This window comes from Doryrhamphus excisus, linkage group LG4 (genome assembly GCF_037039965.1).
Source record: "Doryrhamphus excisus strain RoL-2023G ecotype Guam linkage group LG4, RoL_Dexc_Guam_v1.1, whole genome shotgun sequence".
Lineage (NCBI taxonomy): Eukaryota > Metazoa > Chordata > Actinopteri > Syngnathiformes > Syngnathidae > Doryrhamphus > Doryrhamphus excisus.
In genome coordinates this window covers 16,157,635-16,216,800 of record NC_136360.1, presented here as the reverse complement: position 1 = coordinate 16,216,800, position 59,166 = coordinate 16,157,635, and the positions used below count along the sequence as shown (strand labels likewise).

Genomic DNA, 59,166 nt, shown 5'->3' with positions numbered 1-59,166 from the left:
TGGGCTCATGAAGGCATCACCACATGGTGTTTTTGTCCTACACCTTCCCAACCTCTGTTGCCATTTATATACGCCAACATCATTTGGGACTGTTGCTTTGCGTTTTCTTGTCATGTTTTTATTGCAGATTCCCTTGAATAAAAAGGCAAAAAAAGATGTGTTGTAAATGGCCTTTTCAAAGCACCCCAAACGTACCGGACATTAAAATAAAGCCATAACTTGTGGCTGAGACATGGTCAAAAAGGCAATAGAAAAGCACTCGAGCGTGTCACGAGTCCGAAACAATCAGCAGAAAACATCCTCTGGTTGGAATAAATTTATTTTGATCTGTCTGTAAACAAGGTGATAAATCAATATGGCGTTGTCGCTTGTATGCATGACAGACTGTATCCCAGATACAAAAGAAAGTGAACAGAAATCAGCAAAACAGGACTTTGAAACAGATTTGATGAGTACGCACACGTCTCAAGGCCTGCAGAGTAGAGCTGAAGCTTTGTTAAACCCAAGTGGGGGTGGGGGGGCAGGCGGGGCGCCGATGGTGGCTAATCAAGACCGCTAACAATATGGCACAGGATACACATCGCTTCCAACCAATCCCATCGAGGAGTGCGGCTTGGGACATTTTAGCAGTTGGACGTTACGGTTGGCGCCAAGCGAGTCGGGGCTCGGCGCACGGTGAGGAAAAAAAAAGGCCATCGATTCCACAGTTTTGAGTTTCAGATGCAGTGTAGCTGAATGGAGGAAGTGAAAGAAAAAAGCACGAACACGGAGGCTAGTTCCTGCTCAGCTCCCCTGCAGCATAACAGGAAGATGAGAATGGGCTCGGCTTTTACCACTACACTTGGTCCTATTATCAAAGAAAAACTCAACAAAGCTGGGATATGAATGGCAAGCTTTCATAAACAATATTTATATTACAGGAGCTGGCAAACAAAAACGCTATAAGTGCCTGAGCCAGTAACCGTGGAATGTCCGTTGCTTTGGGTGGACAAGTGGGGGTGGGGGTGATGCTACCAGCGGCAACACTCACAAATCTGCTTCATGATAGTTAACCTGGCTGGTCCATACGCCCCCCCGTGGCCCCCCCCCTTACGGGGAGACGAGCGAAGACAGTGGACAGAGATATGCATGTGCACGTCTCCCCTCCAGGACGTTAGCGTTGGGGGAGGGGGGAGACGCTGTGAGCTGAGTGAAGAGCTCAGAAGGCATTGTTGACAAGACTGGCGCCAATTCAGAAAGTGTTCTTGCTGGTCTCGCTGAAGTACATCTGCTCTGATGGGTCAACTTAAGACAAGGGGGGGCGGGGGTGATTGGAGGAAGGAGAACCGAAGGCAGAAAAAGAAAATTGAACTACTAACTAGGATGGGGAGGGGGGGGTGAAATGCAAGTGGGTGGGTGGGAGAAGCCAAGTGGATGGGCGGCTGGGCACGGGACGCTTTAGTATCCAGACTGCCTCAGGTATTTGGCCATGTCGTGTGTTTTCTTGTTGAGCGCCCCACCGTGGATGCCTTCCTTCCCCATCACCATAACCAATACTGCGGCAGAGAGGGAAAACACACAATGTTAGCTGGGTGTTCAGAGCAGAAACGGAACCTCCAAAAATCACAGCAATTAACCTAAACACAAGCTACCTGTTGGGAGACTCATGTGACAGCGTCAGCATCTTAAAGCTGTACACACTCAGTGTTTGTTCAACTGCTAGCATAGAAGACAAGCCCAAAGTATCGCAACGTGAGAGCAAATTTAGCAAAAAACTTAAAAGTTGGCATCCCCTTATCGCTCAGCCATGGGACAAAAACAAGCTAGCTGGCTAGCCGCAGCCATAGAGACATTCAAAGGGTGTAAAAAAAGATGGCAGAAACAAAATATATTGAAATATCAGCAATTTACATATCTCTTAAATTCAATGCTTATGAGCTATTATGTACCTTTAGTTCTAACAGGCTTTTTATTGACTTCATTTTCTATGCCGCTTATCCTCACTGGGGTGGGGGTATGGGTGCTGGAGCCTATCCCAGCTGTCTTTAGGCGAGAGGCGGGGTACAATCCCAGGGCACATATAGACAAACAACCGTTCCCACCCACATTCATACCTATAGACAATTTGGAGTGGCCAATGAAGCTAACATGTTTTGGGAATGGGGGAGGAAAGCGGAGTACCCAGAAAAATGCCACGCACGGGTAGAACATAGACAATCCAACCCAGGTCTTCCATCTCCTGTCTGGCCTACATGCCAACCACTCGACCTTCATATATATATTTTTTTAATAAAATGGAAATATATATCAAGTAAAATATGCCTGACATACGTCACTTCCAGGCTTTTGCAGGCCACATACAGTATCTTTGTACTGCCTAACATTAAGACCCCCCCCTCTCAATTCAACACCACTAGATGGCACCATCACTCGGGTCTTAACTATTGGCCAGTACCAATATCCACAAAAAGTAGCCTGTGAACTTCTGCTGGCATCAAAGAAACTTCTAGAATATACGTTACAACTTCTTTTTCCACTTGTAAAGCAAGTACTTAACGAGGGTGCTCATTTTATGGAGTTGATGTGACTATGAAAGTTCCGTTTATTCCGTTTGTCATTGGCGATCGGAGCAAACCCATTCAAACATCAACCAATGGGAAATTCCTAATAATGCTACCATTCCTTGTGTCAGCTGACCCCGTGTTCCCCAGGGGTGCGTACCGAGGGGTGCACCCATTGTAGTAGGAGGGGTAACAATTAGCACTTAACATCCCCAATTACAAGTGCACCTGAAGGCATCAGGGCAGAAAGGAGACGGAGCATGAAGCTGAGCATTATGATTATTTTGGCCATGCATGCGACTCCATTGTGGGGATTCCACCCAAAAAATAGGCTTTAGCACTGGGTGCATGCATTTTTGTGCATAAAATATATGTAGAATGATTACTTAAAATGTGCAATATACTAATTATTGACCCGCAAGTACTGTACTGCTTTAGAAATGACTAAACAACGAAGAGGTTGTGCTCACAGACTTACCTCTGTCAGTTTTGCATACAGCAACATTGTACGTGGGCCCTCCTCCTTGATTCTTTGTCCGGATGTCCATTGACCAATCACCGTCACTCTGGAATTGATCTCTAATTACAGAGCACTTCTGTTTGCCTAAGGTTAGCCCGCCGGTGAGCAGGCTATTTCGGTCACCAATTATTGCGTCAATTTCGTCGGTCTGGAAGGAAAAGCAACAGGTTAGGACATTTATTTATACCCCGACTATGTTGTGTCAAATGCAAACAAAAAAAAGTCTTCCATGTTAAGACCCTTAGCTTGTATGGACATGCAAGGAGGAGAAGGAGTGAGCCGACTACTGAACGTTGACATGTCGACATGAAAAAAAAAAAGCTCAACAAAAGGCGTTGCCCTCTTCAACTCCCGAGTAGAAGTGCAGAGTCATAGCGGGCCCTGCAAGTATTCCGGAAGAGGAAATGCTACCAAGCGCTAGCCTCAACTTAGCATTGCAACATGAAGGGGAACAACGCCAAGAGAGCTGACAACTTGAAGCCCAAATCTCAGCTTTCATAAAAACTTTACACGCTACTATACGCGGATGCTAATGCTAGCTAGCACAATCACCATGTCCATTTTTTTCTCTATTTTACGGCAAAACTGAAGCTCTTTTAAAAAGAATTAATCAAGCCGACATAAAGTCGGTTCAGTACATTTCACTAAAAGCGAAAGAGACAAGAAGTGCATACAAATTGGAACTAAAACACGCCTCCGATAAGCGCCATCTGCGGTAAAACTGCTCCATTAGCCTCCATGCCGAATGAATACAACGGGGAAGTACAGCCGCCATCTTGGAAGGTGCGGGGCGGTAGCGGCTGTCCGTCGACATTAAACCAAGAGAGGAAGAAGACGAAGACTGGAAGAGGAAGACGCCATAAAACGAGGAAGAACAAACGACGAGAGCGTATGATTGAGCCGCCGCCTTTTGCGCAAAAATACGGCTAGAGTTCACTCATTTATCAAACCCGGACGGCGGGCCTGTTTTAAGCTAACATTACGCTAAAAGGGAAGCTTTTGCAGTCATATTCTTTGTCACTGGCTTTGTTCGCAAGGCGCACCATAACGCCACTTTAACTGTATTTTTGGTGTTTCATCAAAGTCGCCATTATTTTATACAGTGATTCTTCCAAAGTGCCGCTTAGTAGCTTCCGGCTAAAGTGCGCGCTTACAAACGCTAACTATTTTCACAGTCTGGTTCGTTTAATGTCACATTTGTGAGAACAAAGGCACATTTAGTGACATTTTAACTGCCATTATGGCAAGTTAGCCGTGGGAACAAGTGCTAAAAAAGACGGGCCGGTTCGAGTCAAGAGCCACTTGTGTGAGCACCGGATGCCATGTGTGCTACACGGTCCGCCTCACTCCTGTCCACAGGGCCAGGCCCATGCAAGAGAAATACAGCAAATACTCGCTAGAACAATAGAAAAACATGAACATACTAACCGTAACGCCAGAAAATGCGCCACCCGGGCACGATGCCCAGACGTATTTGGAATCTGTGTAGCCAACAATGGCCGCGTCCTGGCAGGAGCCGTCGGCCATCAGGTTGTCCACGTAGTTTTGCCAGGACATGTTTTCTGAGGATGAGTCGAAGATTAAAAAAAATAAGTTCACAGACCCCTCTCGAACCACGAAGGCAGCGGGAGAATACGGCAGTTGTCAGTGCGTTAATGGCTTCCAACAAGCGGAAAAAAAGCCCCCGGCTTCGTCAGGTCAAAGCTTTCTTCTGGTCTTGCCAACCAAGAGAGAATGCAGCTGAGGCGAGACGAGCGCTTGGGTGTAGTCCTGGCAAAATCACTCCGCGGGAGTGGTGATTGGCCCGCTACTTCATTGCGTAATATAGCGAGCAGCGGATGAATACACTTGCACTAGACTCCCGCGACCTACTTTATCTTAAGTTGCGATTAATACCGTAGTTTCAATTTCACATGTTATAAACCCTGTAATTAAAAAAGCAGTAACATACTAACACATTTACAGAGCATACTATGTAAATAGGTTTTAATACTATACAAATGAATCTTTTGAGTCCTGCATTTTTCTACATGGAAGTCAGCAAAAGTAACCGGAAGCTTCGTGTTATTAACTGTGGAAGCCCGAGTTGAAATATGACACTTTTGTGTCTAATGTCACGTAGATATGTACAGAGTAGCGTCAATAATAATGTCAAAGCAAACACGGAAGCTGAGCATACCTTAGGCGGTAGAAGAGTCGGAGTCTGAACAGGACGGATCGAGCAGGTCGGCCACCGCGTCTGTGCTGCTGCTGTAAAAGTCACCACATTTGGGCTCTCCGCTGGATAAACGTGTCCTTCATACGTCTTTCACGTCTGTGATGTTTAAAAAAAACGTTGGCGCTTTGTTTATCTCGAAAATGCCACGTTAGTTATGTATTTTTTGTGCCATGTTCCAAAGGGCAGAAGACTCCACTAGAAGAGTAAAAACTTAAGAGTATTTTGAACCAGTGTAGACCATTTCAGGCTTTAACGTGGAATTAAATACATTACAATATACGCTATATTTGTAGATACTTTTATTCCATAGTTTGACTACACGAGGAGTGACTATTATATAGAAAAAATGTATTTCTTTTGATGAGTACTTTAAAGAGTTGATGAAAAGGATGAAGAAGTGGGAAGGACTCGGTCCTCCATCAGAAGGACACTTTCTTGTTTGGATACTAATCGTCGGTTAAAGGAACGTTTAGGACCGAGCGGGTACTTCGACCGTCAGCTTATCTTTCCGAGTGAAAGCCCACGCAGACGCCCATCCAAAAAGTCCAAGCTAACTTCCTGTTTGCGTCCTGTATATCTCTGTAGCGATTAACAACATTCCTGTTTATGATTATTATTATTTAGGTGTCTTGGTCACATGGCTGCCTGGTTTTCCGGTTTTGGGTTCCGGGTGGGACGTCACGGCCAAGATGGCGGCGGCCCACGCCTATTTCATACTTGTGTTACTGTTGTTTTGTACTGTTTTTGTTGGCCAAGTCACGAGATTAGCCAATTATTTGACTTCCATTGGAGATTTTGGATGCTTGTCTTGTCAAAATGGAGGATCTCTCCTTGAAGATTGAACGGAGCACACCTTGACCATCTTGTAGGAGCATGTCTCCCGCCTAAGTGGAATGTAGCGTTAGACCGGTGCGAGGCCTTTCAAACACGTTGGTATGCGAAGCAAAGATCACTAGATCTGGTCCACTTTCCTGGCCCGACGCTTTACGTCGCAATAAACCAAATGAGTTTACACAAGAAATTGGATGCAAACTGCAAGAGTGTTAGCTTGTTTAGGCACAAACTTGAAAAAAGCGGAGCCTTTGACGAAAAGCAGTGTTAACACTCTTTTTTTTTAGTGCACACTCCAAAAAGCAGCCATGGTAGCAGCCATGATAGCCGCCATGGTAGCCGCCATGATAGCCGCCATTATAGCAGCCATGATAGCCGCCATTATAACAGCCATTATAGCAGCCATGGTAGCAGCCATGATAGCCGCCATTATAGCAGCCATGGTAGCTGCCATGATAGCCGCCATTATAGCAGCCATGGTAGCTGCCATGATAGCCGCCATTATAGCAGCCATGGTAGCTGCCATGATAGCCGCCATTATAGCAGCCATGGTAGCCGCCATGGTAGCTGCCATTATAGCAGCCATGGTAGCCGCCATTATAGCAGCCATGGTAGCAGCCATGATAGCCGCCATTATAGCAGCCATGGTAGCAGCCATGATAGCCGCCATTATAGCAGCCATGGTAGCTGCCATGATAGCCGCCATGGTAGTTGCCATTATAGCAGCTATGGTAGCCGCCATGATAGCAGCCATGGTAGCCGCCATTACAGTAGCCATGATAGCCGCCATTATAGCAGCCATGGTAGCCGCCATGGTAGCAGCCATGATAGCCGCCATTATAGCAGCCAAGGTAGCTGCCATGATAGCCGCCATTATAGCAGCCATGGTAGCCGCCATGGTAGCAGCCATGATAGCCGCCATTATAGCAGCCAAGGTAGCTGCCATGATAGCCGCCATTATAGCAGCCATGGTAGCTGCCATGATAGCCGCCATTATAGCAGCCATGGTAGTTGCCATGATAGCCGCCATTATAGCAGCCATGGTAGCTGCCATGATAGCCGCCATTATAGCAGCCATGGTAGCCGCCATGATAGCAGCCATGGTAGCCGCCATTACAGCAGCCATGATAGCTGCCATTATAGCAGCCATGGTAGCCGCCATGGTAGCAGCCATGATAGCCGCCATTATAGCAGCCATGGTAGCTGCCATGATAGCCGCCATTATAGCAGCCATGGTAGCCGCCATGATAGCCGCCATGATAGCAGCTATGGTAGCCGCCATTGTAGCAGCCATGGCAGCCGCCATGGTAGCACCCATGATAGCCGCCATTATAGCAGCCATGGTCGCCGCCATGGTAGCCGCCATGATAGCAGCCATGGTAGCCGCCATGGTAGCTGCCATTATAGCATCCATGGTAGCCGCCATTATAGCGGCCATGGTAGCCGCCATGGTAGCCGCCATGATAGCAGCCATGATAGCCGCTATGATAGCCGCCATTATAGCAGCGATGGTAGCCGCCATTATAGCAGCCATGATAGCCGCCATTGTAGCAGCCACGGTAGCTGCCATGATAGCAGCCATGATAGCCGCCATTATAACAGCCATAGTAGCCGCCATTATAGCAGCCATGATAGCCACCATTATAGCAGCCATGGTAGCCGCCATTATAGCAGCCATGATAGCCACCATTATAGCAGCCATAGCAGCCGCCATTATAGCAGCCATTATAGCAGCCATGATAGCCGCCATTATAGCAGCCATGATAGCCGCCATTATAGCAGCCATGATAGCCGCCATGATAGCCGCCATTATAGCAGCCATAGCAGCCACCAGTATAGCAGCCAGTATAGCAGCCATGATAGCCGCCATGATAGCCGCCATTATAGCAGCCATGGTAGCCACCATGGTCGCCACCATTATAGCCGCCATAATTAGAGCACTGAGTTGAGGAAGTACCAGTGCGTTATCTGTGCATTTTGAAGAAGCCACATAGCGTGCCTTGGCAGCCCGCGTGCTTTAAAGCAAGGCCATACATACTTGAGATCCCTAAACCGGCGCTGAACCGTTCAGCAAGCAAATTCCTCCGCGTGTTCAAACTCGCTCGGGACAGAAATTCTTCAGCGAGAAGAGATTTGAAATCCCTGAAAGTCCCAACCACACAAGACTGGCTATCCTTGCTCTTCAGCCCATTTGTGCTGAGGGTACGACTCCTCAGAATTTAGTGACAAATAGTGTCAGAAGCGGGATTACCACATTTCTGATGTAATACCGCCACAAGTCAATTTGGACCGCTACAAATAAATGTTCCCATCGCCCGTGAACACATGACAGGGGTCTGCTTCCGGGCGGCATAGAAAGGCTGCACTGTTGGCGCCGTTTGAATAGTCATAGTCGATGGAGAACGACAAAGTGCTCTTCATCGTCTTCAGCCTGCTCGCTTTGCACTTCCTTTTGCACACTTCCTGTACAGGCTTTGGGGCGTTGAACTCGTATTTGAACGCTCGTGTTCTTCCAAAGGATGTGGTGAAAGACGACATACCCGGTCTGAGGTCCACTCTAACGTGTCATACTATCATACAGTATTTCTACACACATATTACCTCCAGTACTGTATTTCTTCACACATACTACCTCCAGTATTGTATTTCTACACACGTACTACCTCCAGTACTGTATTTCTACACACGTATTACCTCCAGTACTGTATTTCTTCACACATACTACCTCCAGTATTGTATTTCTACACACGTACTACCTCCAGTACTGTATTACTACACACGTACTACCTCCAGTACTGTATTTCTACAGATGTATTACCTCCAGTACTGTATTTTTACACTCGTATTACCTCCAGTACTGTATTTCTACAAATGTATTACCTCCAGTACTGTATTTCTACACATGTACTACCTCCAGTACTGTATTTCTACACACGTGTTACCTCAAGTACTGTATTTCTACTTACATATTACCTCCAGTACTGTATTTCTGCACACATATTACCTCCAGTACTGTATTTCTACAGACGTATTACCTCCAGTACTGTATTTCTACACATGTACTACCTGCAGTACTGTATTTCTACACACGTATTACCTCCAGTACTGTATTTCTACACACGTATTACCTCCAGTACTGTATTTGTACACATGCATTACCTCCAGTATACAGTATTTCTACAAACGTATTACCTCCAGTACTGTATTTCTTCACACATATTACCTCCAGTACTGTTTTTCTACACACGTACTACCTCCAGTACTGTATTTCTACACACGTGTTACCTCAAGTATTGTATTTCTACTTACATATTACCTCCAGTACTGTTTTTCTGTACACGTATTACCTCCAGTACTGTATTTCTACACATGTACTACCTCCAGTACTGTATTTCTACACACGTATTACCTCCAGTACTGTATTTCTACACACGTATTACCTCCAGTACTGTATTTCTACACACGTATTACCTCCAGTACTGTATTTGTACACATGCATTACCTCCAGTATACAGTAGTTCTACAAACGTATTACCTCCAGTACTGTATTTCTTCACACATATTACCTCCAGTACTGTTTTTCTACACACGTACTACCTCCAGTACTGTATTTCTACACATGTACTACCTCCAGTACTGTATTTCTACACACGTATTACCTCCAGTACTGTATTTCTACACATGTACTACCTCCGGTACTGTATTTCTACACATGTACTACCTCCAGTACTGTATTTCTACACACGTACTACCTCCAGTACTGACAGAAAGTCATGACGTTGTTTTGTTTTTCTTTTGTTTTGGAGATGATCTTCCGTCCAAAGATCAGATTATAGATTATTCGGCACCTTGTTGGTCTTTGGAGTACCACACCCACAATGACTGAGTACAAAGAACCTCTCTCTCCATTGAGGATCCCACGTTACCAACACAGGATGACATCCGACAGGAAGGTCTCAATAAGGTGTCAGTTACATGCAAGATGGAGAAATAATGCAGGGCAATAATACAATTATACCAGGACACTGATCTTGCCATAAATAAACTTTGAAATGTATGAGAATAAATTCTGTCAATTCACTAAACTAAATTTCAACATTTACAAGAATAAATTTGTACATTTATGAGAATAAATTTGTACATTTACCAGAATAAATGCATACATTTACAAAAATAATTTGTAAAATTAGAATAAATTGTTTATTTACAATAATGTTTTAATTTACCATTTAATGTTTTAATTAATTAATTTAATTTACCAGAATAAATTAGTACATTTATGAGAATAATAAAATAAATTATAATACAATTACAAAATTACTAGAATAATTTATTTTTGATAATAATAATTGTATAAAATGTATAATTGTATAATTTATACATTTATGAATAAATGTATAAATTCAGGAGAATAGAGTGGTCATGTCATACGTGTCATACATGTCATGTGTCATACAGTCAATGCCTTTAAGATAAAGTTTTTGCTGGTAAATGTGCAACTTTATTGTTGTAAATTTACATATTTATTCTCAAAATCTCAGATTATTTGACGGGCATTGCCTAGGACAGCTATGAAAAGGGGGACCTGATGAAGTCCAACTTTTTTTTCTGATACATTTTCAGATTTTATTCTCCTATTTTCCACTTTTTCCTCGTAAATTTACCCCTTTATTCTTGTAAATGTATGACTTCATTCTTGTAAATTTACGACTTTATTCTCTAAATGTATTTCAAAGCGCCCAAATGTTGCGTCGTACTTCCGGGCTGCTGTTATTATTCTTATAAAAGCAGAGACAGCTGATGCAATAGTAAAGTGTTATGAATGATATCCATGCACCTTTGCTCTTGTCCATCTGCTGCCATCTAGTGGTAGAAATAGCATACTGCATCTTTTTCATGTACAGTCAAACAGTCACATAGTTTGGGGGTATTTTTCCCCCAAGAGGCCATCAACCTTTACGAGTTCAGCTCTGTCTGTACCCAGGTTAAAATATATAAATGTATCATAGTGATTTTTGCTTTCAACAAAACAATAAAACACAAATATTGTTGAAAATCGCCATAGAACCTGATTCCAGGGTTTGGCCACAGGGGGCAGTAGCGTTCGCCTCCCGGTTAGAGTTAGACGAGAAGAAGAGTTTTGGCGCGTTGAAGCCTATTTTGCTGTGGGCAGGAAGTCACTGTTTAATGCTGTGGAAGAAGACAGTAGTTATGGCTGTGATTGAATCAGGGCCTGCTTCCTACTAGGCTGTTACCCTACCCGGTCTACGAAGGCCAGACTTTCGGAGGCTCCCCCATCCAGTCTCGAACCAGCCTGGTGAATTCAGACGGTCTAGTTTTCCTCACACTTCCTGGTTTTGTCACGTGGTGTCAATGTTTACCTTGACGTCATGACAATAGCCGCCTTAAATCGCGATAGTAACAAAATTATTTGTTTTTGAAACGATATTTCACAGAAAAGAGAAGAAATGTTATCGTATTTATCGCCAACTCACAGCTAAACATGATATATTAAACACTAGTCATATTTATAGCTCCTTTATTTAGTTATTATTTTTTTCCTCAAGCAATGGCGGCTGCTAGTCATTCAAGGAGGGGACGCTCATTTCTTCCCGGCCTACATTTTGTATGTGCTTATTTATTTATTATTATTATTATTATTATTATTTATTTACAACGCTAGTATTTTTTAAGGTCGCTTGGGATCGGCAAAGTCTCCGCATCAGAAGAACGGAGTGGAAAACTTTGAAAATGCTCCGGTGGAGGGTTATACTTCCAGATCGCTGATTCGCTCATTTCACTGTCAATCAAAAAAAGAGTCCGCCTCACACAGATCATCCAATCATTATGCAGAAGCCGAGGATCCGGGCCAGCTCACTTCATATAGGCTCCGAGCGTCCGATGGGCGGGACAAAGCCCAGCGTTTATCCAATAGCCGTGACCCGCTCTATACGTTTCCGTAGTTCCACTCTTCCGGAATAAATAGCTGATCGTAAACAAAAAATGAAGTTGTTCTCGCGCATTTTTAGTCAATAAAAGTACACACAGCAACGTCAATGTGAGTGGAGGGCACTGTGTGTCTCTTTAGAGTTTCTTCTAAGAGAAGAATGAGGTCACCCGGAGTGGCTCCCTCTGAAAGGTTCACGTTACTGGGAAACCTCCACCCGTGGGCCACTAGAGGGGGCTAGCTCACTGAAGAACTCCAGTTTGTCACGCTGCTTGAAGGTGAGGCGGACAAGTGGATGAGGAGGCAGGTGTCGCCTCCCATGCTCTTTAACTCCTTCTGGGCTCTCAAGGGGGTACAACCAGGGACGTCACTAGGTTCTTAGGACCGGAGGGGCTTAGCCGTCTGGAGATACACAGGATATGAATGAATGTAGTAGACAGTCAAAAAATCCAAAAAACAATATTTCCATTCTTATTTGGAGTAGGAATTTTGTGATATTTTCAATATTTGTGATGGAAGCATCTCAAACTCAATTTACCTGGGGGCCACTGGAGCTAGGGTCTGGGCGAGCCTGGGCCGAATCTCAAAAAAAAAAAAAAAAAAAATTATTAAAAACAGAAAATGCACAAACTTTTTCAGTGCTTTGGTTCCGATTTTCTACAATAAAAGCTCTGATAAAACATTCCACTGTTCTCAAATATCTTAATTTTTATTTTTCTGCACAAAATAAGATGAAAAATAAATAAAGAAATCAAGAATAAAGAAAATCAATCAATCAGTAATAAATAAATAAATATAATAATAATTAAAACTGCAAGCAGTGATGAGCGGGCTCGAGCACCCCGACGCGCTCGGGGGTACGCGCGGGTCGGGGGTACGTGCGGGTCGGGGTCGCGCGCGCGACCGGACGGGCGCGCGGACGCGCCGTACGAAAAACCGCGGCGAGCGGATAAGCGGTAAGGGAGTCACGGCATTTGCAATTTTCCGCCAGGAGGGGGCGACAGCGGCGGCGAGGCGGGTGCGCGGTCACGTCCCGTCCGACACCGCGAACCGCCATAAAAAAATTCACGACGATCGGACCACGCGGTCCTTGCGGTGGATATACGTTTCCGCCTGTGGGTGGCGCTATAGAGTGGTTGGCCCACACGGTAACGGACCGGAGGGTACCCCGAACCAACAGAAAAAATTAGGGGCCGATCCGACCGTGCGTAAGGAAGTTACGGCAGATATACATTTCCACCAGTTGGTGGCGCTATACAGTCTATGTACACACACAGTCATAGACCAGAGGGTACCCCAGACCACCAGAAAAAATTTGGGCCTGATCCGACCATGTGGAAGGAAGTTACGGCTATATACATTTCCACCAGTTGGTGGCGCTATACAGTCGATGTACACACACAGTCATAGACCAGAGGGTACCCCAGACCACCAGAAAAAATTTGGGCCTGATCCGACCATGTGGAAGGAAGTTACGGCTATATACATTTCCACCAGTTGGTGGCGCTATACAGTCGATGTACACACACAGTCATAGACCAGAGGGTACCCCAGACCACCAGAAAAAATTTGGGCCTGATCCGACCATGTGGAAGGAAGTTATGGCTATATACATTTCCACCAGTTGGTGGCGCTATACAGTCTATGTACACACACAGTCATAGACCAGAGGGTACCCCAAACCACCAGAAAAAATTTGGGCTTGATCCGACCATGTGGAAGGAAGTTACGGCTATATACATTTCCACCAGTTGGTGGCGCTATACAGTCTATGTACACACAGTATAACAAACCAGAGATTGACCCAACACACCAAAAAAAATTTCAAGACAATCTGACCATGAATCAGGAAGTTACGGCAGATATACATTTCCACCAGTTGGTGGCGCTGTGTTTAGAACATGGCTTCTGGAGCATTAGGTGCGTCCTGTCATGATAGACGTCTCCACCGAAAATCATAGTGATACGTGTAACGGGTGGCGAGGGATAATGAATTGAAACTTCTAGGTGGCGCTAGTGTGTCAATTTAGATTGGTGTCACATGGGAGCACCACCAGGGCGCTCAGGCCTGGATTAAGGCCTCACGTTTAAGATTTCAGCAGCCTGTGACCTTCTGCAGGCAAATGATGACCTTTTGATGGTCAATGGCGAAGGCTGACCATTCGCCGTGGCCACGCCCCCCACATGTGCTTTACACACATCATAGTCCATCAACTGACATCATCAGTCTGTCAGTCAAACTGTGTATTGACTTTGATGTACATTGCTTCAAGGCAAGGCCAGACACCAGGCAGGGCCAGATATGAAATGGTCAAAGTTTGGTGGTGTGCCACGCCCACATCCTATGGAGCGGCCCAAAATCCTTCGCAATTTAACGTGGGCCATCCGTCTAGTGTCCGTTGATGCAACAACGGACTCATTCGGTCAAACCCCCTAGGAGGAGTTTGTCAAGATACGACCCATACATCCGCCCCCAAATGGCCGCCGCCACCTAAAATGGCCGACTTCCTGTTGGTTTTAGAACATGGGTTATTGAGACTTTTTTGTGCGTCCTGTCACGAGTGATGTCTCCTCCGAAAATCATGCCGATACGTGCAACGGGAGGCGAGGGATAATTATTTTAAAACTTCTAGGTGGCGCTAGTGAGTCAATTTGGCTTGGTTTCATATGGGGGCCACACCAGGCCGCTCAGGCCTGGATTCTGACCCCCCCTATGAGTTTTCAAGCCCATGCGACCTTTTGCGGGCGAATGATGACCTTTTCTATGTAAATGGCGAGGCCTGAGCATTCGCCGCCAGGCCACGCCCACCACGTGCGCTTTTCCTGCATCATGGTCCATCAACAGGCTTCACCAGGCTGTCAGGCAGTGACCTTGTGACCCCGATGTTCATCTGATGAATCTCCTGGCAGAAAAGGCCTCATGTAGATGACACGCCTTTAGCCTGTCGCCAAAAGGTGGCGCTGCGACGAAATCAGGAAGTGACCTACGGGGACCTTCGGGGCGGGGCCATGATCACATGTACCAAGTATGATGAAGATCTGACCACGTGGAGCCAAGTTATTCACGTCTACAGTTACGCTCAGCGTGCAAGGCCCGGACATATGAAAATGGGCAAAATTTGGGGGCGTGCCACGCCCACATCGTATGGAATATCCCAAAATCCTTCGCAATTTAACGTGGGCCATCCGTCTAGTGTCCGTTGATGCAACAACGGACTCATTTGGTCAAACCCCCTAGGAGGAGTTCGTCGAGATACGACCCCAACTTCTGGCACGAAAAAGGCCGCCGCCATCCAAAATGGCCGACTTCCTGTTCGTTTTCCAATATGGGTTCTTGAGACTTTTTGGTCCGTCCTGTCACGATAGACGTCTCCACCAAGTTTCGTGACGATAGGTGAAACTGGTGGCGGGGGCCAATTTTTTCAAAAATTAAAGGTGGCGCTAGAGAGTCAATTTTGGAACATTGTTTTCGGGACCCCCACCAGATCGAAATTTTCGCCAGACCTGACGCGCTTGCAAAATTTGGTGAGTTTTCGGGCATGTTAAGGCCCTCAAAATGGCCGTCCTTTCGGCAGAATAAAAAACGGAACGATTACAATAGGGCTTTCGCACTGGTCAGTGCTCGAGCCCTAATAATAAAACGGCAAATAATAAAAACTTAAGAAACCGATATAGTTGGTGGGTAGACAAATGATTTTTTTCAGATTAAAATGAACAAAGCATTATTAGAGCCCTGTAGACATGACAAAACACGACTATAGTCACATTTTTATTTACAACATATTGCGCAACTGCAGGGTCTTGAGACACATGCTAACTCGCAAACTAGAGAGCTAGCGACCTAAACAGTAGCCTTCAAATTATTTCCTTTAAACTTAAATAGCCAAAAACTTACCACTTCCACACGGATAGGGAGGATAACTATTAACAGTTATTTAACCTTTAACATGAACATTAATCAAACGTAATAATTTTTTCTGGGTACATGATACCATACAGCATCCATATCAAACTTGCACGGGCCGCACTAACATTAATCTTTCATATCAAGGCGGGGGCCTCAAACTAGTGTCCTGCGGGCCACATTTGGCCCACGGGCCGCGTGTTTGAGTCCCCTGTAGTAGATATTCAAAAAAATCCAAAAAACAATATTAAGGAATTTTGTGATATTTTCAATATTTGTGATGGAAGTATCCCATAAATGAAATGACGTCTTCTATGCCGCTGTTTTACGGAAGTTTGTGTGACTTGTTGGAATATTAGAGTACATATTGTATTAGTCCGGCAACCTGACTGCGTATTTCCAAGAAATCCCATCATAATGCTTTCAACCCGAGTAGAACAAAAAGATTCAGCAGTGCTAATCATACTCAAGTCCTCTGAGAACATTCTCGGTATTCCCAGTAAAAGGTGTTTATACTCGGCCTCCTGCAGGATGACATCACGCAGAAGCTTCAAATCAAAGAAATCCAAAGAGGAAACAGCTCAAACAGTTTTTCTAGATTTAGTCTCTTATTGTTTCGCCACGGCTCTCCAGTCCTGTGAAAATATTACCGTTTGGGTGTGTTACCTTTTGGTAGTCCTATTGTTTCTATCTCCATCACACCACATTATGTTGACTTACAGGAATGTCTTGGAAAATTCCCCTGACCCTAAACTAACCTTCACCCTCACTGTGGATGTCATTTGGTCCGGCCAGTATGTACTCATTCTAATGTACTGCAGTGTTTCCATGGCAGAGTATCACTCACAGGGAAATTTTCAGGAATTGTTGGGCATGGGATATGGGAGAACTGATGACAGTTTTGGGGGTGATCCAAAATCCCAAAGGCAAAATGACTTTGATCTAAAGAGTTCTAGCTACTTCCACATTTCTCATCCAATTCAGATCGTTCCAACAAGAACACATTCCACTTAAATGACATTCATGCCATTTTTCACATACCAAGAATTCCCACTTTTTTTGACATTTCCATTTTTCAGAATGCACAATGCCTTTGATCTAAAGGCGACCAACTAATTCCGTCATTCTCAACCCATTCAGACCCTTCCAAAGTTAAACTTGTCAACTCATTTGGGATAAGGGCATCCGGAATGTGAAGTACTCAAGCCAAAATCAGTATGCGGATAAACAAAAAAGATCCGCTGTGACGACTCCGAAATCAGGAAAAAGAGGATGAAAACAAACAAAGTCTTCCCAGTACAGTGCTTTATCATGCTAGGTGTGAGCACGCTAACGTTAGCATGTTAGCACTACCAGCACTAACTGTTTTCATGGGGAGACGCATATAAAAACACTTAGCACCGTCATCCTAGACCTAAATGTTAGTATGCTAACGTTAGCATGTCAGCACTATTAGCATTTTTAATACTTACATCAAGACTTCCCACTATTATGCTAGGTGTTAGCATGCTTAGCATGCTTAGGTGTTAGCATGCTATCATGTATCATATGGTCTATGGTCAATCATGTATCATATGGTCTATGGTCTATCATCTATCATATGGTCTATGGTCTATCACCTATCATATGGTCTATGGTCTATCACCTATCATATGGTCTATGGTCTATCACCTATCATATGGTCTATCATCTATCATATGGTCTATCATATGGTCTATCATCTATCATATGGTCTATGGTCTATCATCTATCATATGGTCTATAGTCTATCATATAGTCTATGGTCTATCATATGGTCTATGGTTGTCTACTTGTTAAGCCCTTAGAGGCTCTGTCGTGTTTAAGGACTTTATAAATAAAGTTGACTTGACTCGTCATGAGTTGTCAGTGTTGAATGAAAAAATACCTGAGCTGATGTCCAAAAATACACCAGACTTGAAGTAAAGCTGTTTTGGGAATTGTGTATTCACCATCCAAAAAAGTGATCCACTTGAATTTGAGCCAACATCTACTTTTGTTGGTGGTCAGACAGCAGGAAAGGATTCATCCAGGTGAAAACTAACAAACCGCCGTGTGTTTCCCTGGAAAACTTCACACCATTCAGGAACGTCACATGCATTTTTCCATGATTTTACTTTTCTCCTAGCCGGACCCTGAACCTCCCAGAACCAAGAAGCTCTTGTTCCCCTTCCTCAAGGGAAGCTCTTTTTAGCACGTGTGGAGTGACGCTTGGTCACTTTGTTTGTTGATGGTGAACCCATGCTGCTGGACTCAAACCCTGAGGTCTCCCAACCTGGGTTTGCTGAAAGTGACCACTGGGTCTTGGGTCCCAAAATACGGGCAGCACAAGGCCCGTCTTGTTTCGCCGCCGATACGCTGGACGCGGCGGGCAAGTTGGCCCGTGACGTGGCGCAGCGTAGCCTGGTAGTCTTCAACCTCCGACCAGGAATAATAAACACAAGCAGCTACACAAACACACCGACTGGACCGGGGACCGCAAAGTCCAGTCCGCCTGACACTCATCAAGTCCTGCAATCAAGCCTTCATGATAACTTGCAATGAGTCTCTTCCAGGAGGCTTTCCTAGCATCAAGGTCTTCTTAAGGTCCATAGGATTCAGCCCAAGCCACTCCAGAGTCTTCATGTGGTTTTTCTTCAGAGGTGGACTTGATGGTGTGTTTTGGATCATGGTCCTGCTGCAGAACCCAAGTTGGTTTCAGCTTGAGGTCACCAACAGATGGTCGGACATGCTTCCATTCACCACAGCAGGTCTTCCAGGTTCCGAAGCAGCAAAGCAGCCCTAAACCACCACACTACCACCACCATATTTTACTCTTGTGGGTCAAAAATAACCCGGTCAGGTTGTTTTCTTGAAATATCTTCATCATGAAATTTTTTTATCATTTCATATTCCAGGTATTCCTCAAAAAACATGTTTTTGATATCATGCCATTCACATTTTTAACTTACCTTTTATACATTTTAAGAAATTTTTGTTTTTGCGTTACTACCCCAACCTTCCAATAAGTGGGTCAAAAATGACCCGGTCAGGTTGTTTTCTTGAAATATCTTTGGAATGAAAAATTGTTATCATTTCATATTCCAGGTATTCCTCAAAAAACATGTTTTTGATATCATGCCGTTCACATTTTTAACTTACCTTTATGTAACACACAATGGACCCTCACATTTTCCATTGTTGTATGGGGTCATTTTCTTTTCTAAATATCATACAAATGATTATCCCTAACCAAAATGGCAAAATTGGCATAAAAAGGCATTGATTCTAGTATGGGTCATTTTTGACTTGACCCACTTATGGAAGAATGTAGGGTCCAGTCACTCGTGCATCTAAGGGTTAACTGATTCAAGTGTGACCTGCACTTTTTTGGACGTCATCGTGGGGTCTTTTGTGACCACTTGGAGCCGTTATTTTGGTTCTGGGAAGGTCCAACACTGTTCTATGTTTTCACCATTTGTGTATAATGGCTCTCACTGTGGTTTACTGGAGTCCCAAAGCTTTAGAAATGCCTTTAAGATAGATCTAAAGTTGAGTTAAGTTATGTTTTAATGCTGATTGCAGCCACTTTTAGCATGCAGTAATGCAAAACAACTGACAGATGTTTAAAGTAGTCCCAAAAAGGGAGCCAACTACACTAACGTCAAGCAAGTAACTCCAAGTACGGGTGTTAAACGACTTGACTTCCACCCTGCAGCGTGTTCTTGATGTTATGAATTGTTCTGTTGGGCTTAAACGTTTGCGTTGGTTGTTTTTTTGTCGTTTGGCGTTTGAGATCTTTTGGACATGACAGACATCCAAGTGTTGTTTTCCTTCTTCAGTATCTCCTATCTGAGCGCTGCATGAAATTGTTGTGTCAGACAGACCTTGTGAGTTGGCACCCGGACATTATGTAACCGTGTAATTCCATGATTAGCCAGCCCGGTCAGGGGAAAAATACTATCCCATTTCTCCCTAACTTAATGTTCAGACCAACAAAGGAATAAACAAGAGTGATTGCGTCAATAGCCGTCATATAATGGAGACATGGGTGGTCGGGTTGTTCCATTTTTATTTTTTCTACGTCTTTACATCTGACTCTGATTTCATCAAAAGAAAACTAACACGCTGTGATTGTACTATCTGATATAAACACATTTCATAGCTATGACACGGAGGTTCAGGGCTGACATTAACCTTAAGGTGTTAACCTCATCTTGTTCTCTTATCCCTCCTCTTGTGTTAGGGTCGGCACCGATCCGTTTTACATTTTAATGCATCAAAAGAATCACATAACATTTGTTTATTGCATCAAGGCTTTTTGACTTTGTCAGGAAACTCTATTTCAACAAAATAAAAACAAAAAAAAATTTTTGACTACATTTTAAAATGGTCTGGTTGAAATTATGACCACTGTATTGTTAGGGTCAGTTTGGACCCGGTTATAATAATATGACTATAAAGCAATATAAAACACTTTGGATCATGGAAAGAACACTTTGGATCATGGAAAGAACAATTTGGATCACGGAAAGAACAATTTGGATCATAAAGAACACTTTGGATCATGGAAAAAACACTTTGGATCATGGAAAGAACAATTTGGATCATGGAAAGAACAATTCGGATCACGGAAAGAACACTTTGGATCACGGAAAGAACAATTTGGATCACGGAAGGAATACTCTGGATCAGGGAAAGAACACTTTGGATCATGGAAAGAACAATTTGGATCATGGAAAGAACACTCTGGATCATGGGAAGAACAATTTGGATCATGGAAAGAACAATTTGGGTCATGGAAAGAACACTTTGGATCATGGAAAGAACACTTTGGATCATGGAAAGAACAATTTGGATCATGGAAAGAACACGTTGGATCATGGAAAGAACACGTTGGATCATGGAAAGAACAATTTGGATCATGGAAAGAACACGTTGGATCATGGAAAGAACAATTTGGATCATGGAAAGAACAATTTGGATCATGGAAAGAACAATTTGGGTCATGGAAAGAACACTTTGGATCATGGAAAGAACACTTTGGATCATGGAAAGACCACTTTGGATCATGGAAAGAACACGTTGGATCATGGAAAGAACACGTTGGATCATGAAAAGAACAATTTGGATCATGGAAAGAACAATTTGGGTCATGGAAAGAACACTTTGGATCATGGAAAGAACACTTTGGATCATGGAAAGACCACTTTGGATCATGGAAAGACCACTTTGGATCATGGAAAGAACACGTTGGATCATGGAAAGAACACGTTGGATCATGAAAAGAACAATTTGGATCATGGAAAGAACAATTTGGGTCATGGAAAGAACAATTTGGATCACGGAAAGAACAATTTGGATCGCTACCACAAGAGGAAGGTTAATCTACGTACACGATACAGGAAGTGCCGTATCAGGAGGCGCTCCTCAACCCTTAACCCTCATAACCTCCTAACCCCGACCTTCACCACAAGATCTTGTGAAAGATGGCGACGAGTCACCGCCATCACATGGATTCAATTGTGAAAGCGGCACAGTGGTGCGTGACGTTGCTCTCAACAAGAGATGCGTCACACGGCTACGTTCCACCTTCCTCACAGGAATAACCCCTGACCTTCATGTGATGTCAGAGAGTGGACATTCCACTGTAATTATTAAAGATGTGTGTTCCCTGATTTTTCTCCTGGGACTGATGTACGGATGTATCGTATATGCAGGAACTATCTTTACATGCAACATTAGGCTCTATGTGTTGTGTGGTTTAAAAATAAAACACACATTATCATGGTGCATGTTGATCATAAAAAAGTGTATTTAATATGCTGGATTATTTTTATTTATTTATTTATTTATTTTAGTTTTATTGTTAAAGAATGTCGAGTGTTTTAAGCTTTTTATTTTACTTTTTTTTTACTTACTTTAGTTTTTTTTTTTCGTTTTAAGTTTTTTATTAAGAGTATTCTATGTTTGAAATCCCTTCCTTTCCCTTTGTCACACGTAATGCTCAGTTTTGAAAGTGCTTCGTGGAACCGGAAGTGACGACATAGTTACAATCTATATTTTTATATATATCATTTTTTTTTACTATCGGTCAATTTTAAATAATTTATTGTGCTATCAGAAATAACTTGAGACGAAATGAAATTATACGGAACACTAGAGATTGTTTTTTATTTGGTATATTGCTAAACGTATTGGCGACGATTGCGGAACATGTGTTTGACCTCCTTACCCAGGATGCACTTGGCTCTTGCCATCTTGTCTAGTAGGAGAGCGGCAGGCAGGCAGGCAGACAGACAGACAGACAGGCAGCTAGCTAGCTAGCTAGCTCCCTAGCTAGCAACCAGAAGCTTCCCAGTGGCTATCTGTCAGCTCGCAGCCACAAGTCACTTGTCCACAAGACGGAAGACTTCTGCCGCCATTACCCCCGCCTTTCCGCCCTCTGGATTATACTTTCCACTCAAACGTCCAAGAAGAATGTTTTCAATATGAGTCCACACCTGTTGGTGTTAGGACTGGCGTAACTAGCTTAGTGGTGCTAACTCGGCTAGTCGGCATATACATAGCAAGGAAATAGAGAGAAGCGGGCCTGTCTTATATTGTCAAGTGTCGGGGACAGACGGCCGGGAGAAGAAGCTGCTTTTCTGTCACTTTCTGGGACACGAGGACGGCTGTCCGAGGGACGGAACCCACCGGGGAGCGGTGCGGTGACCGGACACCACGCAGGAGTTTGCGGAGAGCCTTTGGACTGTGCTTGGGACTTTTTTCCGGCTGGACTGAGCGGGACACAATCAGTATGGAAAGGTTCTGTGTTGGTACGTGTGTGTGTCTTATTACTCGGTTGTGAATCTGTCACGAAGACGTAGTTTTCATCTTGGAGAGTCACTGACAAGGCACCGGACGCCAACATGTCGAAAATGCCAGCGAAAAAGAAGAGTTGCTTCCAGATTACGAGCGTCACTCAGGCTCAGGTGGCGGCCAGCAACATCACGGACGACACCGAGAGCCTGGACGACCCGGACGAGTCCCGAACCGAGGACGTGTCTTCGGAAATATTCGACGTGTCACGAACCGACCTCGGCGTATGCGATAGGAGTTCATCCGAGGAAACCTTAAACAACGTGGGGGAGACCCAGGAGGTCCCTTTGACAGCTCCTGTCAACGGGGGTCACCCTTACAATAAGACTGGTCCTCAATTGGAAGCAAGTGTGCCTGTGCCAGGTACGGCTCAGCCTGCTCTTCCCGTCCCTGCTGCCACAGTAGCCCCAGCGGGTACCTGCAGTTCCCGCTTCAGAGTCATTAAACTAGACCACGGTACCGGTGAACCCTTCAGACGGGGCAGATGGACTTGCACGGAGTTCCACGACAGAGACTCTGATTCAAATGCTAATCGGACTGCGGATAGCATTAAACCGGCCGTAACGCTTGATCACAGCACGGACAGGGACAGCGGGCTGGGAACCATCAGTAACACCGTGGTCTCTACCAGCGTCGCCTCCTCACAAGCTTTGGACAACGCTGCAGACTCGCATCTGGTCCATTCCGGTGAGACTGTGCAGCAAGGCTACAGCTTGGGTCCCCAGATCGGGGGCGGTGCAAGTGCCTTCCAACCTACAGGGTATTCAGCCACATCTTCAAAGCAAACGCAACACACTCAGGTCAATATGCAACCTGCTGCTCCCCAAACCTTTCTCTCCAATCACCTCAACGGCGTGCACCAAGGTGCCGTGCTGCCCCCCGTCGTGCCCCCGGCCACACAAGTCCAGCAGTTTGCGTATTCAAACCACCATCAACAGCACTTTGGTTCCAGCACTCTTCTCTTAAATCTTCCCTCGTCCAGCCAGGGGCCCTTGACTTCCGGTTCAACAGCCCATGGGCTCGGGGGCGAGGCACCCTCATCCCAGGGCGTCTTGCTACACATGGCTTCAGGAAGCGGTCAGCAGCAGCAGCCGGGAGGTTTAAACGTTGACATGACGTCCGCGGTCACCAGCAGTCACAGCGTTGTCCAGAATGTGCCCGTTACAGTGCCCAGCACCACCAGTACCCCCCCGGCTGGGCCAAGCACCAGAGGAATTGTTCTGTCCCTCGGAGTCCAGGGGCTCACCGCCACAGGCCTTCAATCTGGACTCGGCAACCACGCAGAAGATACGCAGCCCAAATCTGAAGCGCTACCTCAGACCAGTGCCGGTGTGGTGCCAGGGAAAGATGGCATGAGGCCTTTCATCAAAGAGGGTCTCGGCCTGCCCAGTCCTGCTGTCAACAGCCTTTTTGGCATCCATATAGCCATGGACGGGGACGAGGACAGGTAAGATGCCTCATATTTAGTTTTTTCCAACCTTTTTTGAGCCATGGCACGTTTTTTACATTGGAAAAATCTTGTGGCACACCACTAACCAAAAATGTTCCAAAATGTCACCACGACCTCACACGTGCATCAATAAGTCTATCGGAGGAACAAGCTAGGTGTTGCCACACGGACCAATATTACATTGCTATGCCAGTCTTAAGACCACAGACACTCAACAGTAGCCACGTTTTTACATGACGAGTTTTCTCTTTCCGAATGACCTTTCGGGAAACAATGGTATCCATGGAAAGGAATATTCCAATCTCTTGTTTACATGCGCCGTGAAAATCAAACAGAATAGTCAATAGGGCATGCCCAGTAAAACGTAAACATCAACATCACGTGATACCGGCTTCCCCGAGTTATTCTTTCACTTGTTGGAATAACTCTGTATTGCCAGTTTTTCGTCTGTCAGTCTTGAAATTGAATATGAATCAAAAACAAACTTTGCTTAGTCCAGTGCCGATTGCTGGCCTCCATTGTTAAAACTGAAGAACGTCTGGATCTGCGTGTTACGTCATATCTGAGCATGCGCTGAAAGAACGCACCCGGGATCAATTTAAACAGGGAAAGATCAAATTCAATCTTGCTAATATTTTATAATTAAACTCAGGACATGTTTTATATAGATTTATATATTTTCTTTTTTAATAAAACTGGACTTGTGAATGGGGTTTAGATTCTGTTCCACAGATGCCGCTAATGCATACGAAAGCTGCTTGCCAACCGCCAATAAACAACAGAAGAAGAAGAACACACCCTGACAACTTTCCGTTTGAGCGGGTACAAGATACCTCAATCGGATTGGTTAAAGGAATATTCCATCCCTGTTCAATTCTTTTCGTTTGAGCAAATAAACCAAATGCAATTGGAATATTTGGGTCCATTAATACTATTGACATAATGGCTATTGACATAATATTTGCAAATGATGATTAATAAATGTTAATTATAAAAAGTGATATTGGATAATTCCTCACGGCACACCTAACGGTTTCTCAAGGTACACTCATGTGCTGCGGCACAGTGGTTGAAAATCACTGTTGTAGAGAATGGTAAGAGACCCCCAAAAAGGTTCAAAACACAGCAAGGTAGTGTGTCTTGTTGCATATGCCCAAACAAAACTCTATTCTATTGATGTCAATTGTTAATAAGCCACATTTGGACGGCAACAATGTAGGTGGCTAAGTTTAGCTTTTATTCCCCGGTGTCTGTGAGAGACAGTAGTCTACCCTCCCGGCTCCGAAACCTTTTTGAATTACAGTACCCTCTCACGTACACGCAGCGCGGCTATTTATAGGCTCCGCCGCATGACTCTCATACAGCTCGAGCAGAAATGTTGCCACGCTTTTCTCAGTCTAAAGTAGGAAAGTGCTGAAAAAAGACTTGTTGTCGCCAAGAGCGACCTAGTTGGGCGGTTTTAACTAGCATTCACACATGAATGTGTGTTTATACCAGCCTGTTCAGTACTGTCCAGATGAATCGTATTTGTTTACTAGCATACTTCATCCCTGTAGACCTGTGTGTGTGTGTGTGTGTGTGTGTGTGTGTGAGAGAGAGAGATCCCAGATATTGATGAAAAGGAGCAGCTGGTGCCACTTGCCAGGTTTGAAAGACAGAGAATGAGAGTGATGGAAAGTGGACTGACATCAGTGGATGTCTTTGTCGCTATGACGATGCAGGCAAGGGGACAGAACATTTAATGATGAGAGAGAGAGAGAGGAAGTGAGGATGGGGACACTTTGAAAAGGAAGTGTGTTGACAGTAGAGCCCGACCGATACGTGATTTCTGGGGCTGATAACGATATTTGGACTGAGAAAAAAAACAATATCCGATATATCGGCCGATGGACCGATGTATGAAGTAAGACTATTAATATACACAGGATACACAGGATGTGGAGTTTGCATGTTCTCCCCGTGCATGCGTGGGTTTTCTCCGGGTACTTCGGTTTCCTCCCACATTCCAAAAACATGATAGGTTCATTGGCCACTCCAAATTGTCCATAGGTATGAATGTGAGTGTGAATGATTGTTTGTCTGTATGTGCCCTGTGATTGGCTGGCCATCAGTCCAGGGTGTACCCCGCCTCTCGCCCAAAGACAGCTGGGATAGGCTCCAGCACCCCCGCGACCCTCATGAGGAAAAGTGGTAGAGAATGAATGAATGAATTAACTTATTAGTAACACTGTCAATGTAAGGCAGGGGTCTCAAACTCAATTTACTTGGGGGCCACTGTAGCTAGGGTCTGGGTGAGACTGGGCCGCATCAGGTTTCCCAAAAAAAACCCCAAAAACGCATTTATTAAAAACAAAAAAATTTAAAAAACTTTGCTTTGGTTCCAATTTTCTACAAGAAAAGCTCTGATAAAACATTCCACTGTTCTCAAATATCTTTTTATTTTTCTACACAAAATAAGATGAAAAATAAATAAACAAATCAAGAATAAAGAAAATCAATCAATCAGTAATAAATAAATATACTAATAATAATAAAACGGCAAATAATAAAAACTTAAGAAACCACATATAGTTGGTGTGTAGACAAATTATTTTTTTCAGATTAAAATTAACAAAGCATTATTAGAGCCCTGTAGACATGACAAAACACGACTATAGTCACATTTATACTTTTCTTATTTACAACATATTGCGCAACTGCAGGGTCTTGAGACACATGCTAACTCGCAAACTAGAGAGCTAGCGACCTAAACGGCAGCCTTCAAGTTATTTCCTTTAAACTTAAATAGGCAAAAACTTACCACTTCCACACGGATAGGGAGGATAACTATTAACAGTTATTTAACCTTTAACATGAACATTAATCAAAGGTAATAATTTTTTCTGGGTACATGATACCATACAGCATCCATATCAAACTTGCGCGGGCCGCACTAACATTAACCTTTCATATCAAGGCGGGGGCCTCAAACTAGTGTCCTGCGGGCCACATTTGGCCGCGTGTTTGAGACCCCTGATGTAAGGACTGTAAACACACTGGTATATGTGAAAATCAGAATCAGAATGCCCTTTATTGTCATTTTACAGATAGTAGAATTAAATTGCAGCAGCTCCATTTTCAGTGCAAGACAGCATGACAGTACAAAATATAGAAATTAAAAGAATAAATAAGAATAAATAGAAGAATTAGAAGAATAAATAACAAAGGGTCTAGATTTTACAGGACGATTGGTGCAAATACGTATGAGCTTTATAAAACACTTATCCATGAAGACATCTTACTAATATCAATGAGTCAGATTTACTACTGAAAAGTTCCATCTACAGCTACTGAGTATTTACAAACACTTGACTACAAACTAAAGAAGAAATAATCAAAACATGCATCACGTTACGAGACTTAGGGGCCATCCATAATTTTCAACATTTTCACAAGAGTACAAAGAGTACTCTTTTGATCAACCCCCCCCTAAAAAGAGTACAATCCCAAATGAAAAATGTTGATAGGTCCATGACCAACTGACCCAATGCAGCCAGGAAATTCGAACATATCCAATCCAATAGTGTTCTCTGGCTGTATTTTGGGACTCTGGTCAATCAGTCACTGCCCATCAACGTTGTATTGAACATGAACAAGATAAAAAATTATATCAAACGCCTCTTTTTTGTACAGTAGACCTCGGATATATCGGACTCGGATATATCGGAAATTCGCTCACAACGGACAGATAAAAAAGAATCAATTTTTCTGTAATGCATTTCCAATAAAAATTCATTGCATATATCAGATTTTTTATAACGGATTTCGCCTATTTCGGACAAAATCTCCAGTCCCGTTCCAATTTCCCTCGCATAGTATATCGGATGGCCGCATCTTGGCCTTTGATCCATCTTTGATCCATGTTCACAGCCAAAGCTGAAGATTATAACATCTTTGTATGAATTACATGTACATGAGCATGTACAACGAAATAAAAAAAAAAATCTCAAACCTGTAGAAATGCCTTCTTGTTGCTATTAGCGAGGTTTAGAAACCAAACGATAAACGTTAAGTGCAAACGATAATGACGTCACGTGCTATTGAAATGTATGGAAACTTGCCGACTTGTCAATAGCCTGTGACGTCATTATCGTTTGCGTTTACGTTTATCGTTTGGTTTCTAAACCTCCCTAATAGCAACAAGAAGGCATTTCTACAGATTTGAGAATTATTTTTTTTTCGTTGTACATGCTACATGTCTGTAATTCATACAAAGATGTTATAATCTTCAGCTTTGGCTGTGAACATGGATCAAAGAAAGTTCCACCATGGCATTGCGCGTCCGTGTAATGAATGTGGCGGACATTTTCCGGTATACGCATATAACGGATTTCGCTTATATCGGACAAAACCAGTGGGAACAATTGAATCCGATATATCCGAGGTTTACTGTATTTTTCTTTCAAGAAAATACAAATGTATTACAAATTTGGTCTTTTTGTATTGTTCTTTCTATCAAATGATACATGTAGAAAAGTCCTGATGCAACAACCGTTTTCCACAGGATTTTTTAATCAAGGGAATACTTCTTGTATACACACATGATTACTCAAGGAGCAGAAGAGTTGCCCATGGTTTCCAAAAGCCTGAGGAGATAAAATCTTCTTTGAAATGATGGACACAACCCTTGAACTCAACTCTATGCGAAGTATGCAATAAAGATGCCACAACTGTTTTGAAAAGGCTTAACAATCACACCTATAGTCTAGTCAGTGTTTCACAGGAAGTGAAAATCACATTGATTGTTACTGCACTGTCCACAAAGTCAAATTCACCACCACAGCCAGGTCCATGCCCAAATATAGAAAATAAACACAGAGCTGGCGAATAGATTCAGGATGGTCGGTTTAGTTTTGATGTTCTCCATTTTCGCAACGGCACTTCGGAACAAATCCGCCCTGCTCGATTCCTTCGATTTGGAACCTTTCCAAGCCGCCTGGCCAGCCGCGACAGCATCCTTCCGCTTTCTTTCCGAACGCACAAAGCAATAAACATTGATGTATTGTTTGTATGCATTGCTCGGTGAGCGATGAATAGCAGTAATTCTCTTTTTGATGAACGAAAATAGGTAATCGAATTCACCGGGGTCGGCCATTGTCTGATTGTTGTGTTGGAATGCGAAGCACGCAGAGCTACGTGGAGTATCGCATGGACTGGTACGCTCTCGCGCTAGCATACGACGACAGGGGACCAGTCTATTCGCGCTAAAATTTGACTGCGTCCCGCGGTTCGAACATACAGACATCGACATTTTCTGGTTTTCAAAAAAGCGTACGTTGATGTCTTAACCCCCTCCCCCCTCGTACGGTTTGTACGGTCGTGAAAATGTTGAAAATTATGGATGGCCCCTCAATACACGGGACTAAACTACATTTTATGTTACAATTTCAAAACATGCAATATATCATATGACAACTAAATACACTACTTGGAACATTTTCATAATGATTTGAATGAAGACAATTTTTGTGTTAATGTATGAGTCCCTGTAACTCCTGCATGAAAGTGAAGTGACGCTGTGTCGCTTATATGCTTATTTTCATGATGGACATGGGAATTAACAGCTGCATTTATTGTTGTCCATTTCAAAGAAATGAAACATACACGGTGTTAAAACGCTGTAATAGTCATGGATAATGGTGGACATGCGAATTAACAGCTGCATTGATCTTTTAATTTCAGAGAGATGCAACTTACACGATGTTAAAATGCGGTAATACTCTCTCTTAAGGGTGATGTTATGTTATTGTATTGCAGAGCGATGAAAGAAGAGTGATGCCACGTGGCTTTCTGTGACATATTTGGTATGCGTGGAATTTTTACCGCATTAACAGGAAATTCACCAGTGGAAAAACACTTCCATTTCTTTGGACCAGGAAAGTCCACAATAGGTGTGAAAGTAGCGGGAATATTTAATCAAGTTTTGTCAGGTTTATCGATGCTAAGTTTCTAACCCTGGACCCATGAAATGCAGTTTTTCAGGATGTTGGCACAATCCGTTGTTGCAAAGAACTAGACTTGTGTGGAGGATTATGACATACACAGTATGTGAAGTGTTTTTTCACAGCATACCAGTACAATATTTGCACATAAACACTCATTTACACTTGAGTGTCCCTGCACAAGTTCGTCCTACACTTGTGCCACCAATTACAGTGGTGCCTTGGTTAACATCAATCCCTTCCAGAAGGTCCGACTCAAACCAAAATGTCCACCCAAGACAATAATTAGTTTTACAAGCAGAAAATTACACAAAAATAAGAAATGAATGGACAACTGAACATTTAACATCACTTTTACCTTGTTTTGTTGGGGCCAAAAGCCAGACAAAACCATAAATTAGCAAAATACCGTGTTACCGCCCATCACTTTTCTCTTTTTGTTTGGTTCATGTTTATTGCATCGCGTCTGCGGCCCGCGGCACACAATGCATTGCGTAATCACAAGGTTTCGTCTTGTGTCCATGATCCAAGATGGTGGTGTCAACAAACCGGGACAGTATTTTGGAGTATTTCTGAACAAGTGGGCCAACGCACTTCATTCAATGGCAAATTTTAGCACAAGTTTTTGTTGTTAACCGAAAAAAGGCGCTAACCGGGGCGGACGTTAACTGAGGTACCGCTGTATGTCAAGTTGAGTCATTTCCGCCGGGTTAAAAGTAAGGCAGTGAATTTGGGCCGAGATTGCTGGCGTGATGTCACCTCGCAAGCATGCAAACGCTGCAGCCTGATAAGGAGTGTTTTGAAATGTCAGTTGCTAAATAGGTAAGGGTTTTGAAGGGGTGAGATGGTCATCATTTATACTGTGTTTTTACTGGAGAATAATCCTGATGTTGATGACAAATCACTCTTAGTTGGGACAGCAGCTGGGCTTAGTTAGACTTGATGTACGCCAGATCACTACAAAAGTTGCATACTGTGCTTGACCTAATCAAATGTTTGCTATCTTACTCATATTTTGTCCAATGAACTAGTTAAGGTGCTCAAAGTTGACCTTACATTGACCTACTGATGACGCAGCACCAGGAGCAGTTGGGGGGTTCAGTTGCTTAAGGATACTTCGACATGATCACAGACCTCTAGGTTGGAAGACAACCATTCTAATAGCTGAGTAGTACCACGCTGCCCCCACTGCATTACAGGAAAAGTATGACTAGTAAATGACTGATCTTAGTACTAGAGAAAGATTTTCCATATTTTATTGGACGTTGCCCGCTATCAGGATGGGCACATGTGCCAGGTATTGATTGTGTGGGTGCCCGTCCTTCCATTCTCCCTCTTGGCGTGGTGGTTGGCCTCCTCAGGCTTTTGGAAACCATGGGCAACTCTTCTGCTCCTTGAGTAATCATGTGTGTATACAAGAAGTATTCCCTTGATTAAAAAAATCCTGTGGAAAACAGTTGTTGCATCAGGACTTTTCTACATGTATCATTTGATAGAAAGAACAATACAAAAAGACCAAATTTGTAATACATTTGTATTTTCTTGAAAGAAAAATACAGTAAACCTCGGATATATCGGATTCAATTGTTCCCACTGGTTTTGTCCGATATAAGCGAAATCCGTTATATGCGTATACCGGAAAATGTCCGCCACATTCATTACACGGACGCGCAATGCCATGGGGGAACTTTCTTTGATCCATGTTCACAGCCAAAGCTAAAGATTATAACATCTTTGTATGAATTCCAGACATGTACATGAGCATGTACAACGAAAAAAAAATAATTCTCAAATCTGTAGAAATGCCTTCTTGTTGCTATTAGCGAGGTTTAGAAACCAAACGATAAACGTAAACGCAAACGATAATGACGTCACAGGCTATTGACAAGTCGGCAAGTTGCCATACATTTCAATAGCATGTGACGTCATTATCGTTTGCACTTACGTTTATCGTTTGGTTTCTAAACCTCCCTAATAGCAACAAGAAGGCATTTCTACAGATTTGAGAATTATTTTTTTTTTCGTTGTACATGTAATTCATACAAAGATGTTATAATCTTCAGCTTTGGCTGTGAACATGGATCAAAGATGGATCAAAGGCCACGATGCGGCCATCCGATATACTATGCGAGGGAAATTGGAACGGGACTGGAGATTTTGTCCGAAATAGGCGAAATCCGTTATAAAAAATCCGATATATGCAATGAATTTTTATTGGAAATGCATTACAGAAAAATTGGTTCTTTTTTATCTGTCCGTTGTGAGCGAATTTCCGATATATCCGAGTCCGATATATTCGAGGTTTACTGTACAAAAAAGAGGCGTTTGATATAATTTTTTATCTTGTTCGTGTTCAATACAATGTTGATGGGCAGTGACTGATTGACCAGAGTCCCAAAATACAGCCAGAGAACACTATTGGATTGGATATGTTCGAATTTCCTGGCTGCATTGGGTCAGTTGGTCATGGACCTATCAACATTTTTCATTTGGGATTGTACTCTTTTTAGGGGGGGGGGTTGCTCAAAAGAGTACGGTTTGTACGCTCGTGAAAATGTTGAAAATTATGGATGGCCCCTAAATAAATATAATAATAATAATAAAACGGCAAATAATAAAAACTTAAGAAACCACATATAGTTGGTGGGTAGACAAATTATTTTTTTTCAGATTAAAATTAACAAAGCATTATTAGAGCCCTGTAGACATGACAAAACACGACTATAGTCACATTTATACTTTTTTTTTATTTACAACATATTGCGCAACTGCAGGGTCTTGAGACACATGCTAACTCGCAAACTAGAGAGCTAGCCACCTAAACGGTAGCCTTCAAGTTATTTCCTTTAAACTTAAATAGCCAAAAACTTACCACTTCCACACGGACAGGGAGGATAACTATTAACAGTTATTTAACCTTTAACATGAACATTAATCAAACGTAATAATTTTTTCTGGGTACATGATACCATACAGCATCCATATCAAACTTGCGCGAGCCGCACTAACATTAAACTTTCATATCAAGGCGGGGGCCTCAAACTAGTGTCCTGCAGGCCACATTTGGCCCGCGGGCCGCGTGTTTGAGAACCCTAGCCTAGACAGTATTTGGAAAGTCCTGCCGTAAACTGGATGCAAGGGAGGAGCATGTTTTCCATAGATAGCCGGATTCCTTGAACTTCCAAGGGTTCCTGGAGTTCCTGGAGCCCCTGAATGGCTTGGATTGTCGACTTGAGCGCATGGCTCTCTGCCAGCTTGCTTTTGGGCCACTGGACCAAGGGCCAAGCCCTTGCGGAATGTCACCCGACAGTAGTTGTTTACATATGGGCGACATGAAACTGGTTCTGTCAGTTATGAACGACTTTGAATTCATGACATCCATACCACACTGGCATCAAAATAGGAGTTCAGAACATTCGGTGAGATTGTTTTGCTCAATTGCATGAAAAATTAAACATGAATTGATTTCACAATAGTAATAGTAATAAATTAGTAATAAAATAGCCGTACGTGTTCATTGAACACATACTGTGTATGATAAAGCACCGAACTGAATAAATGATCATTATGTCAGCAAGGTGTCCAATTAGAGCAAGTGAGCCCCTAAATAGCCCACCATAATGAACTGTGTTTATGAATATGCTGCATGCTGTTCCAGGAATGACAACTCTGTAAACCGCTGGTGTTTATTGGCTTTTCCAAAAGGGTCTGAAGGCAGAACTGGTCGGACCTTTCTTTTGAGTGCTTCCAGTATGTTAAGTATGCGCAGCTCATTTCAAAGGAAGTCTTCGGACCAAAGGGAGAACCTGTTGACAGGTCCTTGTTACCAGCCTGTACTTGCTACATGAGATAAGCGGAGCTGTGCTGGGGCCATGTGTGATGTTCCAGTGTTGGTGTGAGGGTTCATTCATGCACATCTTTTTCCACTTCCTGTCCCAATCCTGATACGTGCATGTGGATGTCTGCCTATATCTATGCATTCCCGTTACCAGATCTGTGTTAGCTTCATATTTTGGCACTTTTTGAAAAGGCCTGAATATAATATGATGGACCCGTGTCACAGCATGTTAAGCCATGCTCCTGCTAATCTGGATGGAAACTCATCTATAGACCTGTTCTCCCTTTGGCTCTTGTGATGTTTGCAAACACAAGGCTCTTTTTGTATGAGCAGGATTATGGGAACAGTGCAAGAACCCAAACATAAGACTACCACTCCACCTCTGTATTGCCCTCTAATACTACACTATGTTTCCTGCTACAGTAGTCCTCAGAAAGAGTGAATGACCTCCAAGGTTTTTAAAGAAATGTACACATCTTGCATGCTGGGGCAGCATAGAACACTGGAGCTCTTAATATTAACAAGCTGACCAGCGGCTCCGTATATGTGAAGTTACAGCAGCCATACCGTCTAGCAAAGCGCTATTCCAGACGAGGAACAAGGATGTTTCAGTGCCTTGACATGTATGAAGAGTTAGTAATGAGGATGTGTGGAAAGCATGGCAGCCAGCTGCATTTGACTCACCCCATTCTTCTTTCTTTGCCTCCAGTGGGTGTCATGGACTGATCTCATTCACTGGTGCCTATGACTGTTCATCTCTTCTGTCCTTCTCATGTGTGTATTGTGTAATAGTGTGGCTGCATGCACGGGCCCCCCCCCTCCTTAATTTGCTATCTGTATTATCCATGTGTTTTATGAATATAAATACCAAGCCATATTTCCACAATGTCCAAGCAAAGCAATTGTAGCAGCTTCCACCTCTTCTTCTTCCTTGTTCTTAGAACAAGCACGCTTGAGCAAGGAAGCGGATGTGACTCATTGTGGCTCACGCGTCTAAAACATTAAATATATTGGGACTTGACTTCTCATGGTGTTCAGACCCAGCAGCATCAGTCTAGATCAGGGGTCTCAAACACGCGGCCCGCGGCCCAAATGTGGCCCACAGGACACTAGTTTGAGGCCCCCGCCTTGATATGAAAGTTAATTGTTAGTGCGGCTCGCGCAAGTTTGATATGGATGCTGTATGGTATCATGTACCCAGAAAAAATAATTACGTTTGATTAATGTTCATGTTAAAGGTTAAATAACTGTTAATAGTTATCCTCCCTGTCCGTGTGGAAGTGGTAAGTTTTTGGCTATTTAAGTTGAAAGGAAATAACTTGAAGGCTACCGTTTAGGTCGCTAGCTCTCTAGTTTGCGAGTTAGCATATGTCTCAAAACCCTGCAGTTGCACAATATGTTATAAATAAAAAAAAGTATAAATGTGACTATAGTCATGTTTTGTCATGTCTACAGGGCTCTAATAATGCTTTGTTCATTTTAATCTGAAAAAAATAATTTGTCTACCCACCAACTATATGTGGTTTCTTAAGTTTTTATTATTTGCCATTTTATTATTATTATTATTATATTTATTTATTACTGATTGATTGATTTTCTTTATTCTTGATTTGTTTATTTATTTTTCATCTTATTTTGTGTAGAAAAATAAAAAGTAAGATATTTGAGAACAGTGGAATGTTTTATCAGAGCTTTTATTGTAGAAAATTGGAACCAAAGCAAAGTTTTTGAAATTAATAAATGCGTTTTTTTTGGGAAAACCTGATGCGGGCCAGTCTCACCCAGACCCAAGCTCCAGTGGCCCCCAAGTAAATTGAGTTTGAGACCCCTGGTCTAGATCGTACTTAAGTAGGACAAGTCCAAAAAGTGTAAATGTGGTATGTCATTGTACCACTGATACTTTCAGTAAATATTAGACTTCTGCTTTGTGGCTTGACAAAGAGTATGCTTAATCAAAGCATCTGACACCAGGAAGCACAGTGCTGGCATTCTTTCATCTGCGGACTCGGACTGTTCCCGAAGACACAGCTTCTGTTCTGATGTGTACTTGGGCTCAGGCAAAGTTAACGTCGGGCCATCAATGTAACGGTCATAGGACGCACCCAGTGTACGGAATGTAAAAGGAGCTGGCTGTGATTTGTCACAGGAATCTGCTAGTCTTTGCCTGACCTAGGGGTATGAATGTCCAGGCTAGCAGGGAAAAAGCCACATTGAGAGTTCGGAAGACATTTATAAATGTTTCTATTATATGAATGTGACGGAGATGTCATCTTTATAACCGACTACATGAACTTGATCATACTGGGTGTTTTGTCAGACCTGAGCTGTTATTGTGTTCTACAGAAAGCAGCCATAGCCTTAGCCCGTCTTGTCATACGAATAGCACGGCGCGCAGATGACCGCCTGTCTCTAGGTGGCGCTAATGCCTCTTCCACACTTGGCATTCCTTACTGATGTTTATTCAGTCGAGTTACACAACAGAGAAACTTTTTAATTCCATGTTGTGCTGCAGCCTGCTTCCCTGAGGACAATAGCTGAGCTCCAATTGTCACTCCTTTTATGGCATAGATGGACCCGGCCTTAAACTGGTCTTGCTTGGTCCCATGCGGAGGGTCGTGTCCCTCTTCTTCTTTTTTGGGGGCTTTTTCGCCATTCAGATCCATACAGAATGATGAATTCTCATATACAACACATACAGTCATGGCCAAAACACTGGCATCTTTGGCATGCCAATGATTAATTGGCAATGACCGGCATGCCAGTGATGACTGTAGTTTTGGGAGAATAACTTAACAGTAACAATAACAGTAGATCAGGGGTCTCAAACACGCGGCCCACGGGCCAAATGTGGCCCGCAGGACACTAGTTTGAGGCCCCCGCCTTGATATGAAAGTTTAATATTAGTACGGCCCGCGCAAGTTTGATATGGATGCTGTATGGTATCATGTACCCAGAAAAAATGATTACGTTTGATTAATGTTCATGTTAAAGGTTAAATAACTGTTAATAGTTATCCTCCCTATCCGTGTGGAAGTGGTATGTTTTTGGCTATTTAAGTTGAAAGGAAATAACTTGAAGGCTACCGTTTAGGTCGCTAGCGCTCTAGTTTGCGAGTTAGCATGTGTCTCAAGACCCTGCAGTTGCGCAATATGTTGTAAATAAAGAGTATAAATGTGACTATAGTCGTGTTTTGTCATGTCTACAGGGCTCTAATAATGCTTTGTTAATTTTAATGTGAAAAAAATAATTTGTCTACCCACCAACTATATGTGGTTTCTTAAGTTTTTATTATTTGCCGTTTTATTATTATTATTATATTTATTTATTACTGATTGATTTTCTTTATTCTTGATTTGTTTATTTAGATAGTAAGATATTTGAGATACAGTGGAATGTTTTATCAGAGCTTTTTTGTAGAAAATTGGAACCAAAGCAAAGTTTTTTTAATTTTTTTTGTTTTTAAAAAATGCGTTTTTTTTTTTTTTTTGGAAAAGCTGATGCGGCCCAGTCTTACCTAGACCCGAGCTCCAGTGTCCCCCAACTAAATTGAGTTTGAGACCCCTGCAGTAGATGCTGTGAAAATGCAAAATAATCCATACACTAGAAAACTGTTCCAAAGTCAACGGCGTGCTCACACATAGCTGCATAGATGCACATCTTAAAAATGCATCATCTAATGAATGTGGCATGCACGATGCAGAGGAGATAGTGCAAACATGCATCTATGCAGAGACAGACATGACAATGTGTTTATAGCCAACTTATACAGTAGCCGAAGGTTTTTATGGGCGTGCCTGTTTTTTTTTATAGCTTCCACGGCAGGTTTTGGAACATCAGACATGATGGTTATGTCATTGTTCTTGCCCGGCATGTAATACATAGCTCTTCATGGTTCATTTTATTATCCTTTCCAATGACATAATATTCTAACAACCCCTGCTGTAGGCTTGGCTTGACAGCCAAGTCCGTGTTTGAATAAAAGACCTGTGACACCTTTAAATCCTTTGTCAAGCACCCATCATGGGAGCAAAGACCAGCCCCTCACATCTGACACTTTAGTGCAATTTGGCCTCAGGCATCTCACAAAAGCAGACTGATTTTTGGCACCCAACTGTGGGACGGTGAACCGAGTTTGTGTTCGTAGTGTTTGATGCCGTCTTTAAAGTTAATACATGTGGGAGTGGGTTTTATTTTCCCAACAATTTCAACTTTATTCTTGTAACTTGTAGTTTATCATAGTATTTGGACTTTATGCCAATATTATAACATTTCCCCCCAAAATTACAACTTCGGTTTTTCATAATTACGCCTTGAAAAAAGTAACACATCTTTAAAATTACTCCTTTATATTTTTCCCCTCAGCAATGCTACATTTTTTTCTCATAATTTTGACTTTCTTTCCGATAATGTTTTTATGTTATTATAATTTGTTCCATAATTTAATTTTCCAAAAATTAAAATTTTATTATTCTGTTTTATTTCTTATAATTAACAAATTTTTTTGTTGTAAAATGACCTTTATTTTATTCTCATAAAATTTTCATAAAACATTTTCCTTTTTTAATATTTTGACATTATGCTTGTGACTTTTCCCATTTTCCTTTTATTGTCCAAATTGTCTTGCTAAATTCTATGTTTAGCATGTTTACTATGTGCCACGGGCCAATCAGAAGCGAGCCGTCGGCTTCAATGGCCCCCGAGATGCACTTTGGACACCCCTGTTTTGGCCAAGTGAAGTCACGGGCATGTCAGCCGTAGTTGTTAAATAAGCTCCTAAATCAGGGGTCTCAAACACGCAGCCCGCGGGCCAAATGTGGCCCGCAGGACACTAGTTTGAAGCCCCCGCCTTGATATGAAAGTTTAATGTTAGTGCGGCCCGCGCAAGTTTGATATGGATGCTGTATGGTATCATGTACCCAGAAAAAATTATTACGTTTGATTAATGTTCATGTTAAAGGTTAAATAACTGTTAATAGTTATCCTCCCTATCCGTGTGGAAGTGGTAAGTTTTTGGCTATTTAAGTTTATAGGAAATAACTTGAAGGCTACCGTTTAGGTCGCTAGCTCTGTAGTTTGCGAGTTAGCATGTGTCTCAAGACCCTGCAGTTGCGCAATATGTTGTAAATAAAAAGAGTATAAATGTGACTTTTTAAATTGTTTTTAATAAATGCATTTTTTTTTTTTGGAAAACCTGATGCGGCCCAGTCTCACCCATACCCGAGCTCCAGTGGCCCCCAAGTAAATTGAGTTTGAGACCCCTGTCCTTAATGGTCGCCTGAGGTGCTCAGGACTGCAGGTCCATCGTAAGACTTGACCTGCAGCCCTGCAACGTACCTTTGCACACCTTTGTCAGACGCTAATCCGCTCCCAATACTCCTAAATATTTGCCTGTAGCACCACTGCTAGTTCTAACGTCTCAACTCGGTCAGTTTTTTTATTGTTTCTGAAAAGTGACACCCGTTGACCTTTCAGCCGTCTTTGTATGGACTCCAAGACCCAAATATGCTGAATGACGCTAGCCTTGCCAGGAAAACACAAGTCAAGTCAGAAGACATCAATCATACGTTGCTCAGTGATGTTGAAATGAAGGCTTGGCAATAGTGAGTCAAACGTGACTATGTTGTGGTTGGTACTGGATGTCACACGGCATGCTACTTTATGCTGGCTTGCTCAACGGTCCTGGGAAATCATTCATGGCTGCGTTTTCTTTTCGCCTGTATGTCAATGTAAACCGTGTGTACTCGTGAGAGTAAGTCATTTTGCAATAGCAAGCGTCCCTCTCTACAAGTCATACTCCCTTTTAATGAAATCGTATTGGTATATAAAAGTACTTCTAGGAAGCAAAAACACTGCTCTATTACTGCAATTTCCATGATTATGCCATGATTATTTTGGGTCATGAGTTTTACGTATGTCTTTAAATGGCTTCTTTTCCCTAAATTATGTCTAATATATTGGTCTAATTAATAACTAATGACTAATATCAGTGTCAAGGTTGGGCTGTTATTTCATATGGAGAGGGCTCTAATGATGGTAAAAATTGTATGCGCTCACTATGAATTTGTTTATTAATATTAAATCCTACTTCTTGGAAATTCACTTATCATGGTCTGGAAAGAGGTAACTGCAATAATTGAGGGATTACTGTATTTTCAAAGTATATTGGCTAATATCAGTGTAAAGGTGACCATAGGGGTGTTATTACATATCAAGAGGGCTCTAACAATGGTAACAATTGTATGCTCCAATTATGAATTTGTTTAATATTAAATCCTACTTCTCGGAAATTCACTTATCATGGTTGGGTCTGGAAAGAGTTAATCGCGCTAAATGATGGAGTACTATATTTGTACTGTATATTGGGCAATATCAGTGTAAATGTGACTCTAGGGGTGTTATTTCATATCACAAGGGCTCTAATAATGGTAACAATTGTATGTTCCAACTATGAATTTGTTTGTTAATATTAAATCTTACTTCTCAGGAATTCACTTATCATGGTTGGGTCTGGAAAGAGTTAACCGCGCTAAATGAGGGAGTACTACATTTGTGCTGTATATTGGGCAATATCAGGAGAGGGTTCTAATAATGGTAAAAATTGCATGCTCCAACTATGAATTTTACTGATATTAATTACAATCAAATTGATTTGAATTACTTACTAATTACTATTACTATAAAATACAATTATTAATTAGTTTACTGAATCAATACAATTCAATTTCATTTTGTGAGTCACCTTTTAGCATTTTTCCTCCAAAGCACGTTGTTTTAATTGTATAAATATATTTTATGAATCAAATCCCGCTCAGAAATTCTCCTCAAAAATGAACTTATCACGGTCGGGGTCTTGCGGGTACTTCATTCAAAGTATGCAATAGTGTATTGAGTAAGGGCTGCAACGTTTACTTGACTTTCCCCCGGTTCGAAATGTGCACCTTTTCACTCGACGCCTGCTCTACGGCCTTGAGTGTCTGCCAGCGGAATGTCTCACTGTACCTATAAAGGCAGGTATTCTGGCTCGTTAAGTGGCTGAGCTCACAGCTGTCGTGATGAAGTATGCTGTTAGTGAGCTCTTAAAACCTCCAGCGTGGGCGTACCTGCACGAGGACACGGCCCCAGCCCTTGGTCCTCCAGGAGGGATCTTTCAAGCAAGAACATACATCACCAAAAGGTGTATTATTAGTATCAACTTTGCTCTTTACCCCCCCCTTTTTTTAAATTCCCATATATTTCACAGGGCACATATAGACAAACAACCATTCACACTCACATTCATACCTATGGACAATTTGGAGTTAGCCAATTAACCTAGCATGTTTTTGGAATGTGGGAGGAAACGTGAGTACCCGGAGAAAACCCACACATGCACGGGGAGAACATGCAAACTCCACACAGAGATGGCCGAGGGTGGAATTGAACCCTCTCGTAGCTGTGAGGTCTGCGCGCTAACCACTCGCCCGCCGTGCCGCCTGAGGTTTAGTTTAGTTTGTCATAATATTACCACTTTTAAAATATATTTAGTTTATGTAATATTTCAACCCCATGCCACTAAAATAGTATTTTTTCTCACAATATCACAAGTTTACTCCCAGCTAACTATGACTTTTTATCTTGTGATAAATAATATTTTTAATATATAATTATCATATAAAATTGCGATTTTATGCTACAAAAATGTTTTCTCAAATTATTTTTCAGAAAATTCTGTAAAATTACTGCAGGTTTTCTTGTTAAATTATATTTTTAGAATGTGCTGGGGGCCAATAAATAAACGGGAGCGGGGGACACATTGACATGATATTCCACTAGCTTCCATGTTTTCATTTCAATGTTGTTCACTTCCTGTTTAAGGAACGTCAACAGTGAGCATGTCAGTGATGTTCTTCCGACGTTTGCACCTTACGTCCATGCCTAAACTTTATATTCTTGAATCTATGCTTTTATACCATTGAATTCCTCATTTTCATTCATGTATACCAGGGGTCTCAAACAAGCGGCCCGCAGGACAATAGTAATAAATAAAAAAAAATAAAAATCTAAATAAAAATGAAGATATTTGAGAACAGTGGAATGTTTTATCAGAGCTTTTTATCAGAGTTTATTCATTTTTCTGTTTTTAATAAATGCGTTTTTTTTTTTTTGGGAAAACCTGATGTAGCCCAGTCTCACCCAGACCCCTAGGTCCAGTGGCTCCCAAGTAAATTGAGTTTGAGACCCCTGATGTATACTGTCCGTGGGAGCGTTGCATGCTCTGTTGAAATCCACCTGAGGTTAGTTCTACATAGCATGAGTTACCACAGGAGACGGAGTGTAAAGGAGAAAGTCATGTCAGGTTCAGCCATGCTGACTGCTCGCCACCAACCACTTGGCAACATTTACGCATCCAATCTGTCAACTTAATAGCGTCGATAACTTGGCACACGGGAATGTGCTCCATAGTTAAACGCTCATAAAAGATTCTATTATCTAACTGGATTACGCAAGCAGATGGGGTTGGGGGCGTATACTGTATGCTGTCATTTGAGGGAATTTTCAGCTAAGGAAAAAAATCAAAATACATCTGGACCAAATCCTCCATATTGTGATTTTAATATCCGAGAATGATATCCTGTTAAGTGTGAGCAGATGTTGTTATCATAGCGATGTGGTCCCTGACACATGGACCAGCTCTGTCTTTATAAGAACGTAGCAAGGCTAGGACTCGTACTTTCAGGTCACGAACAAGGAATGGGGTGGATGTGGTCACTGTTCGTGATGTCATCTCTCATTGTCGCCCATTCCTCTCACCTTCCCGGTCTGCATGCACCCTCGCTCATCCACTTTCTCGCCTTCCCTCGTTCAGGAACCAGTCCACCACTTTCTACCGGGCTTTCCGACCCAGCAGATTACCAGGGTCAAAGCCAGGGCGTGCGTGCAACTCACTATCTATTCAGTTCACCCATGCTCTCCCCTCCAATAACTCTACTATTCATCACTGTGATATCTATGGTATCCAAAGGTGTCATTTACTAGCAAGTAATTGGGTAATTGGGCTTCCTTGACAATGTGAGAAGACGTGAAGGTATCATGACACGACTCTGGATTATGCCATGTGTTTGTTGATTGACAGTCTCTCATTGCTCAATAGTAGGAGCCGTCTGATTATACCTTAGAGCAGGGGTCTCAAACTCAATTTACTTGGGGGCCACTGGAGCTAGGGTCTGGGCGAGACTGGGCCGCATCAGGTTTTCCAGAAAAAAAAAAACGCATTTATTAAAAATTGAAAAATGAATAAACTCTGATAAAAAGCTCTGATAAAACATTCCACTGTTCTCAAATATCTTAATTTTTCGACACAAAATAAGATGAAAAATAAATAAACAAATCAAGAATAAAAAGTCAATCAATCAGTAATAAATAAATATAATAATAATAATGAAACAGCAAATAATAATAACTTAAGAAACAACAAAAACTAGAGAGATAGCGACCTAAACGGTAGCCTTCAAGTTATTTCCTTTAAACTTAAATAGCCAAAAACTTACCACTTCTACACGGATAGGGAGGATAACTATTAACAGTTATTGAACCTTTAACATGAACATTAATCAAACGTAATAATTTTTTCTGGGTACATGATACCATACAGCATCCATATCAAACTTGCGCGGGCCGCACTAACATTAAACTTTAATATCAAGGCAGGGGCCTCAAACTAGCGGGCTGCGTGTTTGAGACCCCTGCCTTAGAGAATAATGGCTAGCAGTTAACATCCTAGAAATGGATGATCGGGCTGATGAATTGGTCTTAATTGAAATAGACTCGTACACAATTAATTTGTGATCAATGTAGGAATTTATTTTGAATACACCGTTACCACAATGAAGCCATAAAATTTGAACTGGAAGTGGTGAATGACACTGACTCTTTAGAATGACTCGACCAAACATTAGGCTAGTCATGGTGAATTGCATGTTATATTTTTGAAATCTAATGCATAAGCCCACACAAGCCTGTCACAATAGCAAATTTTGCTGGTGGATAATTGTCATACAAATTATCATCGATATGATGGCAACATGTGAGACATTAGCTTGACACGAGAAAACTGTTGGTGGTGGTTGTCTCAGCTTATTCATTATGTCTCAAACTGAAATATTCCCACACTGGGCTGTGGAATTTCACATTAAAAAACATCATTCATCTAGCTAGCACTCATACATGCAAGTCTTTTTTAATCATTCGATTAATCGATTACGTGACAGGCCTAAACGCACAGGCTGATTAGTTCATAGCTAGCTGTCAAATCACATCATTTGCCCCAGCATGGTACTCTTGTAAACATCATGCGGTGACACTCTTGGCAGCTCGTCAGTCCTCAAGTGATAACGTTTCGTCAGTCACGAGTGGCTGCTTCTCCGATTTCTCTTTCTCTGTCGTGGCCAGCCAAGAAGAGGTCTCAGCGCTTTGAAAGAGCAGATCGTATTGAAATAACATCACCAGGGTTGCGTTATATCATGGATTTCTTCTCTGAACCCAGGCACTTATGTTCTGAAAGGACAAAGCCGCTTATTGCCGGAGTTGCATTCCTGACCCTTTGGCTCTGCCGGTGTGCCATCATAAGCTGCGGCCTTCTTGCGTCACGCCGGCAGCTCCGTCCTCACCTGGAGGTGTTGGGTGGCCGTACTCTGTCGTGTGGGGGGGTGTAGCCTGCAGGGATATTATGAATGGCACTAGTCATTCATAACATTTACCGCTTTATGTAAGTTGTTGATAAGGAAGGAGGAAGAAAGAAGTGTGCACCAGCTGACTTGTGGACTGCTGCCAATTGTTGACGTTTACATAGCTATGTGATATGCCGTTCCTGTCACTGACTTCCTGTCCGGGCATGGTTTCCATCACAAATAGACCAAGCACATATTTCCATCACATATTTTTACAGCACAAGAGTGGAAAACACCTCCAGGAGGCTTGATCACCCGACGGGATTGCTTATGAGGGGGGTTTATACGTCATAATTGTCATTTGTCCAGCCAGCCATCCATTCTAGCAAATCTTTGGCCACCCCATGCACTTAAAATGTCTTGTTGTGGAGCATGAAACGACAGGCTTTCATTTTAACATCTGAGTCTTTGTATTGGGTTCTCTTGTGAAATGGAAGATTGGCCTACAGGCTTCTTGACTAACAGTTCTTCTTTATTTAAACGCTGTCCAACTCATGGCAGGCAAAGGATCTTGTTCCATAAACCTCCTGTAAGTCATCTGCAAGGATGGTCTTGCAAAATGTGGGGGGTTGAAGGGGGCGGTCTGTCAGGGTCTTTTAAGCTTGATGTGATTTTGGGTTAAGTATAAAATAAAAGTAAAACCTTCTCTTACGAAAACCTCATTATACGAAAAATTCAGAAAACGAAACTGGCTTTGAATAAATGTCCAAAAGGCGTTGTGGTGCCCTCCCATTGGCTAGCTGGATTATCTCCCAGAATCCATAGCAATGCCAAGTCACAAATTGACTCGAAATTCATTAATTCTCTAGTTTTTGTACTGTAAAAAATAACCATAGGCCCATAGTTAGGTACACTAATGTTAACTAATTCTAATTCATTTGTGTACATGTACATGATTATGTTGCCATTTGGTAAGAGTATTTATACAGTGAAGAAAATAAGTATTTGAACACCCTGCTATTTTGCTATTTCTCCCACTTAGAAATCATGGAGGGGTCTGAAATTTTCATCGTAGGTGCATGTCCACTGTGAGAGAGATAAACTAAAAAGAAAAATCCAGAAATCACAATGCATGATTTTTTAACAATTTATTTGTGTGATACAGCTGCTAATAAGTATTTGAACACCTGAGAAAATGAATGTTAATATTTGGTACAGTAGCCTTTGTTTGCTATTACAGAGGTCAAACGTTTCCTGTAGTTTTTCACCAGGTTTGCACACACTGCAGGAGGGATCTTGGCCCACTCCTCCACACAGATCTTCTCTAGATCAGTCAGGTTTCTGGGCTGTCGCTGAGAAACACGGAGTTTGAGCTCCCTCCAAAGATTTTCGATTGGGTTCAGGTCTGGAGACTGGCTGGGCCATGCTAGAACCTTGATATGCTTCTTACGGAGCCACTCCTTGGTTTTCCTGGCTGTGTGCTTCGGGTCGTTGTCGTGTTGGAAGACCCAGCCACGACCCATCTTCAATGCTCTGACAGAGGGAAGGAGGTTGTTCCCCAAAATCTCACAATACACGGCCCCAGTCATCCTCTCTTTAATGCAGTGCACTCGTCCTGTCCCATGTGCAGAAAAACACCCCCAAAGCATGATGCTACCACCCCCATGCTTCACAGTAGGGATGGTGTTCTTCGGATTGTACTCTTCATTCTTCTTCCTCCAAACACGCTTATTGGAATTATGACCAAAAAGTTCTATTTTGGTCTCATCTGACCATAAAACTTTCTCCCATGACTCCTCTGTATCATCCAAATGGTCATATGCAAACTTAAGACGGGCCTTGACATGTGCTGGTTTAAGCAGGGGAACCTTTCGTGCCATGCATGATTTCACATCATGACGTCTTAGTGTATTACCTACAGTAACCTTGGAAACGGTGGTCCCAGCTCTTTTCAGGTCATTGACCAAGTCCTGTCGTGTAGTTCTGGGCTGATTCCTCACCTTTCTTAGAATCATTGAGACCCCACGAGGTGATATCTTGCATGGGGCTCCACTCCGATTGAGATTGACCGTCATGTTTAGCTTCTTCCATTTTCTAATGATAGCTCCAACAGTGGACCTTTTTTCACCAAGCTGCTTGGTAATTGCTCCGTAGCCCTTTCCAGCCTTGTGGAGGTGTACAATTTTGTCTCTGGTGTCTTTGGACAGCTCTTTGGTCTTCGCCATGTTACAAGTTAAAGTTTTACTGATTGTATGGGGTGGACAGGTGTCTTTATGCAGCTAACGACCTCAAACAGGTGCATCTGATTCAGGATGATACATGGAGTGCAGGTGGACTTCTAATGGGCAGACTAACAGGTCTTTCAGGGTCAGAATTCTAGATGATACACAGGTGTTCAAATACTTATTTGCAGCTGTATCACACAAATAAATTGTTAAAAAATCATGCATTGTGATTTCTGGATTTTTCTTTTTAGTTTATCTCTCTCACAGTGGACATGCACCTACGATGAAAATTTCAGACCCCTCCATGATTTCTAAGTGGGAGAAATAGCAAAATAGCAGGGTGTTCAAATACTTATTTTCTTCACTGTACTTTATATGACTGTTGGGTTGTCTCATAATACAAAAGCCCCTCCGGAATAAATTAATTTAGCATCTGGTAGTATCGTCCCTGCTCATGTACCGCTGTGGATAACATTCTATCCAGCAGTATCACCCGTTTATGTAATACCCGATGAGGCTTTCATGTGTGAAATACTTTCTTTGGCACACATTCTCTGGAATCACATTCTTGCGTGAAAATGAAGACACGGAAGACCCAACCCTCTTCAGTTAGTTGCATCATTTTGAACAGATTACAGGCCTTGAGGTACACCCCTTTGTACCTTGTGCCAAACTCCTGATCCCACACCTTACAGGACCTTTTCAGTTGCTCGGAGGAACCCATGAAGCCCCCCATCTTAACCGTCCCCCAAAATATAAGCACTTACATAACAGACTGCCGGCCTGAAAGATCTCACTGTTTTGGAAACATCTCATCTACTTTATATTTGTTTCACCTGGGAAGGTTCCTCAGCACGCACGGCCCCTGACGGTGTCCTCTTGCTTCATACCCAGTCAGAATACTCATACAAGTACAAAAAATATTAAACCAGGGGTCTCAAACACGCGGCCCGCGGGCCAAATGTGGCCCGCAGGACACTAGTTTGAGGCCCCCGCCTTGATATGAAAGTTTAATGTTTGTGCGGCCCGCGCAAGTTTGATATGGATGCTGTATGGTATCATGTACCCAGAAAAAAGTATTACGTTTGATTAATGTACATGTTAAAGGTTAAATAACTGTTAATAGTTATCCTCCCTATCCGTGTGGAAGTGGTAAGTTTTTGGCTATTTAAGTTTAAAGGAAATAACTTGAAGGCTACCGTTTAGGTCGCTAGCTCTCTAATTTGCGAGTTAGCATGTGTCTCAAGACCCTGCAGTTGCGCAATATGTTGTAAATAAAAAAAGTATAAATGTGACTATAGTCGTGTTTTGTCATGTCTACAGGGCTCTAATAATGCTTTGTTCATTTTAATCTGAAAAAAATAATTTGTCTACCCACCAATTATATGTGGTTTCTTAAGTTTTTATTATTTGCCGTTTTATTATTATTATTATATTTATTTATTACTGATTGATTTTCTTTATTCTTGATTTATTTATTTTTCATCTTATTTTGTGCAGAAAATAAAAAGTAAGATATTTGAGAACAGTGGAATGTTTTATCAGAGCTTTTATTGTAGAATATCGGAACCAAAGCACTGAAAAAGTTTGTATATTTTTCTGTTTTTAATAAATGCGTTTTGTTTTTTTTTGTAAAACCTGATGCGGACCAGCCTTGCCCAGACCCTAGCTCCAGTGGCCCCCAAGTAAATTGAGTTTGAGACCCCTGCTTTAGACTGAAGACCCCTGCTGGCTTTGCAAATGGAGCTCGGTGGTCACCAACAGGCAACGTGCCATGTCTTGGGGAGCCCCAGCGCTGGTGTGGCAGCGCTAAGCTCATGTTCCTACCGGGTGTTGTAAACATTCCTGTCCCGGGACGAGGGGTCTGAAATAACAAGACCTCTCGTAATCCATTTAATATGACGACTCCAGCTCATCCGCATTCTCAGAAATGTTGATTTTCATCAACTTGTTCAACTAATGAAGGACTTTAATTCCTTCTCATGCCCCCTCATCCCGTGTCCTTTGGGAGGATGTCCTGTAGGCTCATTATGAGGCGTACAGACAGTTTGTGGGCCTGAGCTGTTTATGTACATGTCTGGAGGTTATGTAAGAATGTGGGACAGTTCCTTCTGTGTGTGTCGGAGGAAACATTGGGGGCAGTAGACACACCTGCTAACAAAAGTCCTCACTCCTACAAGTCATATTTTGTTTGGTGTCCATTGTCTGAGCTTTGACCACCTCGTTGGTAGACAACACATCCGACAATTCCAACCCTCGGAGGCTTATTAATGTACTCCCAGCATCCTGCAATTGTCGGTGCTCAGCTCATGGTATAGCCAGCACAGCCAAGTTTATTTATCCTATCCAAACTGTGGCCTGGGGGCCATTTGTGGCCCACAGGTGTTTTTTTATTGGCTCAGGGCACATTCTAAAAACATAAGAAGGTAAACATCACCCCTGTGGGGTGTCACCCGAGAACCTGCTGATGACTCGCCAAACCTGGCTTGGTTCCTTCATGATCCATATCAGCCATTCTATTAGTACACTGTGTCGGTAGTGGTAGTAGTACTGTATGTCTGTCATGGTAGTAATACTGTATGTCTGAACTTTCCCCTTGTTTGACTAATAAAGGCATAACTTACCTTATCTTATCTCTTAGTTGTAGCAGCTAACGCTCCAAAAAGGCCCTCTCATTCATTACTATTGACATGTTTTTCTTCAAAAGCTTGCCAGGTGTTCTGACAACATTTTGTCTTTATTTATTTACAACAGGGGTGTCCAAAGTGTGGCCTGGGGGCCATTTAAAGCTTGTGGCAATGTTTTTATTAGCCTTTGGCCATTTCTAAAACTACACTTAAACAAGAACTTAAACAAAAAGCTCAACAAAAGCAAAAAAAGAGAAGTGATTTTACAGCAGGGGTCTCAAACTCAATTTACTTGGGGGCCAGTGGAGTTCGGGTCTGGGTGAGACTGGGCCGCATCAGGTTCCCCCCCCCAAAAAACGCATTTATTAAAACCAAAAATTTTTTAAAAACTTCTCTTTTTATTTTTCTACACAAAATAAGATGAAAAATAAATAAATCAAGAATAAAGAAAATCAATCAGTCAGTAATAAATATAATAATAATAATAAAACGGCAAATAATAAAAACTTAACAAACCACATATAGTTGGTGGGTAGACAAATTATTTTTTTCAGATTAAAATGAACAAAGCATTATTAGAGCCCTGTAGACATGACAAAACATGACTATAGTCACATTTATACTCTTTTTATTTACAACATATTGCGCAACTGCAGGGTCTTGAGACACATGCTAACTCGCAAACTAGAGCGCTAGCGACCTAAAAGGTAGCCTTCAAGTTATTTCCTTTAAACTTAAATAGCCAAAAACTTACCACTTCCACACGGATAGGGAGGATAACTATTAACAGTTATTTAACCTTTAACATGAACATTAATCAAACGTAATAATTTTTTTCTGGGTACATGATACCATACAGCATCCATATGAAACTTGTTGCGGGCCGCACGAACATTAAACTTTCATATCAAGGCGGGGGCCTCAAACTAGTGTCCTGCGGGCCACATTTGGCCCGCAACCCGCATGTTTGAGACCCTTGTTTTACAGGAATAAAGACAAAATATCAAGAGAGGAAAGTTGTTAAGAGAAAAAAATGAAAAGAAAAAAGTTGTAACATGAGAAACAAACAAAACAAATTTCCAAAATCGTATGTTGGGGGTGCAAAGTTATGTGATAACAAAGACAAAATATGATGTGAATACATTTTTTAAATTACAGAAAAAAGATAAAAATATTCCAGAAAAAATGTACAAGATAGTTGAGATATTTGTAAAAATATATATATTTTAACCCCCCCACCCCCCGCCAATGTAAGAATCTTTTTTCACCTCCAGCATATCACAACACTGGGATTTGGGCTGTTTTTTTTCTTTACATGCAAAAATGTCTCAGCATTTCTACATCAGTTGGATTAAGAAATGGGTAAGTGCCCCCCTCCCATGTCCATCGGTGGGAAAGGTTAGGGCAGCCCTGATCAAAAAGACTTCCTTGTGACAGTGGAAGCAATGCTGACATCATCTGGCCATCCATGAAAACTACATGTAGAAAGGCAGCGCCATGCAGGGCCTTTCCACCATCGCTTTGGGCACATGAAGAAGATCAGCGCTGAATCATCAGCTTCACTCTTGTTTTGAAAGCCAGTCACTGTGGGGGGTGTGAACACCGAAAGGCTGAGGGCTCATTTATTCAGCTGCCTTCCCCCCTCCACCCCACAGGGAATATTTGTATGCTTTGGGACAGGGACGTGTGCCGGTGCATCTGTGGCCTAGTGGAGAGATGATTGCTTTATGGAGGGTCATGTGACGTACGTGTCTAGCGTGTACGTGTGCAGCATACCTGAAGTCTGTTTCCGTGTTTACAGTCGAAACAGCAAAGATGGAGAACAACCTCACAACCTCGATGAAACCAGTTGCCTGCCTGGACACTCACGGGTCCCGGTGCGGGACCTTGCCGTGTGGTGTCACAGATGTCTGACTGTAGCGGCATCGACCTCGCGACTGGAGGGTGGGTGGGGTGCGGAGATGGAATGTATGTTGAGAGGATGCGTGTGTGAGGCTCGTGTCGGGGTCAGCGCAGCAAGTGGTCCTTATATAAACCCCCACATGTCCTCCCTCTTGAATCAAATGTACGCTTTATTTTGTTTTCCTTGGACTAGGGAGCGCAACAAATGACATGAGGGGGTTTTGCTGGCTTCAGCCAAGGAGAATTCTCTTGCTACAAAACAAAACAGGCCTTTTGTGCTCCTTTTTAGGAGCAAAACGTCTTTCCTTTATTTACGCACCCCCCCCCCCCGTCAGCATGTCCACATGCATCAGCGCTTTCAAAACATTTCATCGTCAGGTGACAAAGAAAATGGGACACCCCCTGTCATGTTATAGTCATATACGGGCCTTAAATTTGGGGTTGTGGATTCCTATGGAGCAGCTGCACAGGAAGCTTTCTTGATCTTCCAGACTGCACCCCCTTCCTGCCAAAATGAGCTGTAATTTACTGCACCTACGGCCCTCCTCCACTCTGCTGTGATTGGTCACGCTTCCAAGGACTTTCCGACAGCTACCTGTTGTCAGATTACTTCACCAAAACAAAGACAGTTAGGACACTGATGGATTGTCACTCGGACGCGAACGGCATCGGAAAGGCGTCTGACAGTTTGGCGGATTGTCTGGCTTTGTATCGGTCTTGAGACATATGCTAACTCGCAAACTAGAGAGCTAGCGACCTAAACGGTAGCCTTCAAGTTATTTCCTTTAAACTTAAATAGCTAAAAACTTACCACTTCCACACGGATAGGGAGGATAACTATTAACATTAACTATTTAACCTTTAACATGAACATTAATGGGTGGCACGGCGGTCTAGTGGTTAGCGCACAGACCTCACAGCTAGGAGGACCAGGGTTCAATTCCCACCCTCGGCCATCTTTGTGTGGAGTTTGCATGTTCTCCCCGTGCATGCGTGGGTTTTCTCCGGGTACTCCGGTTTCCTCCCACATTCCAAAAACATGCTAAAAACATCCAAATTGTCAATAGGTATGAATGTGAGTGTGAATGGTTGTTTGTCTATATGTGCCCTGTGATTGGCTGGCGACCAGTCCAGGGTGTACCCCGCCTCTCGCCCGAAGTCAGCTGGGATGGGCTCCAGCGGTAGAAAGCGGTAGAAAATGAATGAATGAATTAATCAAATGTAATATTTTTTTTCTGGGTACATGATACCATACAGCATCCATATCAAACTTGGATGCGGGCCGCACTAACATTAAACTTTAAACTTTCAAACCCGCGTGTTTGAGACCCCTTGTTTAAGATGCGAATACAACATTGTAACAACATTTCTAGGTCAGAAAAAAAGGCAAGCATGAAGGTGCTGCCAATGGCCCCCAGGCCGCACTTTGGACACCCATGAACGAGCCGCTTCTTTTGCAGTCGCGGCATCACAAGGAAATGATACAGTTTGTGCCTCAGGAGTTCATGTCAGGCCGGCAAAGACTAATGTGAAGTGTTAGACAGGCGGGAGTGTTTGGAGGCGGGGCTGGCTCCTGGCTCCGCCCCCCGCTCTCCTCCCTTGTGAGCCTTTTAAAGGCGGCCCTGTCGGTGCCGTGCGTGTTTTTTGGATACACAGCAGAGCAGTGGCCCGTGCTTTGGTAAAGTAACACTGGAAGAGCCGCCAAGATGCGCTGCAGAATGAGCTACAGTTTGCCCTGCTCGCCGGGATCCTCCCCCACCTACTCCGGACGCCTGATGGCCTACCGGGCGAGATGCGGCAGGTCGATAAGCGTTCTTCGTTCCTGACTTTGCTTCACTTGCATGTGACGTCTGGGAGTTTGTGTTGCCGTTCTTCTTTTTACTTTTTACTTGGCGCTCCGTGCGTGTGCGTGTGTGTACGTGCAGGACGTGAGCTGGTCTTGCCGTGGATGCCCCCCCCCCCTCCCCCATTGACGTGAGCAGGGAAGACATGTTTTGTAACTGCTGATAACTAGCATCAACCTGCCGTGTTATCTTTGAACAGGGCAACATATGCAAGCGCTTTTAATATAAAATACACTAAACTGCCTCACCAGCGCCCTCTAGCGGCCACTCTCCCTTCCTGTCCGTACCGGGCTCTCTCTACATGAATAAGACCAGTCTAAGTTAATGGAGCAGAAACACGTGACTGTTTTTGGGCAAATTTTCTCCTTTTTTCCCTTTGTAGCCTTTTCTACAACCAACCATGCATCCATAATTAAATAACCATTATAAGAACTTAATTAGTGTCTTTGTTTGAATTGAACTCCTGAAATAACATGTTTGATATTTTTAGTATTTAGTTTTATAATATATATATTATAATCTAATTGTGTATTTATTTTAATTTGTATTTTTCTACGTTGTAGTTTGAGGAGCTACACATGTTTTTATTTTGTTTTCCTCTTGTGGCAAGAATGTGTGTGTGTGTGTGTTCACTATTGACGCCCATCATGTTTGCTAAGAATCATTTGTCTCCTGTCAAAGCAAAATGTAAGCAATGTCAGTCATGCTAGTTACTAGAGTGTTATTAGTAGGTACTTTTTATGTTGTTCCTTTCTTAGAGTTGTGTCCTATAAAGCGTTGCCTCAATCATGACTTGATGTGGGAGGGGGGGGAGTCATGTTTGGTTTGCTGGTGTTCTCATGGCAATAACCACAATGCATGACTTTGTGTCCACCGCCCGTTTAGTCACTGCGGCCGGGGGCCGATGATGCCAAAGACCAAAGACCCTTTTTCTCATGTGTTGTTTTTCCTCCACAGTGCGTCCGGTGCCAGCGTGGTGGCCATCGATAACAAGATCGAGCAGGCCATGGTGAGTCCGACTCTCGACTTTGGCCTTTCTGGAAGGTTAGCTTGGGGAAGGACGAAGCATATGACGGCAATATAGTCCAAATACGATGACCAGAAGAAAAGATGAGCAGAATGGCAAAGATCCGGCAAATATCACAGTCTAACAAGAAAAGACATCATATTCTACAGGAATACACTTATTTTGTTATTATTTATATTGTGGACTAATTATCTCATTTTAGTAGCATAGACTTGAAATATTCAAGGAATAAATACTTTTTTTTTAATGAGAAACAAACACAACCAAAACTTTAGGTTGGGGAGAAAAGTCATAATGTTAGGAATAAACTCATAATGTTATGGGAATAAACTTATAATGTTATGGGAATACATTTGTTATGGCAATAAACTTATGTTATGGGAATAAAGTTGTAACGTTATGCAAATAAACTTATAATGTTATGGGAATAAAGTTGTAATTTTATGGGAATGAAGTCGTAATGTTATGGGACTAAAGTCGTAATGTTATGGGAATGAAGTCGTAATGTTATGGGACTAAAGTTGTAACGTTATGGGAATAAACTTATAACGTTATGGGAATACATTTATAATGTAATGGGAATAAACGTGTAATGTAATGGGAATAAAGTTGTAACGTTATGGGAATAAACTTGTCATGTAATGGGAATAAACTTGTCATGTAATGGGAATAAACTTGCAATGTTATGGGAATACATTTATAATGTAATGGGAATAAACTTATAATGTTATGGGAATAAAGTTGTAACATGGGAATAAAGCTGTAACATTATGGGAATAAAGTTGTAACATTATGGGAATAAAATTGTAACGTTATGGGAATAAGGTCGCAATGTTATGGGAATAAGGTCGCAACGTTACGGGATTTTTTTCCCATTTACAATCCTTATGTAGACTTTGTAGTCCCCCTATGCTAATGCTATGCTAATGCTAACGAGTGCTGTGTCGTGCTTGTAGGACCTGGTGAAGAGCCACCTGATGTACGCCGTCCGTGAGGAGGTGGAGGTGCTGAAGGAGCAGATCAAGGAGCTTTACGAGAGGAACTCCATGTTGGAGCGTGAGAACGCCGTGCTCAAGTCACTGGCCAACTCGGAGCAGCTCACCCACCTCACCAGCCAGCTCAGCCGGGGCGGCAGCGGCGGGAGCAGCAGCAGCAGCAGTGCGTCGCCACCCCCGCCGGCGCCACCGCAGCACTCGGCCGTAACAAACAGCGGCGCCCCCTCGGTGCACCACGAGGGGAGCCAGATCGCCCACCATCAGCCCAACATCACCTCGGCATGATCCCTGATCCCCCCCCCCTCACAGACACACACACACCCACCCGTCCACTGTCAACAACAACGCTCCCTGTTCAACGGGCTCCATCTAAGGGAGAATAGAGAATAGACGCCGGCCCCATCTGGTGTCTTATTCTGGCTGGGGTGGCTGGGGGGGTGTCACCCGGCGTCGGCGTGATGGAAGGGAGGTGATATGCTGCAACAAGAAGTTTTGTAGTACTTTTGCCCCCATCATACTTTCACCCTTCCTTACTTTTGATGACTATTTAGCATTTATTTATTTCAGGGCTGCTATTTTCATAACGTCACGAACAAAACGTCTCCTTATTCTTATTCTTTGGACCCTGTGGCCTCTGGCAGCCCAGCAAGTACCAGGAGCAGTACTACAGCCCGCTGGAGTTGAATGTATATGTAGTCACGTATTCCCAGTACAGAAGGTATGTACAGTACAGGCTTGTCTTTGTCTTTGGGGGGGCGGTGGGAGGAAAAAAGCTGTGAAACATGGTTGGACCTATTCTAGAACCAAAGACGTAAAGCTGTGGAAGGCTCCTTTCCTTTTCCTTCACCTTCCTTTCCTTGCATGACGTGCATGCCCTACAAACCCCACCAGTTCTTTCCATTGGATGGGGGAGGCGGGAATGGGGAAAGGAACAGGAAGTTGGAAAAGGAGCCATTTTTTTGTGTGTGTTTTGGTATACAAAGAAAGTTACACATTGTAGCGTTCCGATACGTCCTTACAAAATAAAAGCACCCTACACGTTATCCTTGCACGGTGCCGGAGAGAGAGCATATTATGGAATGTTCGCGTTGTGTCTTGCGTCACCTGCTGCCCCCCCCCCCCCCCCCCCCCGGGTGTTTGTTTGTGGCTTCCAACCAAAGCAGATGCTTGGTGATTGTACAAGGTTAGCTTTTTATACAGCCGGCTTATTATTTCTAGCGGACGCCGTGTACTTGGATGCAAGTCATCACTGAGCCTTGGAGAAAAGATCTTAAGCACGTCCTTAATGTGCTCTTCAGACCATTTTAGGGTTCGGACAATAAAAAAATGACTTTTATTAAGAACATTGGTGTCTTTTTTTTTAATTGACGCCGGTCGAAAGTAAGGCTACCAAGTCACTTTACAAAAAAGTACATAACTACAGGAGGTACTGAGGAACTAGGGTACAATGCAATATAGTCCAAATACGATGACCAGAAGAAAAGACAAGAGCAGAATGGCAAAGACGGGGCAAATGTCACAGTCTAACAAGAAAAGACATCAGATTGTACAGGAATACACTTGTCATTTTATGTGGACTAATTATTTCATTTTAGCAGCATAGACTTGAAATATTCAAGGAAAATTGTGTTTTTTTTAAAATGAGAAACAAATAAAACCAAAACTTTAGGTTGGGGAGGAAAGTCATAATGTTATGGGAATAAAGTAACGTTATGGGAATAAAGTTGTAACGTTATGGGAATAAAGTCGTAACGTTATGGGAATAAAGTTGTAACGTTATGGGAATAAAGCTGTAATGTTATGGGAATAAAATTATAACGCTATGGGAATAAAGTTGTAACGTTACGTTGTTACGTACGCAACTACAGGAGGTACTGAGGAACTAGGGTACAATGCAGAGTAGTTACTGAGGAACTGTGTGCTATTGAAGGTGACTATAGGGTTGTTATTTCATGTCTAGAGGGCTCTAATGATATTTAGAAAGTGGTAAGCGGGTAGGATGTCTATGCTGTATGACAATATTCCATTTCTAAGGAATTCACCATTGATAGATGAGGGATTACTGTCCGAGAAAAAGAACTTCTCCAAACAAACATCTATTTACCCAAACAATGTACTTTGTATGTAAATATAGAACTATATTCATAATAAGGTCATAAATTCATATGTCATAGATTCTGAAAATCTCAGCATTGTCAGCGTATTTTTCCCGGGATAACCTGGACCCTGTGACTGGTCCGTGGTTTGTTTGCCAGCGTATCCGTGGAGATAATTGAGTATGCGCAGTTACATAATGCTGCACTTCATCCGTCACACGGAGGATGATGATGTGCCAACTCGTATCTTTCATCTGCTTGATTTCCTTCTCATAAAAGACGCTCAACCACGTAACCCTGAGCGTGGAAAGACACCCAATGCCACGCGCCTGTCACGTGATGCTGCCGCCATCCACAGGAATTCCAGTGAAATCGTTGATCAGCTGATCAATAGACCATCACTCCTAAAATGACAAATAACTCTCCACAGCAGAGGATAAGAAGGTCTCAGTAGCTTCAGCATTGTTGTTTAGCACTTGAAAAATGGCTTCAGCCATTGATGCCAGTGTCTCCAGGAGGCCATGGAGAACATTGGCTTGGAGCATGCTTGATGCCCGTGTCTCCAGGAGGCCATGGAGAACATTGGCTTGGCCCTGGTTCCAAAACAGCAGCCTGGTGAGTCATCAGCCATGCTCCCACATACTCGTTCATACTCGTTCATATGTCTTCATACTCTTTCATTTGTCTTCATACGCTTTCATACTCGTTCATTTGACTTCATACGCTTTCATACTCGTTCATTTGTCTTCATACGCTTTCATACTCGTTCATACTCATTCATACATATTCATACTCGTTCATACTCGTTCATACTCTTTCATTTGTCTTCATACACTTTCATACTCGTTCATACGTCTTCATACACTTTCATACTCATTCAAACACGTTTATACTCTTTCATGCTCTTTAATACTCTAATACTCATTAATACGTCTTCATACACGTTCATACATTTTCATACTCGTTACTACGTCTTCATACATGTTCATACATCTTCATACTCGTTCATACTCTTTCATTTTTCTTCATACACTTTCATACTTGTTCATACGTCTTCATACACTTTCATACTCGTTCATACACGTTTATACTCTTTCATGCTCTTTAATACTCTAATACTCGTTAATACGTCTTCATACACGTTACAACGTCTTCATACACGTTCATACATCTTCATACTCGTTCATACGTATTTCATACTCTTTCATTTGTCTTCATACGCTTTCATACTTGTTCATACTAGTTCATACTCGTTCATACTCATTCATACGTATTCATACTCGTTCATACTCTTTCATTTGTCTTCATACACTTTATACTCGTTCATACGTCTTCATACACTTTCATACTCGTTCATACTCATTCATACTCTTTCACGCTCTTTAATACTCTAATACTTGTTCATACGTCTTTATACACTTTCATACATCTTCATACTCTTTCATACGTCTTTCATACACGCTCATACTCGTTTATACTCTCATTTGTCTTCATACGCTTTCATACTCATTCATACGTATTCATACTTGTTCATACTCTTTCATTTGTCTTCATACACTTTACACTCGTTCATACGTCTTCATACACTTTCATACTCGTTCATACGTCTTCATACACTTTAATACTCGTTCATACGTCTTTCATTCATACGTCTTCATACTCGTTCATACACATTCATACTCGTTCATAGTTCTTCATACGCTTTCATATGTCTTAA

The 59,166-nt window shown here is 42.5% G+C and overlaps 2 protein-coding genes across 2 annotated transcripts; one reads left to right on the top strand and one right to left on the bottom strand.

Moving 5' to 3' along the window:
* Positions 1–301: 301 nt before the first annotated feature.
* Positions 302–4,863, bottom strand: LOC131129317 (profilin-2-like). The gene is made up of 3 exons (XM_058072744.2): positions 4,489–4,863; positions 3,019–3,208; positions 302–1,535 (listed from the first exon to the last, which is right to left on the bottom strand). Exons 1-3 carry the CDS (start codon positions 4,615–4,617, stop codon positions 1,438–1,440), a joined length of 417 nt encoding a protein of 138 aa, XP_057928727.2. The 5' UTR covers positions 4,618–4,863; the 3' UTR covers positions 302–1,437.
* Positions 4,864–22,253: 17,390 nt separating this feature from the next.
* tsc22d2 (TSC22 domain family 2) lies at positions 22,254–56,696 on the top strand. Its single transcript, XM_058073380.2, has 3 exons — positions 22,254–24,265; positions 54,289–54,340; positions 55,315–56,696. The coding sequence occupies exons 1-3, from the start codon at positions 22,869–22,871 to the stop codon at positions 55,636–55,638; spliced, it is 1,773 nt and encodes a 590-aa protein (XP_057929363.2). The 5' UTR covers positions 22,254–22,868; the 3' UTR covers positions 55,639–56,696.
* The last annotated feature ends 2,470 nt before the right edge of the window (positions 56,697–59,166 follow it).

What these genes read in the sequence shown, in the direction of transcription:
- LOC131129317 (XM_058072744.2), bottom strand. Translation starts at nt 4,617, where the DNA reads ATGTCCTGGCAAAACTACGTGGACAACCTGATGGCCGACGGCTCCTGC. An exon ending in GCGCATTTTCTGGCGTTACG is followed by an intron (nt 3,209 to 4,488) that starts GTTAGTATGTTC and finishes TTTTCCTTCCAG; the next exon opens with ACCGACGAAATTGACGCAAT. An exon ending in TGTATGCAAAACTGACAGAG is followed by an intron (nt 1,536 to 3,018) that starts GTAAGTCTGTGA and finishes TCTCTGCCGCAG; the next exon opens with TATTGGTTATGGTGATGGGG.
- tsc22d2 (XM_058073380.2), top strand. Translation starts at nt 22,869, where the DNA reads ATGTCGAAAATGCCAGCGAAAAAGAAGAGTTGCTTCCAGATTACGAGC. An exon ending in ATGGACGGGGACGAGGACAG is followed by an intron (nt 24,266 to 54,288) that starts GTAAGATGCCTC and finishes TTTCCTCCACAG; the next exon opens with TGCGTCCGGTGCCAGCGTGG. An exon ending in ACAAGATCGAGCAGGCCATG is followed by an intron (nt 54,341 to 55,314) that starts GTGAGTCCGACT and finishes TCGTGCTTGTAG; the next exon opens with GACCTGGTGAAGAGCCACCT.